The 72,089-nt window shown below is 35.5% G+C and overlaps 4 protein-coding genes and 1 long non-coding RNA gene across 10 annotated transcripts; 4 read left to right on the top strand and 1 right to left on the bottom strand.

Annotated features, from left to right (window-relative positions):
- Nucleotides 1-1,749: 1,749 nt before the first annotated feature.
- LOC127252823 (uncharacterized) lies at nt 1,750-2,736 on the bottom strand. Its single transcript, XM_051277151.1, has 4 exons — nt 2,717-2,736; nt 2,512-2,645; nt 2,093-2,195; nt 1,750-1,981 (listed from the first exon to the last, which is right to left on the bottom strand). Exons 1-4 carry the CDS (start codon nt 2,734-2,736, stop codon nt 1,750-1,752), a joined length of 489 nt encoding a protein of 162 aa, XP_051133108.1.
- A 12,063-nt stretch (nt 2,737-14,799) lies between these two features.
- On the top strand, nt 14,800-20,375 carry LOC127252904 (uncharacterized). 3 transcript variants are annotated; one of them, XM_051277290.1, is made up of 5 exons: nt 14,800-14,964; nt 15,064-15,123; nt 15,216-15,936; nt 17,987-19,428; nt 19,943-20,375. In XM_051277290.1, exons 3-5 carry the CDS (start codon nt 15,303-15,305, stop codon nt 20,012-20,014), a joined length of 2,148 nt encoding a protein of 715 aa, XP_051133247.1. In that variant the 5' UTR covers nt 14,800-14,964; nt 15,064-15,123; nt 15,216-15,302; the 3' UTR covers nt 20,015-20,375. The 3 variants fall into 3 exon arrangements, with proteins under 3 accessions (XP_051133247.1, XP_051133248.1, XP_051133246.1); XM_051277291.1 differs by having other exon boundaries at nt 15,064-15,936; XM_051277289.1 differs by having other exon boundaries at nt 14,818-15,123.
- Nucleotides 20,376-35,210: 14,835 nt separating this feature from the next.
- On the top strand, nt 35,211-41,468 carry LOC127252898 (uncharacterized). Of its 2 annotated transcripts, none has more exons than XM_051277273.1 (3): nt 35,211-35,543; nt 37,181-37,349; nt 38,599-41,468. In XM_051277273.1, the coding sequence occupies exons 1-3, from the start codon at nt 35,430-35,432 to the stop codon at nt 41,331-41,333; spliced, it is 3,018 nt and encodes a 1,005-aa protein (XP_051133230.1). In that variant the 5' UTR covers nt 35,211-35,429; the 3' UTR covers nt 41,334-41,468. The 2 variants fall into 2 exon arrangements, with proteins under 2 accessions (XP_051133230.1, XP_051133229.1); XM_051277272.1 differs by having other exon boundaries at nt 38,587-41,468.
- A 10,703-nt stretch (nt 41,469-52,171) lies between these two features.
- LOC127252800 (uncharacterized) lies at nt 52,172-55,977 on the top strand. Of its 2 annotated transcripts, XR_007839148.1 has the most exons (3): nt 52,172-52,306; nt 55,149-55,372; nt 55,681-55,977. It is a non-coding gene; the product is annotated as an uncharacterized LOC127252800 (long non-coding RNA). The 2 variants fall into 2 exon arrangements; XR_007839147.1 differs by having other exon boundaries at nt 55,149-55,977.
- A 697-nt stretch (nt 55,978-56,674) lies between these two features.
- LOC127252799 (CBL-interacting protein kinase 32-like) lies at nt 56,675-58,440 on the top strand. Of its 2 annotated transcripts, none has more exons than XM_051277117.1 (4): nt 56,675-57,537; nt 57,622-57,674; nt 57,978-58,016; nt 58,087-58,440. In XM_051277117.1, exons 1-4 carry the CDS (start codon nt 57,445-57,447, stop codon nt 58,205-58,207), a joined length of 306 nt encoding a protein of 101 aa, XP_051133074.1. In that variant the 5' UTR covers nt 56,675-57,444; the 3' UTR covers nt 58,208-58,440. The 2 variants fall into 2 exon arrangements, with proteins under 2 accessions (XP_051133074.1, XP_051133075.1); XM_051277118.1 differs by having other exon boundaries at nt 57,622-57,702.
- Nucleotides 58,441-72,089: the final 13,649 nt, after the last annotated feature.

The following is a 72,089-nucleotide window of genomic DNA, read 5'->3' as shown; positions in this document are numbered from 1 at the left end:
AAGCATTGTATGTAAAGTCACAATAGACGGTGGCCTACACCAGGTAACCTACACCAGGTTTCCCCAGGTCGCTTCTTCCTAGGTCGCCTCTCCCGCCCTCGGTGTATAATCAACGGTCTAACACAGTAAAACCATCTTATTTTATTTCAATACATGATATGCATGCTTAATGAAAATGCAATTCAACATATTTCATAATATACAAATATTATTGAACTCACTGGTTCAAACCACATCAATTTTGGAGCTCACAGACTCCTTCAAGATCAAATATAGAGTTCACAGGCTCAATCATATCATATACAGAACTCACAGGCTCAAACCAATTTATATACGGAGCTCACAGGCTCAAACCACATAATCACAGAATATTAATCACATATTACAATTTTATGATATTCACATATTATCAATCAAACATAAATAACTCACAAAATAATATATTTATGCATTGTAGTTGCAAATGAATATCTACTTACCTGAAATTCGCCAAAAACGTCAATAACTCTAACTCTTAAAGCCCTTTTCACGATTCCAGTATCGTATCTAATAATAATTAATTACAAATATTACCCAAATTTACTAAATAATTATTCCTACTCAAAACTTCCTCTACTTAGTAAAAATAGTAATAATTCGTGAACACAATGAAATACCTGAACTAGACTTTTAACGAATTCGGCATAAATTTTTTCTTTCTTCTTCGCGTTGCCTCTGCCTCTCTTTTGCAATTGTGAAAAATGATTTGTTAAAGGTGGTGGGGTGAGGATTATTACCCCCCCCCCACTGCCTTAAAATATATATTATTATATATTATTATTATTACTATTTTATTTATTTATTTAATTATTCTATTTATTTTACATTTTATTTAATTACTACAATAAATTTTCAAGTGATCTATATGTAACTTACACCACTACTATCCAACTAATTTACCCAATCTATTTGTATCCTACTAGACTCTCATATAAATTATGATAATATTTTCTTATTAATAAACAGGTAAGACATATACCAAATTATAAACAATTAACATTCAATAGTAAAATAAATAACCTAACATCACTAGTGACATATAAATAATATAAAGTGCACTCAAAGCATGAAACTAATTATAAATTAACACATAAATTATATAAATAGAACATAAAATTAAACAATTAATACTCAAGTAAACTAATATATGCAACTCATGAAGTATATTTAAACTACCATAAATAAACATATAAGTAATTTACCAGCACCTAAAATATGAAATATATATTGGCCAATGAGTAGTGAGAAACTCGGGTATCACATCCTCCCTTCCTTATAAAAATTTCATCCTCGAAATTTAACTTACATGAAGAGTTCTGGGTACTTAGATCTCATTTCATCCTCTCTTTCCCAAGTAGCTTCTTCTACTGACTGATTTCTTCATAGTACTTTGACTAATGAAATCTCTTTATTTCTAAGTTGTTTCACTTCTCTCATGAGAATTTCTATTGGAACTTCTTCATAACTCAGATCTTATTTTAGCTCTGTAGGTTCACTTTTAAAAACATGTGATAGATTTACTATGTACTTCCTTAATGCTGATACATGAAACACATTGTGTATTTGAGACATGGATGTAGGCAAATCATGCCTGTAGGCCACTTCACCAATCCTTTAAGTTATGGAGAATGGACCCACGTATCTTGGACTAAGCTTTCCTTTCTTTCCGAACCGCATTACCCCTTTCATTGGAGAAACTTTTAGAAATACCTAATCACCCACTTCAAACTCTAGCTTTATTCTTCTTTTATCAGCATAACTCTTTTGTCGGCTTTGAGCAGCTTTCATTCCTTCCCGAATTTGTACTACAGTTTCACTCATTTCTCGAATCAAATCTGGACCCAAAAGTTTTCGTTCCCCAACTTCATCCCAATGTACTGGAGATCGACACTTTCTACCATACAGTGCTTTATATGGTGCCATTGCGATAGTAGACTGATAACTGTTATTGTAAGAAAACTCAATCAAAGCCAAGAATTTGCTCCACTGACCTTGGAAAATCTAACACACATGCTCTGACATATCTTCCAGAATTTGTATCGTTCTCTCTAACTGTCCATCTGTTTGTGGATGGTACGCAGTGCTGAAAGATAACTGAGTCCCAAATGCTTTATGCAAACTCCTCCAGAAATTAGATAAAAATCTAGAGTCTCTGTCTGAAATGATATGAGGGGTACACCGTGAAGTCTAACAATTTCTTGTATATATATCTGACATAACGGTCCATAGAATATGTAGTGCAGGTCGGTAGAAAATGAGCTGATTTAGTCAATCTATCAACAATTACCCAGACTGCATCATAACCCTTGACTGTCTTGGGAAACCCTCTAACAAAATCCATTGTAATATTCTCCCATTTCCACTCTAGAATAAATAAGGGCTGTAAAGTTCCTACTGGTCTCTGATGTTCTGTTTTGACCTGCTGATAAGTCAAACATTGTTCTACATATCGAGCAATGTCCCTTTTCATACCTGGCCACCAATAATGCAATTTCAAGTCCCTATACATTTTAGTGGCTCTTGGATGTACGGAATAAGGTGTCAAATGTGCTTCAGCCATTATATCTTCACGAATTTTATCAGTATCTGGGACATATAACCGGTTCCTGTATAGGAGTACGTCATTCTCTATTAACTGGAAATCAGAGGGTTCACCTAAAGTGATATCTTTCTTCACCTTAGCAGAGTACTCGCCATGTTGTTATCCTGTGTGAATTCGATCTAGCAATGTCGGTCTAAGTGTTACAGCTGCAAGTTTTGGTGTTACAAGTCCAGGTTCAATAAGTTTGATGTTCATCCTCTGTAGGTCAAGGAGTTCAGGTTTCTGAATTAAAGTCATAGCTGTCACTCTTTCTACTAATTTTCGACTCAATGTGTCTGCCACAACATTAGCTTTACCAGGATGATAGTTGATCACACAATCATAATCTTTCACAAGTTCTAACCATCTTCGTTGTCTCATATTCAATTCTTTCCGAGTGAAGAAATATTTTAGACTCTTGTAATCGGCATAGATCTCGCAACGTTCACCGTACAAGTAATATCTCCAGATTTTGAGCGCAAACACCACGGCTGCTAACTCCAGATCATGTGTAGGGTAGTTCTTTTCGTACTCTTTCAACTGTCGAGAGGCATAAGCGATGACTTTATCGTTCTGCATCAATACACACCCGAGACCATTCTTCGAAGCATCATTGTAAACTTTGAAACCTCCAGTCCCGGTTGGGATTGCTAAGATAGGAGCTGATGTCAATCGTCTATTCAATTCTTAAAAGCTTTGTTCACATGATTCTGTCCATTTATATATCACATTCTTCCTGGTCAATTGTGTCAAAGGAGAAGCAATTTTAGAGAAGCCTTCCACAAATCTACGGTAATATCCTGCCAGTCCGAGAAAACTACGCACTTCTGATGGATTTGTAGGTTGTGGCCAGTTATTAATGGCTTCATCTTTGCTTAGGTCAACTAACATTCCTGCTCCCGATATCACATGTCCCAAGAATACAACTCGATCTACCCAAAATTCACATTTCTTGAACTTTGCATGCAACTATTTCTCTTTCAGAACTTCTAGCACATTCCTCAGATGCATCGCATGCTCTTCTTCAGTCTTGGAATAAATCAAAATATCGTCAATAAATACAATGACAAACTTGTCCAAAAAGTCTTTGAACACCCGATTCATCAAATCCATGAACGCTGCCGGGGCATTTGTCAGTCCAAATGGCATTATTAGAAATTCATAGTACCCGTATCTCGTACTGAATGTTGTTTTGGGAATGTCTTCAGCCTTTATCTTCAATTGATGATACCCAGATCGCAAATCAATCTTCAAAAAGATAGTCGCACCTTATAGCTGATCGAACAAATCATCGATTCGGGGTAAAGGATATTTATTCCTGATTGTGATTTTGTTCAATTCTCGGTAATCGATACACATCGTCAATGTTCCGTCTTTCTTTCAAACAAACAAGACTGGTGCTCCCCAAGGTGAGAAACTAGAACAAATGAAACCTTTATCTAGTAGTTCTTGCTGTTGTACTTTAAGTTCTTTCAATTCATTCGGCGCCATTCGATATGGTGATTTAAAAATAGATGACACTCCAGGTTGTAGCTCAATCACAAATTCAATTTCACGATCTGGTGGTAGCCTGGAAGATCATCTGGAAATACCTCAGGATATTCTCGCACTACTGGCACATCACCAACAGTAGGACACTGTTTCCCCTCGACACCCATCACACTTATCAAATAGCCTTCACAACCATTTTCAGTAATCTTTGTGCCTTAACAGCTGAGATTATAGGAAATTTGAAACGCTTCTTCATCCCGATAAAAAGAAAATGGTTCTTCACCCTCACACTGAAATACAATATTCTTTTTCTGACAGTCGATTGTAGCACCATATTTCGATAACCAATCCATACCCAATATCACATCATAATCATTCATGTCCAGCACGATCAAATCAGCATATAATTCTCTACCTTTTATAGGAATAAAACATCATCGCAGAATCTGATTCGTTTGTTTTGTATCACCGGAAGGAATCGTCACATCTAATTTAGCCTCAATTAAGTTAGGTGTTCTACCCAGTTTTCTCACATACTCATTGGATGCAAACGAATGTGTAGCCCCAGAATCAAATAACACATAAGTCAAAGTACCGAAGATAGAAAGCTTACCGGTGACAACTGGATTTTCTTCTGCATCTTGCTTTGTCATCGTAAAAACTCACGCTGGTACTCTCCCTTGGTCCTTTTGTGCTCTCGGACACATAAAGTCATATGTCCCCTTTGTCCACAAGAAAAACAAGTTTTCGGTTCGTTACGACAAATCCCAAAATATGGTTTACCACAATTTCGACACAGAGGCCGTGGTGGTGGCGGCGGTAGTGGTACTCCTCTTTGCTCCACCCTGGGACGTTTATCTGGTCCTCCTTGTTCAGGTCTCTGTCCTTTTCGGGGTTCGAATGGTCGTGATGATTGAGGTTTCCATACCCTTTTTCTATTATTTCCACCCCACTGTGGTGCTTGCCGCTGCTGAAAATGACGTCTCATGTCTTGTGCATGTTTTATTCGTATCTCAGCTTGTTCAGCAGTTTGTGCTCTCTCTGCAACTTGTGCATAAGTCATTCCTTGAGTTCCCACCATACTCACATCTCTATAAAGCTCAGGCCTCAAGCCTTCAAGGAATCTCTCCACTTTTAATGCTCCAGTACTGACCATGTGTTCCGCAAACCTAGAAACTGCTCAAATTTACAGAGGTAGTCTGTAACAGTCATGGTTCCCTGTTTCAACTGTATGAATTCATTCATCTTCATGATTCTGACTGGAGCAGTGAAGTATTTATTTCTGAAAATCTCCTTGAACCTCTCCAGGTCATTACAGCAACATCTTCGATACTTTTGACTGTGTCCCACCAGTGTCCCGCACTACCATGTAACATGAAGGAAGCACACAAAACCTTCTATGTATCTATAATTCTGCTATATTGGAACATATTGTTTAAAAGTTCTCAACCACTCTTCAGCAGCCAAAGGATCGGTAGCATCTTCAAAGATTGGTGGATTCAATTGACGGAATCGCTCGCACCCCAACTCAACAGGCTCTTTCGCGGTTGTGGTTGATTCACATCAGTACGTTGGTTGTCCGCATTTCTTTGTTCAATAAGCTGTTAAATCTGTTGTGCCTGGCGTTCAACTAAGTCTGTCAGCCGAGCCATAACAACATCCCGATCAATACCAGCAACGGTGTTGTCTGCTCAGGCGTTCTTTCCATACCACTACTTTCACCCTGTTCTCTCACCATATCTATTCAACAATACCACTCGTCCGGTGCCACATGGCCAATATAATTCATAGTACATATAATGTAGGAACAAGGAATAACTTGACTCTAGCCTACTATACATGTACCCGATTCGTTTCACATTCGTATTATTCACAGTATACCATATATAAGATAATTAAAACTGCTTCTATCCAAACTTTAAACACATACCTAAACTCAGAAGTACCATGATTACCACACATGTATTGTACCTCAAAACACATGCACAATCACACATGTTCACGAGCACACACTGCTGCAGTCAGCGGCTCAATGGCGGCGATCAAACAATAGCATTTTAGTAACAGTAGCATTATGTAGAAGTACGGTAGTAGGAATCATTTTACTACATATCATCTTCATTAATTTTGAAACACAGAAGAGCACATAACATGGAAACCAATCGCCATTCATTATAAAATTATTTAATAACCAACAATTCATTATCAAGGGAAGTCTAAAGTCAATATAATTCATGATACACAAATATAAACAAAACTTAAATAAACACTTACTGGGTGTAGCCGAGCTCTCTCTCAAGTTCTGAGTTTGTGTACATAGACAGTCTACATGAAGCTAACCGTGCTCCGATACCACTCTGACACGACCACACTTACACTATGCTACTAACACCAATTCACATATAAGAAAATAATAAACATGCTATAATCACTCTTAATTACATATATATATAACAACCTGTTAACCTGCTATATATATCTATTTTTTTCTCAGTAAAACATAACATAACTCAACAGTAACCTGTTAAAATTCACCAAAAGGACCTCAAACCATATCAAAAATTACGAAATCAACATACTATTTATAACAACACCATCAAACTTCTAAAACATACGTAATATAGAACAACGGAAGCAAAACAAGCCACGGTCCTGCCCGAAGGTCGTCATCTATGTACACGGTAACTCAAAATGCCTATAAAAGCGCCACGGCTATTCCAGTCTGACCATCACATCATATATCATCAGGATTACCTACAATGCATAAACTGAGTGAGATTTATAAATCTCCGTAAGTAGAAATTATGTATGATGTGAAGTTTATCTCAAAATTCTCAATATGCATAATGTGCTCTCGTTTGAAATCACCAATTTATTTATGAAATACTCTCCAGGGCCCTTAGACATACTGCTATACACCAGAAAGAGCTCAATATCCACATATTCAAATCAAACAGTGGCCTACACTAGGTAGCCTACACCGGGTTTCCTCGCAAGGTTTCCCCGGGTCGCTTCTTCTCATATCGCCTCTTCCGAATGCATTGTTTAAGCATTGTATGTAAAGTCACAATAGACGGTGGCCTACACTAGGTAGCCTACACCAGGTTTCCCCTGGTCGCCTCTCCCGCCCTCGGTGTATAATCAGCGGTCTAACATAGTAAAACCATCTTATTTTATTTCAATGCATGATATGCATGCTTAATGAAAATGCAATTCAACATATTTCACAATATACAAATATTATTGAACTCACTGGTTCAAACCACATCAATTTTGGAGCTCACAGACTCCTTCAACATCAAATATAGAGTTCACATGCTCAACCATATCATATACAGAGCTCACAGGCTCAAACCAATTTATATACGGAGCTCGCAGGTTCAAACCAATTTATATACGGAGCTCGCAGGCTCAAACCACATAATCACAGAATATTAATCACATATTACGGTTTTCTAATATTCACATATTACCTGAACTAGGGTTTTAACGAATTCGGCGTATTTTTTTTTCTTTTTTCGTTTTCTTCTTCGCGTTGCCTCTACCTCTCTTCTGCAATTGTGAAAAATGATTTGTTTGAGGTGGTGGGGTGAGGATTATTACCCCCCCCACCACCTTAAAATATATTATTATTACTTATTTTTTTTATTTATTTAATTATTCTATTTATTTTACATTTTATTTAATTACTACAATAAATTTTCAAGTGATATATATTTAACTTACACCACTAATATCCAATTAATTTACCCAACAATTTGTATCATACTAGACTCTCATATAAATTATGATAATATTTTCTTATTAATAAACAGGTAAGACATATACCAAATTATAAACAATTAACATTCAATAGTAAAATAAATAACATAACATCACTAGTGACATATAAATAATATAAAGTGCACTCAAAGTATGAATTATACTCAACTAATTATAAATTAACACATAAATAATATAAATAGAACATAAAATTAAACAATTAATACTCAGGTAAACTAATGTATGCAACTGATGAAGTATATTTAAACTACCACAAATTAACATATAAGTAATTTACCAACACCTAAAATATGAAATATATATTGGCCAATGAGTAGTGAGAAACTCGGGTATCATAAGCGGATGCCTCCTAAGCAGCTCTAGGGGTTGGTAGAATGAACAGAGGTGTCGAGGCCATCGTCGGCTATGCCCCCCAAGGTTTAGAGGCTCATGGTCCAACCGGGATGTTCCCTTGAGCGTTTACGCCTGTGGTCGATGTACGGACGCCCATTCCATCGAATGGAGGGTTTGTACCCCATTGGGACATGGGTGGTGTACATCCACTGCTTCCCGGATGTCCCTGTTGTGAAGGCAGCCCTGAGATGGCTTGCCCAAAGTACCGCTCAAATCCTTTAGCCACTGTCTCATCCGGGAGACTTTTACCTCCATTTTTGTTTGCTAGTATGGTCACGTTACCATACTGAAGTGATGTTAGAAGTGGTTTGGTTGTGTCCCCAAGTGTTTAACTTGTCGGATGGTCATTTTCACGATTTCGGGGCTGGTCGGTGCCTTTCTCTTGCGTGTTTTCTAGTCCCCCATATGTGAGAATTCATCGTAGATGGTGGGCTCTAAGACATTTATAATGTACCGAGAAAGCTCCAGCATTGACCCGTCAAGTACCACTTGGATCTCCTTTTGGATTTGGTCTTGTAAAACATTAACGGGATTGTCACCATTCTTTCACACCTTTCGGAGCTGTAGAGGACTCGTCGTGCATGATCTCCCCGGAAACATGTGGCACCAAAGTTTTACCTGTGATTCCTTTGTCTTTCGACACGGCGGTATTGTCCGGAGATGGTAGTTTGCGATTCCTTAATTCCATAAAATGTGAAACTCGTCAGAGTCCCATTGGGCGTACCAATTTATTATCACTGAAAATTGACATCGACGGCTTGATCAATTTGGGTCTGTCGGTATCGATATCTAATCAGATTCCCCGGCTAACTCAAGAAAAGATCCGGTCTAATCCCGCAATCGGATATTGAACTATAATATATCCAAACAAAAATACGATGCGAATCAAATTGAAAAGTATCGCAAAATGGAAAACAAAGTAGACGAAAGTCAAAGTAAATGGAAAGTAGGAAGTTGAATTCAAAAATAGGATTGAAAATTGTCTGGATTTGAACGTCTAAAAAAATAGAACATGAATTTAAGCTAATAAGCATAAAAAAATGAAAGCAAAAAGAAGGAAAATAAATTGAAATATTATATCCCATGAATCAGGACGATTTCCACTTCATCAACTCCTTCATTATTTTTCCAAATTTTGTCCATAATTCTATCCATTTCATTTTCAACTTCCCACTTCTTTAGGAATCTTTTGACTCACTCCTCCATATCTCAATCATCCAAATTAAGCTTCACCTTATGCGTACACAAACTTGGGCTGGATTGAGACTGTTTGAGCCGGTCCATTGACTCCTCCAAGCTGTACTGGTAATCACCTCCGGAAGTCTAAAAATATTTGGGAGTAACACATATGTACATAAATATAATTTGATAAATTACAATCCAATGGTATTGTGGAATGTAAAAACTAAGCACTTAAGAATATGATAAATTCTTTATTGATTAATTTGAGGTAACCTCATAATATGTTGAAGGGAAGTCAGTCTAACATAAAATTATATTTTTAATAAGATTCTTCTTAAAATTAAGAACATAATTCTAAGTTGTGAATGAGTTGTAAATTTTACTACGAATATCTCAAAGTGTGAGAATGTTTAACGAAGATACAAATGACTCCACCTAAGCAAGTAACAATTGGTCTTACAATAGTCAATTGTATTTTCATAGACTATACACTTAATACTATCACGTATCATTTTCCAATTCACGAGTTATAAATATGCAACATATGTGACGGTAGTACAATAGAACTGAAATTTTTTTTTTTTTTCAAAAATGTTTTTCTTTATAATGACAAGGTAGAGATTTTGAAAATCATAGTGATAGAAATAAATTAAAGACCGTCGTTCTAACCCCAAGAAAGTAGAACCAATATTTAGTTAAAGGGTTAAAATGGGCAATTCTTTTGATCTTAATGTTATCACAAATATAGTATTAAAGAGCCAAAACTATAAAGGAAGTCCTTTCAGGATCAAATTATGGATTATGCATATGAATATCAATAGTGAGATTATATATAGATTCTGACCTAGAGTTACAAGCCTCTAAAATCTAAGTGAATTTTTAAAATAAAATATAAGCCCGATGGGCCTATTGCTTGGTTGTCAAAGGTTTTTTATGATGTCCTTTTTGATGTTTAGCTTATTATTATTATTTTAAAAAAAGTACTTTTGAGAATTGAGATGAAATTCAGAGGCAAAAAGAGATTTGATGGAGAACTAAAAAATCTTAATGTTGTAGTTTAATTACATTCATCAAATAATTTTTTAAAAGTTAATCAGTGAGTTTTGAGCCGAACTCAGGGCATTCATTATGGAGGGACAACATAGACAAAAAGTACATGCAAGTTTATAAAATCAAGAGTTGAGATGAGAATTGCATTGATAGTAAAATTATATTAGAAAAATTAATGTGAGAAGTAGAGTAAAAACAGAGTCGAGAATAGTAGTTGAAGTATATAATGGATCTACCTGGCGATAAGAGTGGATGATAGCAAGTAAGTGTTTGTGATGATTTTTTATGGATGAGAATTAATGATTAATGATAAGGATAATTATAGAGGGTCGCAGTAAAGGAAGAGAATGTCTTTCAAAGAAGTGAAAGTGTTTGTGATATATATATATATATATTTGTGCGAGATAATATGCATGCAAGTGATCATATAAGACTGTTGATCGCTAAAGTACTTCGCGGTCACCATGACTTTTCCTGACCTATAGGCAATCATCGAAAGATAAACTAATCTTTAGTTCTTAAGCCAATGTTTCATTTTTTCTAATCATTTTATGTGTTCAGAGAGCCATTCCCCTTGACACCCAAGACTAATTAACTAAGAGACAATTCACTATATCTATTTTTTCTAGATATTCTAAGTCAAATTGCATTCGAGGAGTCGGTTTCATAATAGGTTCTAGATCGACTTAGTGTTGTGGAAATCTCTTCAAAACCTCATAACTAAATTTGGTTATATGACTTATATTCTTATTTTAGTCAGAGTTCAAAAAGATATTTTGTGAATCAGATATCTTATATTAGCGTATCTTAGCGAGGTAGAGAATTAATATATTTTATTTATTATAATAAGAATTGAAGTTCGTTGTTTACACTAAAGTAGTAAAATTAATAAGTGCGGAAAGTAAATGAAATGAGTGGTGAAAGTACTACTCGTTTCATAAATGTCTCCAACCACCTGCATTACACGCCTTGGAGCTCTTACAACTTGAGTTTCTCTGAAACCATTGTGTTTTTTAGAATTTGGGCATTGGTAGAAATGATATAAAACGACCCTCTATCTGGCAGAGCTTCTAGATGATTCTCAGCCGTTCAATCTAGCATATGCAAATATGGATGGTCGATATTCCTTTTATAAGGGTCAAATATAAAACCTTTGAAGGGAAAGACAAGTGAGTGTTATTTCATTCTGCAACTGACCTAACAATCTCTGTCTGGTTGTCTTCAAGCGCGATTACTCCCATTGCGATCTGACAACAAGACCTCAGAATCACCGATCTATCAGACTTTTCAGCACAATATATTTTTCTAAAATTTCTTCCAAAACGAGACTGAAAATACTCAAAAATACCCAAGTATATTAAATTATACAAAAATTAAGTAAAAACATATTTACCTAGATAATTTGATACAAGTAAGCACAAATTTAGTCAAAATCCCCACATATGCTTATGAAAATTGCTATGAGAATATACCCAAAATCAGTATTATAAGTTTTCTAGTTATCAAGGCTACAGAAAGACTGTAATGATTTTTTTCTTAAACTTTTTTTTTAGTCTAAAATCACCTTCATTAGATAGTTCATCTTCATTGCTACTCTATAAATCTTGAGATACACCAAATAAATGATAAACCTGATATCTTGAATAGTGATTTAGAGAAAAATATTTACATAAAAAACTTGAAAGGTTTGTAGTATTGAGAGAAGATAAGGTGTGATCCTAAATAGTGGTACTTAAAGCATGACAAAAACATATTGTTAAATTATTGTAGATACAATAAGTGTAGCAAATGCATTTACTACAAAATTAATACTAACAAGTTTATGTTAGTTTTCCAATATGTAGTTGACATGTTGATTATGAGCATTGATCAAAAATTCAATTTTGAAATCGAACGCATGTTGAAGTCATATTGTGATATGAAAAACATGGTTTAGCCCATGCGATCCTTGGAGTCAAAATTATCAAGAGTCTAAAATGTTATTCCCTTCGTCCCAAACACCGCGCAACGTTTTCTTTTTGGTATGTCCCAAACACCCTACAACATTTCTAAATTATGAAATAATTAATTATATTTAATCTATATCCCCACACTTTATCTCATCACATCACCCTTATAAAAAAATAAAATATACACCTCCCTCTCCATGACATCACCTAATTACTCAATTATCCTACTTAATACTTTTCACCTAAAATCTCGTGCCCAACTTAAATGTAGCACCTTGCTTGGGACGGAGGGAGTATAATTTAACATACTCTCAGTGTTGAAAAAGTGCAGAAAAAATTCAATGCCTATAATGGTCATCTGGTCAAAATCCCATTTGAAAGTAGCGTGAAATAGAGAAAGAACAAGGGAGGCCTTGTTGCTCAAGGCGAATATTATGCAAGAATCATTGAAACTTTAATACTTCTAATGAATAATACTAATCTTGACCTAATGTGAAATTGAAAAAGAATGAGGGATGCTTTGTTGCTCGAGGCGAGTATATGCAAGAATCATTGACCTTGCATGCTAGGAGTAATACCCCATATTTTGAAATAAATAAATAATATTATTATAAATAAATATTTTGATAATATTAATGAAAAAAAATTAGTATTATGGAATAAATTTTCTTCATATTTGGTATATTGATTATAATTATAAAAAAAATTGTATAAAAAAAATAGCAATACGGATAAGTATTCGAATTTTTTTTTATTAATATTACTATTTTTTGTAATATTATTATTATATTATTGTTGATGTATTTTTTCAACAATAAAAAAGTAAAATCCGAAAATAGGAAATATCTTCGAATTTGATATATTTAGCGCCTGAGATTAGGATCTAAACACTGTACGGTACATAAATAAACTGGGAAAATAAAACTACAAACTGAAAAATAAAGTGGTGATCCCCAAAAGCAATTCTCTTGAATTTGATGTCGATTGAAGATGATTGAAGATTAAAAATCCGCATCCTTAAATATTCCTTCAAGAAAACGTTTTAGAACCGTCGCCTGGTTGGTTACAGCAACCGCCCACTAATTCCTCCTTTATTGACACGTGTCTTTAATCGTCTCGCCAAACGCTTCCAACAGTTCCAGAACTCAACTTGCCCGACCGACCATTCCAAAGACTAACTGGTCGCTAGACCAAACGACTCCTTGGTCGCCCCATCAAACGACCACTCTCTGGTCTTTCCAGACGATTCAATGATCGCCCCAACCAAGCAACTGAACTACTATTCACTCAATGGAGGGAAAACCCTCTATTCGTCCCGACGACAACACCACATCATTTGACGGCCCTTCCAACAGTACAACCGGCTACGTTCCCGTAGGTAACAGCGACCTATCCGCAATGAAGAATGAGACGGACGATACGAGGTCGGACAAGAGACCAGATGGTGGTCGCTTGGTGGGGCGGCCAAGGATTTGTTTGGTTTAGCGATCAGTTAGTCTCTGGATTGGTCGGTTGGGTTATGCGGTTGGCGAGACGGTTACCGTAACCGACCAAACGACGTTTCAAAATGTTTCGTTGTGGGCGGTTGACGGCGGTTGCTGGCGACAGTTCCGAAACATCTCTTCTGAGGAATATTTAAGAATTGGGGTCAGCAACTGGCAAAGTATCTTCAATCATCTTCAAACGACAACAAAGTCAGTGATTTGGGAATCATCATTTAATTTTCAGTCCGTAGCATTTATTTTCCAGTTTATTTATGTACTGTATAATATTTAGAGTTTCCTAATCTCAGCACTAATTATATCAAATTCGAAGATAATTTTCTATTTTCGGATTTTACTTTTTATTGTTGAAAAAATACATCAACAGTAAATTACTCACATATTATTACTATAGTATCTTTTAATTTTTATATAAATTAGAAATATATAACTATGTATACAATTAATTTATATCTAAATACAAAAACAAAGTAAATCAAAATAATATTACTTTTTGTCCGACTCCTGTGTCTCATTTATTTTTTGGGTGTTTGATATTTGAATATTAATTATCATAATACAAATTAAAAAAATACAAATATAAAAATATTTTTAATATAAATATAATGATACAAAAAATAAATACAATCCTTAAGACAAACCAAGACAATATTTTATATTTTCATTTAAAAATAAAATTTTATTATTTTTTAATCTATTATAAAATTGAATATAACTTTTATTGATTGGAACAAAGAAAATACTACTATTATTTAGAGCATGAAAAAGGATATATAACACTGACTAAATTAAATTAAAGAGCGTGGGCCAAGGCAGCATTCATTAGAAATGTTGGATCAAATCGGTAAACAGTTGAGATTGCTGACGACTAAGCTGGCAGGGAGAACAGCTGAGCTGGGAGGGAGGGATAAGAAACCCCACCGCTCACCGGGGAGGAGAAGACTACTATTCCACTATTCTACTTTTCATCCATTTCCAATAATACTCCCCCGTGGTAATGATTTTCTAAGTTTCAACTCCCAATTGGGTTTCGAGTTGATCATTTCAGGCGCAACGATTTTTCATAAACTTTCGTATATTAATTTGGTATCAGATCTGAAGTGAGTCCAGTCCAGGTGTATTCTTCCCCTCTCACCCAGCAGTTTTCTTGCCGGTAATGTTTTTAGCTTTATAGTTATCCTTTAAGACTTGTCTTTCTAGATTATATCCTCCTGGGATTCGTGAAATTTCCACTTTTTGACTCAGGAGAAAGTTCCCTTTTGATGGACGGGTTTTAATTTCTTGCGAAACCTTCTGAAAGTGCGATTCTCTGATTGATAATTCCAATGAGAAATGGCGTGCGAAGCCGTACAAACGTGGAGCCTGATCGGCATAGCCGCTGCATTTCTTGATCTTGCAATAGCATACTCGTTGCTGTGTGCATCAGCGCTAGCTTTCTTCGCATCCAAGTTTCTGAGCTTCTTTGGAATGTCCTTTCCATGCCTTTGTGATGGAGTCTTTGCCAACATCTGGAGCAGGAGTTTCTGCTTGAATAGTCTCTTATTTAAATTCCCAAGTGAAATAGTATCGCATGTCTTTATATCAGTTAAGGAGAATTTCCCCTTTCAAGATTCCATTACAAGAAAGTGCAATCATAGTACTCTTGGTGAATTGTGTGTGACTGAGGTTCTTGAAGTGGATGGTGAGGCATCTTGTAGTTCTCTATCCGATGCAAGGAAGCCAGTTCAAGGGATTAGGATTAGGGAGTTAAGCGCTAGGACTGAGAAATATGATCTAAAGGGGAAGGGGGTTGTTGGTCATAGACCAAGAAGTCGCTTGCGGCAGCGACGAAAATGGGGTGGTGGTATTGGAACCTGCTATCCTCCGGTATATGAAGTGGCAGGAGCCGGGGAGCCATATTCTCATTCTACGGAAAATGGATTGGTTGGAGGGATCTCATTGATGGGTGATAATGATAACTTTGAAGGTGAGTTTTTAATGATCTTTGAAGTCTTGGTTTTTTTCTTGTCTGGCTGTGTATAACTAAGCTGATTGGTTTCCGGGCTTGTGCTGCCGTTTAAGTTGTCGAAGCTAATGACATTGATAAATGCATATATGTCACATGGTGCGGGAATGAAATTAAACGCCTTCATCATTTCTTTTGAGATTGTTATAAAACAACTGAACTTTATTTTCTGAAGGACTTTATATGCTGTATGTATTTGGGCTTCAAATTTAGTTAGATTATTTATCTTTTATTTGCATTTGAAAGTTTTATTTGAACTAAACTGTTGAAAGAAGAAAACTAAATCGTCTGTTCCTACTGCTCTCTTTTTCCTCATGTGTTTGACAGCAATTAATCTGAAAACTAATCTAAGAAATCCTTCATAGCGCCTTGTCGTAGCATTCCTCTAATCATGGTTCTATTTGATCTTGATAATCCAAATGAATGAAGAGAGAATTAGAAATCTAGAAAATGTAGGCTGGTTTTCATTTATTAGATTCTCCTGTAATTAATTATTTTTCCAAGCACATATCAGTGCATACTAGTGTAGGTGAACAAATATATAATCAATGAAATTACAATATGTATGAACTGAAATTGTTTTCAATTTTGGATGTATAATTTAAGGTGTGTTTTTTGTGCAGTTAAATAAAAGGCTGTACATGGTTGTAAAAAATATTTGCATTCATATTGGGATTTGATGTATCTTTGTAAAAGATTACGTTGATCATGAATAATTTTTAAGATGCAACTGTAAATTTTTAAGATACACTAATTTTGAGTTGCTAGATATTTGAGGAAATTATTGTTGGCCAGTTGTTGCATATTAGGTGTGAAGGTGTTCTTTAATGGATGACTTTTGGGGCTGTAAAATATTAGCCTCATTCTAGATAATTATTAGGTTATGTACTTAATCAAGATGTTTTTGTATAGTAACATTCGATTATGCTAAAAATATATATCTTGGATTACTGATGTTTTGGTACATATAATCAACTTGGCATCTGGTACAGGGTAGAATGTGTAAATGCATTTACGATATTCCATTTTTATGAAGGATAGCGAAGACGCCACCAAACCCAGTGGCGTCTTAGGCATTATTTCTCTATCAATAACCGTTGCATTACTTGTTATGCATAATATCTTCTGTAATGAAAAATACTGGGCATCACATGCTTGCCACAAGATGAGATGTGAGACCATACAGTTCTTGTGGTAGGGCTGTGTGTTCTTGTAAGAAATATCTTCAGAAGTTGAAATTTATGCATGCTTGAACTTATTTCTATAATAATTGATAATTTGGAAAACATTTGAAAGGATTGATTTGACTGCTCATATGAACAACATGCACTTTTCTCTTCAGGGGATTACTACTAACAATTTTAAGTTAAATGCACTTCTCTAAAGTAGTTTTAGGATTGGTGACCATGAGTGAGATCAAAGTATGTCCATGTTAATTTGTAGCCCAATCTATGACTGCAACGATGGCGAAGTTGGAATGTTAAAGATTGTACGGAATCTTGCCCGCGACTACGGCCAGTGGTTGGGTTAAGCTGTCAGCTGCCTAACAGACCAAAACTTTGTGGGGCTAGTTAGCGATTGAGATGCAATAAGGACGTTGCATTCTTGAAGTAAACGTTGCATTCTTGAAGTAAAATAAAATTGTTGAATGAGGATTAAAAAGACTAATTGTCTCACAAGGTGCATCTTTCTTTTTGAAAAGTTCACCACTAACAACTCCAAATATAAATGTATCTCTGAAATAGTTTAAAGCGGGGTGAACCTAGGCAAGTTGTCCTTGAGTAGGACAAAGCACGTAGAAAAAAGCCATGGTTATATTTGGAGCTAGTCTGCAATCACACAATATATCCGGTTTCACTGCAGTGAAGCCAGCATGTTACAGTTAGTTGGAACATTGTTCAACTATAAATTCAGTTTTATTTTGCCGAATGTTTTTTGATGTAATGGTTATATTGTTTGGGATTATCATGCAGCTATGTGCTGATGCCATTTAGGTTTGTATTTAATATAGGTGATGATAAAGCTTCTTCAACACTGGGATTAACGAAAGCAATAGCCGATATCTTCACTAACCCAAAAACACCATCTAGTGATCAACTACAAAATGATCAACAAGAAGTTCAAACGTTGAGTGGAGGGGAGAAAAATGTAATAAGATTGTTAGAAGGACGACTTGAAGAAGAACGCATTGCCCGTGCCGCGCTTTATGTTGAGCTTGAAAAGGAGAGAAACGCTGCTGCTACCGCTGCAGATGAGGCCATGGCTATGATTCTGCGTCTGCAAGAGGAGAAGGCAGCCATTGAAATGGAAGCTCGGCAATATCAGAGGATATTAGAAGAGAAATCTGTGTATGATGCTGAAGAAATGACTATTCTTAAAGAAATCCTCATTCGAAGGGAGAAGGAGAACCACTTTCTGGAAAAGGAAGTCGAGGCATATAAGCACATGGTTTCCGCAGGAGGTGAACAAAATACACGAGATTTTGAGGCATGTGATGATCAGGCTCTGATTCCTCGTCAATTCATTGGATTCACTGAGAAGAGTATAGCGGTGGAAAAAAGGTTGTCAGATAGCAATGTTTCTATTGAGAAACCAACTACTAAGCTATCCTCTGTCAATGAAAGTTCCCTTTTCAAGAAACAAAGAGACTCAGATGAGCAATCATTTTGGATGTCTGTTTGTAATGGTTCAGGGAACATGGATCTTCAGGAGAAGCAGATTATATCCGTAGGTAACAACTTGCCCTTGTCGGTGAAAGCAGCCTCTTTTGGAGGGAAGGAACTTGATCAAAATCAGGATTTTGACGCAGGGCATAAACTGGCTGAGAAGGTAATTGTAAGCTGCCATAGAACTGAGGCAGATAATGGGCTTGGTTGTACGAGTTCAATGCAGGAGGCAGAAGAAGGCACTGGGTTCAATAATTCGAGTGATTCAACCTTAGACAAAGACTTTTGGGTCCATGATGTTCACATTGATGGAGTCAACCTTAATGCAGATGCAAGTAATCTGCTTTTAGTCGAAGATTTCTCAGGAGTTAACGAGAGAAATTCTGCCACAGTTGAAGAGGCTGGGGCGACGGGGATTGAATCGATTGACGTAGTTGATTTTCCAAGTTCCAGTGGTGTGAGAAAAACCAATTCAGAAATAACTTGTGCAGTTCCATTGGTTGGTCCAAAGGACCCATCTTTACCCCTTGAAATGCGTCAAGGTTATGCAGCTCCGGTGGAACGAGAAATGGTGAAGATAAAGAGTGAAGTTGGATGGCTTCATGAAAGACTGAAGCTTGTTCAGGAAGGTAGAGATAAACTTAGCCTCTCGGGGGAGAATAAAGAAAGGGAAAGCTTAGAGTTGATGCTTTTGGAGGATATTGCACACCAGGTTGAGGAGATCCGGCACATAACTGAGACTGGGAAAGCTGCAAGACAAGTTTCTTTGCCCCTCCTGAGCGCTAAGGTACCACGATAGTTAAGCTTTTGCCAAGTTGCAGTAATACCTAAGTAAATAGTATCTTCTCTGTGATGTATAACTAGTTTGTGTTGATTCCTTAATAATAAAATCAGTTGATGAACGATTTGTATAACCGAAAAAATAGAAGGCTGCCTTTGTTTTAGTGATGCCATTTGTGAATGGATATATCACACAAGGTGAGATGCTTATCGGCAATGTCTAATTTCAAAAGCAATTTCTTTGACATGGCAATGCCATGAGGACTGAGGAAATGGCTTAGAAAGTGTTTTTTTTCTTTTTTTTGGTTGGGGTCAGGCATTAGAGAATCTTCTTAATTCCCAAATTATTTCACCAATTTTGTTGTAGATGTAAATGTGATATATTTCATTGAGCCTCAATGGGGGATTTACAATACAATGCTGTGATACTTTGCTTTCCTCTGCCATCTGAATACGATATTGTTCAGATGCTTAATTAACAGTAGAAGGCTTGATAATTCTAACAGTAATTTTTCCATTAGGCTGCCTCGAAGAAAAGGAGGAGCAGAAGTGTGTCGTCAGGATTCCAGATAAGTTCCGAAGATACACCATAATTGCTTGAGGGACAAATATTGCTCTATGGTTGAAGTAAAAGTGATATGGCATTTATAATCTTTTTCATTTCCAGGGTAATACCCAATCTAAAATTATAGAGTATGGTTGGATCAGACTGTGCATCGGAAGTTAGAAAATAACTGCATTACAGCCTGAATGAAGCAGCACCAGCAGGTAAGTAAAGGGCGTTTCAGTGTAATGTTTATTGTTTGTTTGCTGTAGTGTAGTGTAGTGTAGAGAACAGACTCAGAGCTGCAGCCTCAACTTTGTATATATGTTTGTCTGTCGGTCTACGAAGTTAAATTAGAATAAATATCCCCATAAATAAATGTTGTTTTTCTTTGATCATCGATCCCGCAATTCAATTGCCATATATATAAATCTTTTGTTGTTCTGTTTGGTAAGAATCCATTTGTATTGACTAGCATTATATTTCCATTGGAGTTAGCATTAGCCTTAGCATTAGAATGATTGCAGAGTCTTTCCAGTTTTTTACTGTTTCATGGTACAATTGATGACTGCAGACAAGGAGCCAACAAGCTGGGTTTGAACTCAGGTTCGTTAAGGTTTGAGCTTTGCTTGTGTTCGATAAATGAGAGTTATGAGTTAGAAAAATATTATTTAAGATTAGATAGTCAATTATACAAACCCTTCAGCTCATGATACGAGCTAAAAATGTTTGGTTTGGATTTAATATAGGTTGTGTTTTGTTCGCGAATTTCCTCTGATTTATATGGTAGAATACTGCGAATTTTGGGGTTTAAAAATCCTACTTCAAACTCTCCTCTCCTAATTCCTTTCACCCTACACATGCACAAATGTCTTGTCAGACAGAGTTGTCTTGAGGAATTAGATATAAAATAATTGAAATAGTTTCTTCAATTTAAAAATGTTAATTTCTTTTTTATTATTTTTCTATAAAATAAATCTGTTTCTACAGTATTAATAAAATATTTATTTTTAAATTATAAAATACAATTTAATATTAACCCATCAAATCAATATTTATATTTAACTTTTAAACTAATTTAATAATATTAAATATTCTATTATCTCAAAATATCACATTAAAATTTCAATTTAATCAATAAAATAATAATAATTTTCAATATAATCATTACAAAATTGAAAACTCCAAACAAAAATACTTGCAAAATCCTAAAAAATCCAAATTCAAAATCCAAACTTCCAAACAAATACACCCTAATATTAGTCAATAATTTTTTTGAGTTTGTATAATAGATTAACAGTACTTTGAAGTGATTTTTATGAATAATATACTCTTCAATTCCATTTGGGTTCGACACGAGAGTTAACAAATACAAATAATAATATTGTATTGAAATAGGATATACAATAGATAGTAAAATATTAAAATATCTTTAAGAGTACGTTGGTATAAAAAGTAACGATATTTATGTAATAATACTGAAAAAATAGGGTAGTTTTACAGTAATAATAGTCATTAATGGAAATGAGATCAACAGACGAAAATGAAAAAAATAGAACTATTGTTTTGAGATAAAGAGAATATATGTTTCTTTTGAAAAATGGACTTCGATGGCCGATTGAGTTGGGCAGTCAGAAAGTCTCAACAATGGGTTTCTTGGCCTACTCAAAAGAGCATCCAAGTTCGATCTCGCATCGATAATTGGAGATGTACGAAAGAAATAAAATTACAGGAATTTAAGGTAAGAATAATGCTGAAAATTAAGCATTTGAATTGTTGGATAACTTTTAATTGTCTAAAATTATGGAGAGAAATTCCATTAAATTTCTTCAACAATCTTATAATCTTCTCCAACAAGTTAACTACTCCTTACCTAATTTCTTGAGCCTCAATTCCGATGGGTTTGATGGATATCACTTTTGAACTCGCTGTTGAGGCCGTAATCCTTAACTCGTGGGTTGCAATATGTTAGGTCTTTTTTTGACGTGTTGGACTGGCGTTGATATCGCTGGACTTCTACTTTAATGCATGTGGGTTTCATTGGACCTCGCTCAACACGGTTGACCTTCCTTGACACGGTCGTTCGGTATTGCTGGACTTTGTCATATAACACATCATCGATAGAAACGTTGCGAGGTAAGGGTAACAATATATTTTTTAGAACCGTGCACAAAAGTTATTATTGGAAACCAAAAACTAAAAATAAAATAAAACCTTGAGGTCATCGTGTTAAATATTTTCTTTTGTTCGTGTTCACTCAGTCTGTTAAACAATTTTTCGTTTTTCATTTAAAATTTAAATTTAATAAATAAATAAAATTATTAATTTGATTTTAAAATAATATAAAAATTAGAATTAAGTAAAATATTATGAAATTAATACGATTGATGAAAGGACGATGTCCTACAGTAATCAATGAAAAAGAGATGACCAATTTAGTGGTCTGCAATATGCATGTTCGGTTGAGAGAGTCACTCACTGCTCACGGTGTGGAAGATTTGACAAGTCTCGCATCCAAGGCAGGGAGGTTAGGATCCCTTTTTAGAGAAAATGATCACGACTTCCGTCAAGGGGGAAGTGCTGAAGAAATGATAGTGCAAGATCGACCAACGTGCAGGCCACCACCAGTCCGCGATAAATGGAGGTCGGGTCTAACGTAGCCTTGGACGATGGAGGTCGGATCCAAGGCTGACGTAGCCTCGGATGTTGGCCTGCGAACTCTTAAACATCACAAGTGACGTTTAGGAGTCTTGCGGAGGAGGCATATTGTTGAGCACAAAAAATAATAATAATAATTAATAATGGCAGTAGGATTCTGGATGGGTCTGAATATAAGCCAAACGGCCCAGAGGTCGGTTGAAAGAGGAAGTCGGGCGAAGAAGGAGATCAGATGGTACGCAGTTGGATAAACAGGTCAGTTGGTTTGCAGTCTGACCAAAGGAAGTTGGTCGGTTGGTCTGCAGCCCGACCAAATTAAGTTGGTTGGTTGGCCCATGGACGGGCCAAGGTAAGACGGTATGGTAGCAGAGTCAAAAGGAAGTCGGTTGGACCAGCCGTCCATCTAAGGAGATAAGGCGACTAGAGGATGTTGTTTCGCCGTCGGTTGATCCACGGTTGGTTGGTTCTCAGTCGGCTGATCTGCGGTCGGCTGGTTCTCAGTCGGTTAAATACGTCGGATGGTCCAAAGTCGGTTGAGCAGGTCGGGCGGTCCGCAGTCAGTTGAGTCGGACGACACAGAGGTTGGTTGATATGGAGGTCGGTTGATACGGCGTTCGGACCAAGTGAGGTCGGGCGAAAAAGAATGAGATGGACGATATGTGGTCGGACAAGAGACCGAATGATGGTCGCTTGATGAGGCGGCCAAGGAATCGTTTGATCTAGCGACCAGTTAGTCTCTGGATTGGTCATGTGGCACATAGGTCAGGCGAAATGAAGTCGGGCAAGAAGGGACATGGCAGTGGATATGCAGGTCGGACGAAAGGCATTTTTGGGACGGTTCAAGTCGTGAGAGGCAGTTCTGGGGCAGTTGGAGGAAGTTGCAACCGGCGAATGAGGTCGGACCTGGTCGGGTCAAGCTTAAAGGTCGAGCGTAATAAGGTCGGACACGGAGGTAAGACGGTATAAGGTCGGGACTGAAGGTCGGGTGCGGTAAGGTCGGACAATGAGGTCGGACCTGGTCGATCCAAGCTTAAAGGTCGGGCGCAACAGGCCGAATTCGAAAGTCGGGTATGGTAAGGTCTGAAGATGATGTAGGATAAGGTCGGACATAACGAGGTCGGGCAGTGAAGTAGCTAATGTGCAGGTCGGGTGAGAGAGCAGTTTCTGATAATGGAGGGAAGTTTTAACTGGTGAACGGTTTTTGAAGATTTGACTTGGTGAGTCGGTTGACACACGTGTCAACAGAAGAGAACTTTTGGGACGGTTGACAACAGTTATTGTAACCGACCAGCGGTTCGAACCGTTTCTTTCAAAGGTTTTAAATAGGTCTGTTCTTGACCTAAGAAACCATCTTCAATCGACATCAAATTCAAGAGAATTGCTTTTGGGGATCACCACTTTATTTTCCAGTTCTGTATTTTTATTTTTCCTATTTTATTTATGTATTTTACCGTATTTAAAGATTCCTAATCTCAGGCACTAACTATATCTAATTCGAAGATAATTTTCTATTTTCGAATTTTACTTTTTATTGTTGAAAAAATAATTCAACAGGTATATATATTAGGAAGGAGTTATACTTATAAAGATGTAATGAATAAAGAAGTGACGGTGATCACACTCGAGACATTTCAGTGAGGATTCGGTGGGTATGTTAGTACTTGACCGTAAGGATTAAAAATGGATAACCGGATTCACAACTTAAAATATTATTTGCTAGCAAAGTCATTGTTACTTGGCATCAATGTGATCTTTTGTACATCACCTATGTTTCTTGAATTTTTATTTAACTAGTTCATTGTTTATTATCTGTGTTTTGTCTCTCTTTAGTATAAGCTGAATTTTTCTTTCAAGATTGATAAGGTTACCATCACTATCATTGCTGCTTTGGTACGGACCACCGAGACACCATCTGTCTCATTTAATTATATCACGTTCTTTTTAGCATGGTTATTAAAAAAATATATATTAAAAAATTAATTATTTTGAGTTTCTTAAATATGATAGTTGTAATATGATGATATATTTTATTTATTTAATATTTTATGAATAAATTAAAATAGATATAAATAAATTTATTGCAAATATTTTTAATAAATTATTGGTGTAAGTATTTGAAACAATATTAAAAATTGAAAAAATTAAATTTATATTTAAATTATGTGTAATAAATTATTATTTTAATTTTTTAAAATATAAATTAAAGATTTTTGTATGTGGTTAGATTTTTCCCAAAATTTTAACTATTCATAAATTTTTCCTCTTGACAATAAGTTAAACTTCTATTTTTTATTTTTATATTATAAAAATATTTATATATCCAGAACATCAATATCCAATACTTATTCAAATTAAAAAATTACTAATCAAAATTTCAATTTAAAATTCAAATCCAAATTTTCAATCAAACACGCGGTTAGTATTATATATTGTTTAAAATGTTAAAGTTATTTTGATTTTTATTTTTAAAAAATAAGTTCGGTCCGGCTCCACTTGAGTTGCATTTTCAGATCATACTCATTTTTATTTATTCTAATTAAAATTTTATTAAAAATAGGGGTGGTTTAGTATGACATACCAAAAATTTCGAGTCATATCATATACCATTCCGAAACTTTCGGTATCTTAAGAAACATACTAATATCGTAACGAAAAATCAGCATAGTAAAAATTCGGTAACAAATTATACATTGTACCGTACTGATAATTTGGTATAGCGAAAGTATCGGTATATATATTTCATACTGAAATATCAAAACTAAAAATAATTTTATAGTTAAGGAAAAAATAAAAAAATAATAATTTTTGTATCAATATACCTGGTTATGCATATACATTGATATATAGAATAACATAAAATCAACACAATATATTAGATATTATCATTGTATACCGAAATAATTTTGGCATTTCAATATATATATATATATCAATAATGTCAAACTATATATTGATACAATATCAAAAAAGTTTGGTACAATATCTTACCGTACTGAAATTTTTAGCATACTAAAAGTTTGGAATTTGTAGTATTTTTTTTAGTATAATAGGTGCAATATTTCGACAATCGATATTTCTTTCTATCTCTAATTAAAAATAAATTGTTGAAATAATTATGGATGAAAATTTTGGATACGTTCACCTAGCAAAAACTTTCAATTTGTTTCACAATTAATATTATAAAAGTACAATATAATACACATTTATATAATATATAATAGAGATTTTCCACACTCATAAAAATTAACAATTCAATACAAAAAATTATTTTTAAATTTACCAACATATTTTCACATACCTAACATAAAAATACTTCAAATTAAAAATACAAACAAATACACCATTGATCGAAGAATTTTGGGAGACTTAAAAATATCTTTAAGATACAAAAAATGATAAATGTATCAAATGAAAATAGTGTCGTAGTAACTCAAGAAACTTCGTTAAAAATAAAAAATCTCTTTAACCGGTAAGTATCCAGGTTGAACTCAGGGAATATTCGAATATCTTATATTTAATTAGAAAAAGTGCAATGAGTTAATGCAATCGAAAGAACTGAAAAGATAAATTGTAGAAATTAAATCTAACTAAAAAACGATAAAATATGCGTATCTCGAAAAGGATGGAGCGATGCGTTTGTGTGTGAAATTTGCATTCCTTAATGGCTAGATTTTCATGGATGAAATGAGCGGGATAACAATGGTGTGATAGTGAAATATATATGTATAATTTCGGGGCATTTTGGAGGAAGGAGTGTGATCGCATTTGCTCATTTAAGCTCGATTCTTGACTCGATTAGTACTTGGCCTTAGGGAATTTACAACGAGGTTTTAGCAACACCCCGCGAAAAATATTATCTGAAAGAAAAGCCGTGTCATTGGACATTTCTGTGACCCGATAGGCAAGCACCTATGCTCAATTAATTATTCTTCCAACCGTCTCGCTAGTGGCTCTACCTATCTGATACTTCTCTTTAATAGGGCATAAATTCAGAACAGCAACTAAGTAGGTCGACAAGGTTCCCGAGTACTTAGTCGCTACAAACCGCCTAATCTCTGTTAATGAATATGACGTGATCATAGGCATGGATAGTTAACTCTTCTGTTGCCTTTCCACAACCTTGTCGAAATCTAGATTGAAAATTCAAATCGAACATGAAATTTTTGGGTGAAGATGAGGTGGAGAAGTATGATAGGAATATTATTAGCTAAAATAATATGCTGAAATTAAAAGAAAATGAGGAGAAAATCAGTTTGCTCACGACACTAAACTGAAAATATCGTATTATTAAAATAGATAAAAATATGAAGGAGAAGAAATGAAAAAAATAAAGTGTATGGAATGATAGGTAGTAAGTATGGTTATATGTATATATAATAGAAGAGAAAGAAAATTGAAACAAAGCAGCAACAGCCGAGGCAAAAAAGAGGCCCCTGCCAAGCGATTTTTTTTTAATTCCGCGTAGCCGTAGCTTCGCTCACCTCCATGCATGGCCTTCCGCTCACTATTTTCCGTATAGGCCTGCTTGTGTTCCGCGTAGCCTCCGCTCAAAGTTTTCGCACAGCCGTCGCTTGTTTTCGGTGTAGCTGTCGCTTGCTTTCCGCGCCAGCCGTCGCTCAAATTCCGCGTGGCCGTCGCTTGTTTTCCGCGCCGACGTTGATCGTTGACTCTTGCACCGGTGGCTATTTTTTACTCCCGAAGTCATTTTCGTTTTTTAGGCTAATTTTGGGTTCAGAAACCCCTTTTCAAGCATTATTTCACCTGCATAAATAATAAATATTAATTGTTACTCTATTAAATTTGTTAGTTTTTACCTTTTATAAAAAAAATGGTATAATTGAATGGAACAACAACAAAAAAAAGTTGGTGTAGTATTATGGGACAGAGGAAGTATGCATAATATGGAAGACAATAATGGGGGGGGGGAGAAAGAAGAAAGAAAATGAATATATATATATATATGTATATATATGGCAATTACAACTATCACCGACTAACTGATAATTAGTTTCATTCTTCAAAGATTATAGAATACATTACATTAATTACAAATAAATAAATAAATCATTAAGATTTGGTTGTGTTGTTGCCAGTAGAAAGGGCAATAAATGGTTGAATTGCGGTGTGTACATGCGGAATTACGTAAGGACAAGAGGGGCGTCACTACCCCTAACATACTTTTCAATATATTTGATTATCTATTTTTCAAAAGAAAAAAACTACATATTGTTATACACACGTTGCATACACGAAGGCACAATATAGTCATTTATATACTTTTAGTTTCCTTCCTATTGAGATTTTCTTGTGTATAAATATATGCTTGAATTAAATGAAATAAACATACTTCATCCATTTTATGCATTAATCAATCTTTCTCTACTATTTACTGTCTTATTTTTCTAATAGATGTATTGTGCACATTATATAACAATATATATAATATCAACCATCATCATCATAGACACACATACACGTTCATGCATACATACATATATATATATATATATTAATAAATACACATACAACATACATTTATATGCATATATTACACAGTACACTACTCATATAACATATATATTATAGCATATATTACACAGTACACTACTCATATAACATATATTATAGTATATTATATAAAATAATGATTATCAGTATAAATAATTAATATTTCTATTGGCTAATCCTATATCACAATACGTTATCAGCACGATTGTGTATTTTAATTTCTGCAAGTTAATATTTTATATTTATATGTTTATTATGACTAACCTTGCCAAACTTGAATTTGGTCTCTTCTCGTTTCTGGCCAAAACTATATGGTCTGAGTTCGCGATGTTAATATGCATTTAGCATCAATGGGCTTGAAAAATAACATTGTTTGGGATAAATATTTCACGAGCAAAGATCATGGAAAAACCATAATATTTTTGTGTCATCACATCAATGAGACACTGAAAATCCAATATATGACGTTATAATCCCCACTTGAATTATGGGAGAGATTGAAAGAAAAATACAATCACATGAGACTGACTTTCTTAAGATTGGCAAGAAGCAAATGACAAAGTCTTCGACTTCAGGACTATAAAACTATCCAAGAGTACAATTCTGCTATATTTATAATAACATCGTAGCAACGCCACTGTGGAGAAAATATATCTAAAACTGATGTGATGAAGAAAACTTTCTTCATTTTTCATGCTTCTAACATGATTTTGCAGCAGCAATCGCGAAAGAGGCTTCCAAAAATATTCTAAGTTGATCACCTGACTTTTTCTGGCCAAACAAAATAATAAATTACTGTTGAAAAATTACGAATCTCGGCCGACAAATGTAAATCCATTTTCAAAGGCAAATGCAATTCAACCGATAAATCTGGTGCATGGTCGTGGTCATTTAGAAATCAAAGAGTTGATAATGATCAAAATCAGAATCTCGGACGGGGTCGGACTAATTCATACAGTCACAATAATTATCAGAACAGACCCCGTTATTTTCTGAATCGGTGTTACAATGACAGAAGGTTGTATAGACCTCAACAGAGATTTAACACTAGAAGAAACAAAGACAATGATGGGGAATGCACCCGGTGTGGAATCAAAGGCCATTGGGCCGATGATTGTCGCATAGCCAATCACTTGGCTGAATTGTATTGGGCCTCAAAAGAAAGGCAGAGAAGAGTTGTCGCCGAATGAAAATATCACGCACCTAGATGCCGATGACCTGCTTGATATAGTTGATGATGCTAAATAATGAAATATTGTTGTATTTTTTTTATTATTATTTTGATATTTTCTACCCTCCTTTTCGTAATACCCCCTATAATGTAAGTATATTTTGATTATGTTACTAATACATATTTTTTTATTATTTTTACCTTTTTGCAAAGATATTGATGTCAAATATTTTGGAGCCAATGACAATATTTGTCTTATCTCAGTGCTACGACTCAACATTTTGAAAAATAAAAGTTATTTCTTTCATCTGAATATGGGAAAAACCACTATTGTTACTATAAGTGGTGCATCGAAAATGATTGAAGGTTAAGGAAAAACTACTGTATTTATCCATAAAGAAAAAAAATAGTAATTGAAAATGATTTGTTCTCGAGCAAAGCTCGAAGGAATTTACTAAGCTTCAATGATATTCGGAAAAATGAGTATCACATTGAAACATTTAATGAGACAAAAAATAAGTATCTCCTGATAACTCGGATTGTGAATGGAAAAAAATTTGTGAAATAAAAATTTCCATCATTTTCTTTCGGCTTGTACTACTAAAAAGTCAGTGTCGTTGAAACATATTATCTAGAAGACCAAATGACTACTAGCGAATGTAAAACTTGGTACGATCAAATTAAGCATCTTGTCAATGTAATGCATAGTCGAATTTTTGAAAATTCAAATGGCTACTCATTGGAAAAAAAAATATATATTTTGAGTATAAATGAATTTTCTGTGGTGCCTATTCCCAAGGGAAGTTAATAATCAGACAATTTCCAACAAAGTTTGAAATTGAATCCCCAGCTTTTTTGGAAAAAATTCAGGGTGATATTTGTGACCTATAGATCCACAGTGTAGACCCTTCAAGTACTTTATGGTACTAATTGACCAACGCGATGGTCACACTATGTTTGTTATCTACTCGCGGTGGTCACACTATGTTTGTATCTACTCGCAATCTAACTCTCGCTAGACTATTTGCACAAATAAATAAATTGCGAGTACAATTTCCAAATCACCCTATAAAGAAAATAAGTCTAGATAATGCTGGAGAGTATTCATCATATACATTTGATGATTATTGTATGTCAATTGCGATTACTGTAGAATATTTTGTTCCCCACGTACATACGCAAAATGGTCTGACAGAGTCCCTTATCAAAATATTGCAATTAATTGTTAGACCATTGTTAATGAGGTCAAAGCTTTCCGTATCAGTTTAGGGAAATACTATATTGCATGCACTAGCCCTCATAAAAATAACGCCGACAAGTTATCGTTGTTATTCTCCTACACAATAGGTATTTGGAAATTACCAAATATATCTCACCTAGGAATTTTTCGGTGTACCATTTATGTGTCAATCGCACACCCCAACGCACGAAAGAAGGTTGGGTATATATGTCGGGTATAAATCACCCTCGATTGCGAAATATCTTGAACCAACAATAGATGATTTATTTACTTTAACATTTGCGGACTGTCATTTTGATTAATCTCATTTTCCAACATTAGAGGAAGACAATAATCAACTGAAGAAATAAATAAATTGTGGAAAATACCACTTGACTTTCGTGATCCTCGTTTGAAACATAGTGAACTTGAAGTTCCAAGAATTGTGTATTTTCAGAAAATTGAAAATCAATTGTTTGATGTTTTTAATGATGCTACTAGAGTTACGAAACCATATATTGCAGTAGAAAATGCACCAGCTAAAATAAATATCTTATAAAGAAAAGTGTCAAATGCTAGTGAACATATTGCACGTCTAAAACGTGGCAGACCATTGGGTCCCAAGAATAAATCCACGAAAAAAAATAATTGTTAGTACTGGTAAAGAGATTAATAATGATTAGATACCTGAAAAGGCCAGTACAACCCCTGAAAATGTTGATACTAAAGATTCTGATGAAAGTGAGAATAAAGTCATTGAACCTTCTGTTAACTATACCACAGGTGGTAAATATTGCAACCAAAAGAAAAAAAATATTGATAATTCTTTTGCATATTCTGTAGCACTCGATATAATAAAAGATGATGAGGATTATAAACCAAAATCAGTTGAAAAATGTCGGAAAAATAGATGGTTGGGCAAAATAAAAAGACACAATTCAGTCTGAATTGGACTCATTGAATAAACGGCAAGTATTCGACCCCATAGTCCAAACACCTGAAAATATGAAACATATTAGCTAAAAATGAGTGTTTATGAAAAATAATAATAATAATAATAAAATCACAAGATATAAAGTAAGGCTTGTAGCCCAGGCGTAGTTATATCTCTTTTTTTTAAATTTCATTGCAAAAAACTTTTTTTTTTTTTTTTGTTATGAATGTCATATTTGTCGCCAAAGACCTTTACTAACGCGGTATAGGCAACAAAATGAGTTTCGTCGTAATTTTTTTTTTTGTTATGAATTCAATATATTTTGCTACAAAATCTTTTTGTAGCTAAATTACAATTTTTTTGTAGTGAGTTCTAAATATTCTACATTTTATAAACTTTTAAGTAACTTGTTCATAAGACTAGGGGAGGGGATCCTCGGCCCCAAACACTCCCTGCCATATTGTGCATCATTACACACCCATGTATAGATCATAGGCGGCTCTTATCAGAAGCAAGATGAGCAACTGTTCAGAGCCCTTAACAAAGTTTGTCAAAGGAAGATCATCTATGACAACATCCTTATGGCCACAAAAATGGTGCATGATCTTAACTAGTGGCACAAGCTTTATAATGTCATTTTCAAATTGGATATGAGCAAAGCCTATGCCATTTTTTTCATGCCATTCTACCACGGGACAAAAAATCAACAAGAGTAAAATTTTTGAGATCATTTTTATACGTTGCCCTTATGCCTCCAGAGCATATCTAGTCCAACTTACCGGATTCGGTATTGCTGAACTGACAATCATTTATTTAGGAGCTCCCCTCTTTGTAGGTAATAAGAGGATAATTCTTTTTGAAGGTTTGATTGGTAAGATCCTAAGAAAAATACTGAGTTGGGACCAAACATTTCACTCTCACGGTGGTAGGCTGGAACTTATCAAAATTGTCCTCGCATCTATGCAAATTTTCTTAATCCAGATATTGAATCCTATAAAGACCATAATGCATATTTTTGAACAGCTTCTTGCAAGATTCTTTTGGTGATCCTCTAACACCAGACACCGGCGACATGGGTTTCTTTGAGGAATATTTGTAGGCCTAAAGAAGAAGGAGGCCTTGGTTTAAGAAAATTTGAAGATGTCACTCAAGCCTTCTCTTTTAAAGTGTGGTGTGGAGACTGAGATAACATCAATCCTTATGGGCTCATATGATAGAATAAAAATATTAACGTGGGTATTTCCTATGATATTCTCAAGTTAAAAATCCACGATAGTGTGTGTTTGAAGAGAATATGTAAAATTTGACAAGCTGGGGAAGGAAGATGCTCCTTCTAGCATGACCACTGGTGTGGGGAACAACCCTTGGCTACCTTAGTCAATGGCAAAAAACCCCACATAGCTGTTCGAATTTTCTGGCAAAACAACCAATGGAATATCCCTCTCCTAATATCAATCGTTCCCAACTACTTGCTTGGCACTATTGTTACGGTCCCTATTAACTCCTCAGGTCCGGACATTCTTAGTTAGAAGCATGGTTCGCCATATCGGCCGAGTCTGGTCCGACTCGGCCGATCCAGAACCGGAACAGCCTGGGCCGTTCCGATTCCATTACCATATCCGATTTTTTCAATTTTTTTCTTTTTTGTTTTTTTTTTCTTTGTTTTTCTTTTTAGAAAGAACAAAATAAAGTGGGAAAATTTTTAAACGGTGGAATGAGAAGAATAAAAAGGCTGATCTACCGAAAAAGTGGGAGGAAGAAGAAGAAATAGGGTGTGTTAGGGAAACAGAAACCGGTTTTGGGAGGGATACGATTAGAGAAGATGAAGTGGGAGGGAGAGATTTTATATTAAATTAAATTTTAAAGTAGTAGTATTACAAAAATTAAGAATAATTCAAATTATAACTGAATTTAATTATTTAAATTTAAATTTTATAAAATTAATTATATTTAATTATTTTAATTACTTATTATCAATTATAATTAAAAAATATAAAATTTTATATTAAAAATTTTGACCGATATTTGACCGATACATCGAGACAATACGCCACGACGTATCTGGAATGGTGAAGGCCGATCCGCAACGGCGAACCATGGTCGGAAGGATTCTGCAACGGGATCCTTTTCTATTCAATCTATTTGAAATAGCATTCGTAGATCCTATCCTAGGAGTTTGTTATTCGGTCAAATTTGGTCTCATTGTTTAACTTCCAAATGTCAATGTTGTCGAGAAGTTGAGTCGGAGGAGAACCGTTTCACAGCACGGGCACAATCTTTAAAGGTTTGGAGGTACTTCTATCTATCGTCTTCTTAGAATCATACCTACTAATACATTCATCAGCTTTTTTTTTATTGGAAGATTTCGACTACACGCTACGAACACACATGGTTCATACTAGAGCTATCATGCCTATACTGATCATTTGGTTCACCTGGATCGAATGAAATTACACAAAATATCATGATACTAACTTCTCATGTAACAGCATTACCGCGAAAGTGTTACACCATGTAAAGATCCTTCAAAGTGCCAAGAAATGGAAAAGGGAACGCTGGCGTGGAGATCTTCTTACTGTTGTTTAACTTAAAATCCCACAAGTTGTTGCCCATTCTAGGCCTCTGGTCTAGGCTAGGCCTCCCCAGACGGTCATTTGGCTGAAAACCAGTTCTGGATGGTTCAAGCTTAATACCACCGATGGCGCCTCGCGAGGGAATCCAGGAGTGGCATGTGGCTTCATCAGAGATCATAATGGCTGTCCCCTCTCACCTTCCAAGAGCCCCTCATCCATACTATCAATACATATGTGGAAATCCATGCGATTTTCCAAGGACTGGAGTTGGTGCTGGCTAAAGATCTTAAACTGATCTGGATTGAAACGGATTCAGCAGCCTGCATCAGCCTTATCCAAATGAGTGAGCAACAAGGTGGCAAGTGGAATTTCCAATATGTCATTTCCAAAATCAAACCCTGAATGACAAGTCTCTCACATCTTTCGAGAAGGTAATCGGAAGACTGGCTTGCGAGTAATGCCTGTGAAACTGGTTCCCTCTGTGTTATCGAATCCCAACAGATTTCGGGTTAGCTTTTCAGGATTGAATTGCCAACCATTCGATTCCATAAAAATGGCTTTGACCCAACATGTTTAATGTTACCCAGTTGTTTCCTCCTCGAATGCATGTTTTTGTTATTGGTTTATTGTTATTTGGCTCTTTTATAATAGGATGCCAATGGAATGGATCCGTGCCATGCATTTCAGAATTAGGGTTCCGTGACATCAGGTATTTGGCTTGGCTTCTCCTCGTGCTCTTCTATTTTGATGTTCATGGCCTTTGAGAAAAGTTGGGTGTGGAATACTGGTGATGGCGCTAAGCTTCATCTTCATGTTATCGTCATGCTTGGTGGAGCCTATTGTCTTTTAAATTTAGTATGTAAATATTGTTCTATTTCGATCGGATTCTTTGGGTCTGTAAATGTTGCTAGTTGAGCGAATAGGCCCTTTTTTATTTTTGATCGTTAGCCCTCCATTGGACAGTGTTTTGGGCTTTCTTTTATTATTGGTTGACCCAATTTCAATCTGGGCTCATAAAATTCAGATTGCTTGACCTTTTGGGCTGGCTTCATTGATGTTGGCTTTGGGCCTTTTGGCCTTGTACGGTGGATATAATTCATCCTTTATTTTCATTATCAACATAATTTAATATTAAAAAAAAAAAAAAACTAATTGCAAAAAATGAAAATATACACAATTTGCCCGATTCAATTCACAACCGATCAGATCAGTGTCCGTCCGGCCTCTGATTAAGAGAAGTCAATATTCACATGTTCGGGGCACTTTTTCATTTCTTCTTCTTGAGTTTTCTTCTGGACAATCTGCAGGGTACCTTCTGCTCTCAATATAAACAAAGAATTCTCGTTCAAACTCACCCAGCCAGGGGAAGACTTTTGGAAGGGAATTCAAGAAAAAGCAGAGATGTTGGAGAAAATAGGGTTGCCTCCAAAGCCATCACTGAGAGGTAACAGTTGGGTAGTCGATGCCTCTCATTGCCAAGGATGTGCCTCCCAGTTTACTTTCATTAATCGCAAGGTCTGTCGATCTTGCTCACCCTCTTTTAAGTTTAGGTTGTGATCTCTGTTTATCTTGCCTGTAGACTGTTTGTAAGTTTTCACATAGGTCAGAGTCTACGCATTTTTATTGTTCTTACATTTTTATTTTTATTTTGTTTCTTTGAAACCCGAGGATTATGATTTTTTATGTCTTCAATTGGATGTCCCCGCGTCCTTAATAATTTTTAGGATCCATGGTTTGAGAGTTTTGATCTTGTCAGTTGAAAGTGGTAGTCTGCCAATGCCAATTATTGGTTCTTGGGTTAAATATGTGCATGTTGTTGTTTGTATCATCGATGCCTTTGTAAAAGTTGTATGGAATATTTTGGGTTCAAATATATGTATATATATGTGTATATATATATATATCTGCAGTCTTCATTGTTATGTTGTTGGCAATTGCTGGTGGGTTTTGTACTCATATGTCTGGGAAGTTTCCTGGTTTGAAGATTCATGGTTCTAGCTTTTGGGCTTCAAATGTTCGAGACTTTAGGTACAATAGTCAGTGGCTTTGAGGATTATTGTGCAAATACATGCCTTCAATTAGGCAAAAACTTCCTAGTTTATTACATTCATATGAGACTACTTCTTTAACTGTTTTACAACTTAGCTATGTTGGTGTGTGATCCGTGAATGCTGTGTAATGTCTGCTATTCAAAGCAGGGATATAAATGGTTTTAATGCTCAAAAGAACACTTATCTTGCCGTGGAATGAAAGAAAGTTTACAATTCCTTGGTCTTTAACTAATGCTAACCCTTCCTATGTATGCTAATACACCTTAACTGTGCATAAATTTTTGGCGGTATAACATATATGTATTCTTCAGTATAGAGATATTTGAGACATTCATGAAAACTCGAGAGCGTTCTAAAGATATGCAGATCTATGTACATTTCCCTACAATATTGTACAGAATACATACAAGCTCTAATTGGAATGATTGAACCTTCACACATGAAGGGTTAAGTCGTTGGTGACTTGTGGGCATGAATATGGTCTTTTGATGGCTGCATCGTGGAGTGGAGAATGGGTGAGAGTAATCAAATATGTTAATCTAGATTACATTAGGATGCATACAACACATGCAGCTCAGAAAACAAAAGTTCAAACAAAAGATCATCAGAAGACAAGCTTGGGAAAAGATCTCTGTTTCTCATTATATGTACTACATATTCACTAGTATTTTTCTCATGTGTTACAAAAGTGATAAAGTTAACTAGAAATCTATAACGTTAGGAGCCCAACATGGAAGCATTATGCCTTCCATCAGTTTATTCTCAAAACAGCTGTTTTCTGACTCTCACAGCCATTGTCAGCTCTTATGTGTGATTAAAAACATCAAGAAGCCTTTAACGTGTGTGCCAGTGTGTGAGTGCGTCTTATATACAATTCTTATTCAAAATTTTGTGGTACTTTCTGGCGTTGGTGTGGTGTTCCCTCAGCTAACTTATTTAGTGTTGGTAAAATTCATGTTACATATTTATTATTTGGTTCTATTATTTTATTAGTTTTTAATTATTGGCCTTAGCTTTAAATTTGTTTGCTTTTTGGAAGAACATAATGGTCATTTTTGAAGCTGAACTCATACTGCCAAGTTTCATGCGATGAATTTCCAGCACCACTGCCGCAGGTGTGGAGGGATATTTTGTGGCGTCTGCACCCAGCAAAGAATGGTCTTACGTGGACAAGGGGACTCACCCGTGCGCATTTGTGATCCCTGCAAAAAGTTAGAAGAGGCATCACGTTTTGAGCTGCGGCATGGTTCTAAAAATAGAGCTGTGAAAGGTACATAATCAGAGATCTTCCTTTTGCTCGAGGTTGGACTTTTGGTTCTTGGGACATTTGAGATATTGAATTACTTGTATGGGTTTGTGTTGCCCTGCCATTATGTTCTTTGGAGCGACTTAGTTGGTTTGAGTGTGCTGATGGATTATATATTCAAAATTTAAAATTGAATTCTGAGAATGATATCTTCACTCTTTGTTTAAACCATGAGTCTAGGCCAAAATGTTGGATAACATGTAGCTTTAATCAGTCCCAGAAAAGGATTAAGTCCCTTATGGCTGGATTTTGATATTTCTCTTAGGTGGTATGTAGATATGATATCGGAGCAAGTGGCTCATTTTTCAGCAGTTTATGTAGTACTTTTGGAAGAAAATTGACATGCAAAAAGATAATGGAAAGAATCAAGGAGTTTGAGAATTTGAGCGCATTGTCATTAGTTAAAGAAAGAAAAGATTTGAGCCTATTTATTGCTTATGTAATAATGTCATCTCCACTAATTTTTTATGTCTTCTCTTTTACACATCCAAAAGAGATACTGAAAAAAAAAAAAAGAACCTTAGATTTATGGTAAAATTGCTTGTCTTACTTTTCTGTAACAGACACAGTACTCGTGGCAGCAGTTTATTTTCAACCATTGCAAAGCAATGTGTAATTGAAGAAGGGATTTATACATTGAACACCATTATATTTAGAGGTTGGTTTGCTGGGCTTGCAGCCTATATCATTCACTGAGGAATAAACATAAACAATAATCAAGACTGCAATGTTAGCAATGTCACGGAGTATCTGAGTTGATGTATTATTTGTGTTTGAAACAGAATATGTTTAATAATTAATTATAATGACCAATCTTCTTTAGGACGAAGAAACAAGCAGAAGAACTTAATCGCTTTCCTTCTATGTGTGTGTGTATATAAACATTTTCTTTAAAATTATGAAATTATGTATACTTATTTCAGCATGTCGTAATTGTATGATGCGTGTGTAATATGTAGTCAGGCAGAGTGCAATTTTGCAATCCTTTGTCAGCTTATTAATCAAATAAAGATGTAGTGTTGCATAGGTTCTTATTCAACCTAATATTATGGTTTGGAAAACATCAACTCCATCCTTAGCATGTCATATTGTAATGTATTTGGATATTGCTAGGTGCCACAAGTATCAGAGCATAAAGCAACACAAGATTTATGATTCTGATTTTGTTTGGAGAAAACATTTCCCATCTTACTGCATCCAGAGCTTTTTGTAGGTGGTTCCAAGCTTGCTTCAACGGGAGAGGATGACATTGAAGCCAAACATTCGTCTAAACAAGTATCAGGCAGTGCATCAAGTTCTAATATTCGCCAAGCAGTTGGTCAGCTTGAAGGGGGTGATACTGTCAGAAACTTCTCCCTTGACCAGTCAATTAATTTGTCAGACAACAGAGAATCTGCTGCTCCTGAGGAGTTGCGTGAACAAGCCTTGCTTGAAAAGCAAAAATACAAAACGTTAAAAGCTGAAGGGAAATCTGAAGAAGCCCTTAAAGCTTTCAAAAGGGGAAAAGATCTTGAGAGGCGGGCTAGTGCTTTGGAGATATCTCTAAGGAAAAACCGCAAAAAAGCTTTGTCTACCAGTAACTTGGATGATGCTCAGCAGGCTGACAATCAGTTCAGAGCATCTTCCAAGAAAAACAAGCTCTCCACCGAAAAGAGTAAAGAAAAGGATGATCTTTCAGCTGAACTAAAAGAATTGGGATGGTCAGATGTAGATCTTCATGATGCTGAGAAAAAGCCAGCAATCCTGACTGTAGAGGGTGAGCTTTCTTCGCTTCTTAGAGAGGTCTCCCAAAAGCCTGCTATAGAAAAGCAATCTACCAACAGTGATAGATCCCAGGTACTTGCTCATAAGAAAAAAGCTCTTGAACTGAAGCGAGCGGGGAACCTTAATGATGCCAAGGAAGAACTAAAACGAGCTAAAATTCTCGAGAGAAAAATAGAGGAGGAAGAACTTTTGGGTGGCGCTGATGATTCTGATGATGAACTATCTTCACTGATGCGGAGTTTGGAGTCTGATGAACACAATGATTTGTCATCTAAATATAATTCTGATATTAGTTTTGATTTCACTCAAGCTTTTGGTGCTGCTGATGATCTTGGTGCTGATGGAAATTTTGAAGTAACGAATGAGGACATGGAAGATCCAGAAATAGCATCTGCTCTCAAATCATTAGGCTGGGATGAAGATGAGCCTGATTCTGAGGATATTCATGGCCCTATCTCATCTTCCAGCCGAGAATCATTATTAAATGAGATTCAACGTTTGAAAAGGGAGGCTGTAAATCAGAAAAGGGCAGGCAATACTTCTGAAGCAATGACGCTGCTAAGGAAGGCGAAAGGTCTAGAAATGGAAGTTTCTAGTTCTGATACACAAAATTCTGATTTTGGAGTTAAGGATTCTACTACAGTCCAGCAAACAGTATTTGCTCAACCAACGGCTTCAAAGAGTAAGTTGACAATCCAGTCTGAACTTATTGCGATGAAAAAGAAGGCTCTAACTCTCAGAAGGGAGGGTCGTTTGGATGAGTCTCAAGAAGAATTGAGAAAAGCTAAGGTTCTTGAACAGCAACTTGAAGAAATGAATGAAGCTCCTGTGCTTGCACAGCCAAGTTCTCACATTGGGCACACTGCCACCTCTGCTGTGCCTGCAATTGATGGGGATGAACAAGAGGAAGTAACCGATCGGGATTTGAACGATCCAACTTATCTCTCTCTGTTGAAGAACTTAGGGTGGGAGGACGAGGACAACGCAAAAAACTCAGCTTCTGTGTTTAAAGAAACGAAGTCTAAGGAAAATACTAATTCCTTTGTTTCACAGTCTACTTCAAAGATAGGAGCTAGAACATCTAAAAGTAGGTCCGAAATTCAGAGGGAACTATTAATGTTGAAGAGAAAGGCACTCACACTGAGACGCCAAGGAGAGGTTGAGGCTGCTGATGAAGTGCTTAAAGATGCTAGAGTGTTGGAGATGCAGTTGCAAGAGTATGATGAACCAACAGAAAGGCCCGTTCCTTCTGAAAGTAGTGCAATAAAAAATGCATCCATAGATGATGCTCCACAGCATTCTAAGTCTTCTGTTCAGAAGAATATAGATGAGGTTGGAATTGAAGATCCACATAATCAAGAGACTGGAAGATTTGAATCTGAAGTGCCATTACTTGGGAAAGAAATTTCAAATGCTCATGACCTGAGCTCTTCTCCAACTGCTGATTTTCATCGAGAACACCCGGTTGACAAGAAATTGGATGATCAGGAGTTGAACTCTTCTCAAGCAATGGATTCTAGTTCTCCTCAACAGCAAATCCTGGCTCACAAGAGGAAAGCTCTCTCCTTGAAAAGAGAAGGAAAACTGGGAGAAGCCAAGGAAGAACTTCGGCTGGCGAAGCTCTTGGAGAAGCGAGTGAAAGAGGAGACGCAGACTCAGAGTAGCACTAACTCTGGTTCTGATGCATCTTCCTCAGACAAAAAGGAGGTGAGTCCTAGTTCCAAACCATTATCTAGTCGTGAGAGGTTTAAACTGCAGCAGGAGTCCCTTGCTCACAAGCGCCAGGCATTGAAGCTTAGAAGAGAAGGTAAGACAGCAGAAGCTGATGCCGAGTTCGAACTGGCAAAAGCAATAGAAGCCCAGCTGCAAGAAGTGGATCAGGATTCTTCTGGGCCTTCTGATGATGTTAGAGTTGAGGATTTCCTCGATCCTCAACTTATGTCTGCTTTGCAATCCATTGGAATAGAAGATTTACGTACCTCTGCTCAAAGCACAAAAAGCCCAGAGCCAGCCAAAGCAAATGCTGATGCTGAAGTAGACATTGAGAAAAAGCAGTTATCAGATCGAATCAAAGCTGAGAAGCAAAAGGCAGTGAACTTGAAACATTCTGGAAAGCAAGCTGAGGCCTTGAATGCTCTGCGAAAGGCCAAGCTTTATGAAAAGAAGCTTCAGTCCTTGAACTGAAACTGATCAACATTCCTTTTAAGGCTACAAATAGTCAGGTATGGCGAAGTATGTTTGATATTTAGTCCAAGGCTTTGAGATTATGTTTACAGGATATCATTGAGCTGAGCTTCCAACCTTTAAATGATGTGTGATTATTTATCACCCGTAGTAGTATTAATTAACTAAAACTCCTCTATTCAAATAAAATTTCTGGATTTGGTTTCTTTTATCCTCTAAAACTATAACGATGGATCTATTTATTTGAATGATTCTTATTGTTGTGATCGATTGCGACATGATTGGTTTTTTGTTGGCTCAAGACAATGATTGGGGGAGCAGTAAGACTTTAAATGATCCTGTTGGAAAGGTATGTCGTCTATCATTATATTTATGCACTATATTTATGCACGCGTGCATGATGTTAAGTGTAGTACTACTACCTTATGCCTTGTTGACATTTACTAAATTTCTTAGTGGAAATGATTGAAGCCGGCCCTCAACATATATGTCATTCATTGTTGTATATCATGTTTGATGTATGTAGCAGCGAAGAAACTGGTGGGTGGTTGTAATATCCAAGTTTTAGAAGAAAGCATCAGCCAAGAGGAAGATGAATGTAGTAGTAGTATGAGTAGGAATCCTGATCCCATCCCATCCCAACATTAGTAGTAGGAGAAATTTTCGGATCGGATCGGAGTAGTAAACGAAACCCAAAGCTCAGTGAAAACTAGTGTACTGTTCTTTAAACCTTCACCAAGATTACTCCACCTGGCAATTGAGGAGGAGGGTTCGAATCTAAATATTATGTCTCAGAGCGGATTATGAATTTTAAGTCTAACTAAATTTGGTGTAGATTATGAGTTTTACTAAAACCTTATTTATCTCGAACTTGGATCCGCATTCTTTATAATTACTTAATGGAAAATAAATTATTTTTGTTTCAATATAATTAAAATTAATCATATTTGGTATCAATATAAAAATTACTCCCTTCGTCCACCTAGAAAGTATACATGTTTCTATTTTGGGAGTCCAATTACAAAGTAAACATTTCATTAAATACGTTACTTTTTTTTACAAATACCCTTGCTTTACATCACATCATTAGTTTTACACCAAAAAGCAAGGGTAAAAATGTCATTACACTACTTTTAACTATCTACTATAATTAAAATACTATTAATTCTTAAACACCGCGCCAAAAGTAATTGTATACTTTTTTTGTGGACGAAGGGAGTATTAATTTTGGTCTCAATCTAATTAACTTCAGTCGTACGGTTAAAAAAAACTAACGGAAATACTGAATGTGAATATAAGAGAACTTAACAGAACTAATGTGACATACTAAATAAATCAGAAATTGCACTGCCATGTTAAAACGCGGCCGTGTACAAAATTAATCAGCTCTCATCATTATTATTGTTCGGCTGCTCAGTACAAAATTATTAATTTATTTGCTTGGGATAAGTTTTTTTTAAAAAAATAAAATAATATCAATTTAATTAGTATTTTGTTTTTAAAAAGTAATACGTTAATTTTTTTTAATAATAAAGATATTATTTAATCTTTATGCATTTTTATAAAATTATATTTCGTCCGTATATTTATGGAATATTGATCGGACATCAATTTTAAAAAATAAAAAATTATAGTAAAAAAGTAGAAAAATATTATTTTTACTAAAATAACAAGAATATAACAAGAATATTTTTTTTTTTTTATGAAAATAATAAAATAGGTATAAATTCAAATAATAGAAGAATATTAATATTTTTATAAAATATTATAGTATTTAATATATTTTTTAAATTAAAGCAAAATTTTAAAAAATAACAATAATAAGTCCACTTCTGCCTACATCTGTATTATTTTTATTTATTTATTAGAATAATAATTATTTTAAAATTTATTTATTTATTCATTTTTCATGGGTATGTGTCAGACTGAAAAAAAAAAAAAGAAAAAAAAGGCTGCTAATCAAAATTTCTGTACAATTAAATTATTATCATATTGTACAAGGTGGTATTGGTTATTTGAGTTATTTGATTTTATTGTTTTAATGAACACAACAGATTAAAACAACAGTATTCTTTGGTCCTAATGTTATGTTCACATTAGCGGGTTCATGTTAGGTTTTTAAACGATAGAACGAATATTAATTGAAATTAATTATATTATGATAAAATTGATTAATTTTAATTATATTACAATCAAATTTTAATTTTTCTCTTACTTGAATTAATATATATATTTTTATATATAAAATTATATATTTTTAAATTTGAGGATTGAAACAGTAATTTTTAATCTTAATCCATAAAATCAGTAAATTATTATTATTATTTTTTTTCACACATCCGATTATGCATATTTATTATTTTTATATTTTCTACACAATTTTATATATTTTACGTAAAAAATTTCTATTTTTCAAAAATCTCACGAAACAAACACACTGCCATTGTTTTTTGTTTCCTCCACCACTCCGCCAGTGCATCGTTAACACATTTTGTGCTTCTTAATTTTTTTAAGAATTAGATTATTAAAAAAATAATACTCCTTATAGTTTATTAAGAAAAGAAAAGAAAAATCAATAATAATTAGAAAAAAAGAAAGAAGCGTGTTACACAAGTAAGTAAATGTATTAAATTATGCAATTAAAAAAAAAAATAATCTCTTTTTTATTTTTAATAAAAAAATCAATAATTATTACAAAAAGAGAAAGAAGCGTATTACACAAGAAAGTAAATTAGACTATGCAATAAAAGAATTTATTTTTTCAAAACAATAGATTTTTTTTTCAGTTTTAAAATAATAATCTAATTTTATAAATAAACACTATAAAATTACTTTTAATTTATTATTATTATTATTACATGAATACTATTAATTTTTATACAAATACATTTAAAAAATATTTTAGTATTTTATTATCTATTTTATACGTACTTTCAATATTATATTATTCGTGTTAAACCAAATAAGATTATTATCTAGAAACAAAGGGTGAGAATGATTTTTTTTTGTTTTACCATTTATTTTATTATTATGACTACCTTATATATTTTACAATAATAAAATTTTATTTTAAAATTTAAATTCAAAACTTCAAATTTTATGAATAGTACAAATTTTCCAAGGATTTTTATGACTTAGATTTTTTATTTTTATTTTTATTATTTTATGCTCCCCTCCATCCTTAACAATCTATCTATTTTTCTATTTTGATTTGGTATCCATTTTTTTTTAAGTAATTGTACTGTCTACCTTACATTACAAATATCATTCCAATTTACAATATATCACACAAATGACGTTACCTTCATATCATACAATACTAATAAAAGTAATCTAGTCCTTTTATCTTTGTTTCTACTATATATTTCAATATAATAGTAATATTTTTAAAATTATGTGAAAAAAACAAATAGATATGAGATAGAGAGAGTTAAATTTTTTAATTATTTCAATGTTTGCCCAATTTTCTGATGTGCATATGTCTTATTTAAATTTTACTTCTTAATAGTAAATATTATCATAATTCATAAAATATACTCCCGTTGTTTGACAACAATAGTTATATTTGCTTTTATATAGATATTAAAAATATTTTATTTTAATAATAGTTGTTGGTATTTTGGGTTAAATGATGAATTTATCATTATGATTTTATTTGTAAAGAATGATATTGAGAAAATTATAATAAATATTTCATATATACGACAAATTATCACTATTGTCTTTTAATTGTCACATTGATAAAATATATCTCACAATTTTTTTCGCGATTTTTGTCATATGACCGTGCGTCCAAGTGTACAACCGATACAATCTCACGTGCACATAGTATGATTGTGCTACGGAGGAAAAAAATTGTAAAAAAAAAGTGACAAACTGTGAGACATATTTTGTCAGAGTGAATATTAAAGACAAGAGTGATAACTGTTTGTTTATGATCCTAAAACGTCTAAATGATAAAAAATATATATATATATAAATTCATTTTATACTCGAAATTTGAGAATTCACACGGTTCATTTGAAATAACCAAACAAACCAACCATCGGTATTATTTTGTCCATTTAATGTCATTTAGGGACCTAAAAGCCCTAAACATTAAAAAATATAAACCCATTAGACTCAAAATTACATGAAATGTACACAGTTAATCTGAAATGATCAAACGGACCAACAAATGATATTCTTTTGTCCATCCGAAGTCATTTATGGTCACAAAAACCCTAAAATTAAAAAAAAAAAAAAATATACACCAATTCTCAAATCTAGAATTTACAAAACTCGCTTGGTTAATCTAAAACGGTCAAACAAATCAACCAGTAACATTGTTTTATCAATCCGAAGTTATTTAGGGCCCTAAAAATTGTAAACACTAAAAAAGAAAATGTAAAACTATTTTTAAACTTGGAATTGGAGGAAATCCACACGTTTCATCCAAAACAACCAAACAAACCAATAAGTGATATTGTTTTGTCCATCTAAAGTCATTTATGACCCTAAAAATCCTAAATGCAAATAAATGTAAACTCATTTTTAGAATCAATTGAACAGAACTTGCACGATTCATCTGAAACGATCAAACAAACCGGTCAAAAATATTTTCTTGTCAATATAAAGTCATTTTGCCCCCCCAAAAATCCTAAACGCTAAAAAATATAAATCAATTTTTAGATAAGGAATTAAACGAAATTCACTCGGTTCATCCAAATGAGCATAGGAACTAACTAGCAAATTTTTTTGTTAATTCAAAGTTGTTTAGTGCCCCAAAAGCCAAAACGTTAAAAATAAATAAACTAATTTTTAGATTCGGAATTGGACAATTATCAATCTTGCTTTTAATTATCACACTAGCAAAATATATCAAACATGTGTTACTTTTCGAAATTTTTGTCCTCTAGCCGCGCGTTAAGTTAATGACAGTGTAGGTGCGAGTGGAATAGTGCTACGGAGAACAAAAATTGCGAAAAAGTGAAACATGTCGGATATATTTTGCTAGTGTGACAATTAAAGAATAAGAGTGATAATTGATTGTAGGTACGAAATATTTATTGCAATTTCCCCGAATGATATTTATGTAAATAAATATAATTGAAAAGATATTTGTAATAATAGTGGAATATGTAGTTTAAATAAGGAAATATAACTTTTATAAATGGATATTTAAAAATAAAAAATGTAAATATATTTTATATTTAAACAAAAATTATATATATATACATAATATTTTTCTATAATAAATATAACATAGTTATTGCTTAGCTTACTTATTTATACGAAAATATATTACTCTTTCCGTCACATATTTATCTATTCGTTTGTTTTTTTACGAAGTTTTAGAAATATTAATATTATATTGAGATATAATATAAATAAAAATAAAAAGACTAAACTACCTTTATTAGTATTATATGATATAAAAGTAATGATATTTGTGTAATATATTATAAATTGGAATTATATTTTTAATGTTAGGTATATAGTATTATTACTAAAAACAAAAATTGATACTTTGTTATGGGACAAACTAAAATAAAAAAAAAAAAGATTGTTAAGGGACTTATGGATTATATATAATAGTATCAACCTATTGATATATATTCTATATATATATTGTATATATTTATATATATATATATATATCCTACCTAATATATCTCTTGTATAAATATAATATTGTACCCTAATTGTGATTTAACGAAAAAAAAAGTTTATTCCATTAATCGTAACATGGTATCAGAGTCATGCTTTTTTCCGATCAAATCGAAACAATCCACGCATTCCAGATAATATACTTCCGACCACTTCCGACCGTTACCGCCACCGCCATCATCTTCGCCGTCACGAGACCGGCCGGACACCGGAACAGTTCGGCGAACGGCGGTGCGTGAGCCTCACACGTGCCTGGCGCGTGGAGGCGCGTGCGGCGGCCGTTGGCGGCGATCTTTGCACCGTCATGTTCGGAATTTGATTTCCTCCGCGATGGTATCTTCACTTCTTCCGTTTGAGCAGTTTTTTGTATCCGGTTGACTTTTCGTGTTTCGGGTTCGATTCGGTTTACTTGTGTTTCTATCGTTTCGGCTCTCGGCTTGAGGTTTGAGATATTGTCTTCTCTTGAATTTCTATGGAAAAGATGGATGTACATATTCCGATCAATGTTGTTCTGTCCGGAGATAATTACAGTATGTGGGCACAATCGATGAAAAGTTTTTTGATAGGTCGGAAATTGTGGCGAATTGTTACGGGAGATATAGTTGCTCCCATTGCTCCGGTTTCTATAGGAGAAGTTACGCCTACCGCCACAGTTGTTGAATCTTATATTGAAAAATTGGAGGATTGGGATAGTAAGAACCATCAAATTCTCACTTGGTTGCGCAATACTTCCACTCCAGCGATCCATGTTCAGCTTGCCCAATTTGACACTGCCAAGACAGCGTGGGATTTCTTGGCAGTCCGTTTCCGTGCTACTGGTTTGGCACACTATTATCAGTTATGGAGCGCTCTCCATGATCTAAAACAGGAACCGGGACAATCTATCAACGACTTCCTTGCCCAAGTGCAACCCCTTTGGCATCGGTTGGATCAAGCAGAGATCAGTCCTGATCATCTTCGCCTCATTCAGGTCTTGATGGCTTTGCGTCCAGAGTATGAGGCAGTTCGTGCCTCTTTGTTACATCGACATCCGCTTCCTACCTTGGATGCAGCTATTCAGGAGATTCTGTTTGAGGAAACTCGTCTCCACCTAGCTAAGGCTCCTCAGCTTGATTCTGCTCTTGCGGTCACTGCCCGAACTCTTACTCAGAGTCGTTCTCATCGCTGCAAAAGATGTCAGTCTTCTGATCATGACTTCGGTCATTGCCCAAAGGTGGAGTGTCACTACTGTCATGTTTTAGGCCATACCATACATTATTGCCCCACTAGGCCGTCTCGCTCTGGCAGTAGTAACTACAAGCCTCGGCATTCTCTTGGACCTTAGTCTGGTACCTCATTTGTCACAGCCTCTGCCAAGCCTGCGCCTGCGCCTGCGCCTCCTACGATTCAGGACCTGGAAGCTCTTCTTAAACAGGTTCTATCTTCCAATACCGCCATGTCTACCACATTAGGTAACTCTCCTTGGTATTTTGATTCTGCTTGCAGTAATCATATGACCTCTGATATACGCCTTATGACCTCCACAACCACCGCACCATCCTTACCTTCTATCCTTACTGCAAATGGTACCCATATGCGCATCACCCATACCGGACATACATCCACCTCATCCTTATCCCTTCCCGACACATACTGTATCCCTCAATTAACCTTAAATCTGATTTCCGTTGGTCAACTAGTTGATCAAGGTCTCACAGTGATTTTTTCTTCTACTGGTGTGCAGGTTCAGGACGCGCAAACCGGGCGGACTCTTGGGAAGGGCCGGAAGACGGGCCGCTTATTTGAACTTACGTCACTCTAGGTCCCTCGTCCTTCTATCTCGGCTGCCACCACCTCTACACCATTCTGCCTTCAGTGGCATCATCGTCTCAGTCATGCGTCCTTCAATAAAGTCAGGTCTTTGATTAGTCAGGGTAGTTTGGGTGCTGTCAAGTTTGAGTCTTTTCATTGTGTGGATTGTTCGTTGGGAAAACAACCTACCTTGTCATTTCCTCCTAGTACTTCTATTGCGGATACACCGTTTTCCTTAGTTCACTCGGATATTTGGGGACCTTCGCCCGCTGTGTCTATGAATGGTTCTCGTTATTTTGTGATTTTTATTGATGACTATTCTCGCTTTACATGGATTTACTTTCTGCGGCATCGTTCTGAACTTCCATCTATTTATATGACCTTTGCTAAAATGATACATACCCAATTTTCCTCTACCATAAAAACTCTCCGCACAGATAATGCTCTTGAGTATACTGATTCATCATTTCTTTGTTTCTTATCTGATCAAGGTACTGTTGTCCAACGCTCCTGCCCATACACCTCTCCACAAAATGGTCGCGCCGAACGTAAACACCGACATATCCTCGATACAGTCTGCACCCTTCTCTTATCTGCCTCTTGTCCGGATCGCTTTTGGGGGGAAGCCGCACTTACTGCTGTCCACATTATAAATCGTGTCCCTTCCTCTGTCCTGGGTAATGTCAGTCCCTTTGAAAGACTATTTAATCGTACCCCTGATTATAGTCTTCTCCGCTCTTTTGGTTGTGTCAGTTTTGTCCTCCTCCCTCCTCATGAGCGCACTAAGTTAGAACCTCGCGCGCGTCTGTGTTGCTTCCTGGGATACGGGTTAGAGCATAAGGGTTATCGTTGTTGGGATCCCATTTCCAATAGGCTACGTATTTCTCGTCATGGTACATTTTGGGAGGATACCAAATTCTCTTCCTTGTCCCACTTTCGAGTCCCCTTTGATCGTTCGTCTCTGTTCTTTGCCTTGTCCTCTCCACCTCTATTCCCCTCCGATGACACGGCTCCGTCTCCCGTCCCTGACGCTGTCCCGGTTTGCGCCTCCTGAACCGACGCTGATCCCCGAGCCTACTCCTACTCTCGACTCCGATACATCACCATCAACAGAGCCCGACACGACTTCGATCTCAGCCCCTGATCCTGGCCCTCGTCGTTCCACTCGGGTTAATCACCTTCCTACTCACTTACTTGATTATCACTGTTTCTCTGCCACCTTGTCCCATCATGAGCCCAGGTCCTTTCGTGAGGCGTATGCGGATCCGTTATGGCGGCAGGCTATGTCTGAGGAGTTGCAGGCTTTGGAGAAAACTCATACGTGGGATATGGTTGATCTTCCCTCTGGCAAGAAACCTATTGGCTGCAAGTGAGTATTCAGAATCAAAACTCACTATGATGGATCCATCGAGCGCTACAAGGCGCGTTTGGTAGCCAAAGGCTACACCCAGCAGTATGGTATCGACTATGAGGAAACATTTGCCCCGGTTGCTCGTCTTACCTCTGTCCGTTGTCTTATCGCCATCGCTGCCGCTTGTCGGTGGCCCATGCATCAGCTTGATGTCAAGAATGCGTTCTTGCATGGTGATTTATCCGAGGACATCTACATGTCTCATCCTCCTGGTTTTCCTACCTCTTCCAAGGTATGCAAACTTCGCCGTGCCCTATATGATTTGAAACAGGCACCTCGAGCTTGGTTTTCGAAATTTAGCTCTGCTCTACTCCAGCTTGGCTTTACTTCTAGCGATCATGATTCGGCTTTCTTCCTTCGACGTGGGTCAGCTGGAATTACTGTTTTATTGCTTTATGTGGATGACATAATCATTACGGGAGATGATGCATCAGGTATCTCTGAGTTGCAGGCTCATCTACACCGCCACTTTGAGATGAAGAGTTTAGGGCCTCTTCGGTACTTCCTAGGACTTGAGATCTCCGACACCTCCGACGGATATTATCTCTCTCAAGCCAAGTATGCCTCCGACCTCCTATCTAGTGCCGGTCTCACTGACTCCAAAACTGCTCCTACACCTCTTGATTCTGATTTTCGTCTTACTCCGATGGACGGCGTTCCCCTTGATGATCCGACTTTGTATCGTCAGTTGGTGGGAAGTCTCATCTACCTGACTGTCACTCGACCGGATATTGCTTATGCTGTCCATATCGTCATTTAGTTTATGTCTGCTCCTCGGACAACCCATCATTCTGCTGTCCTACGGATTCTCCTGTACATCAAAGGTACTTTTCTTCATGGGCTTCATTATTCCGCTCGTTCTTCCTTAGTTTTGACCGGGTATTCTGACGTTGATTGGGCGGGAGATCCCTTTGATCGCCGCTCGACCACTGGGTTTTGCTTCTTCCTTGGCGACTCGTTTATTTCGTGGCACAGCAAAAACAGACAGTTGTCTCCCGGTCCAGCGCAGAGTCCGAATATAGAGCCCTTGCCGATACCACTGCCGAGCTTCTATGGCTTCGCTGGTTGCTGGTTGATCTTGGAGTGCCTCAGCCCTCTGCCACTATTATCCATTGCGACAGTCAGAGCGCCATGAAGATTTCGACGAATGATGTCTTCCACGAGCGTCCGAAGCACATTGAGATCGACTGTCACCTTGTACGTCATCACGTTGCTCATGTAAGTATCTCCTTGTCTCCCATTTCCTCTTCTGATCAGACGGCCGACGGATTCACCAAACCTCACCTTTCCGGCCGCTTTCAGTCATTTTTGAGCAAACTCAAGTTGGGTTCCACCGTTCCACCTTGAGTTTGAGGGGGGATGTTGATATATATTCTATATATATATTGTATATATTTATATATATATCCTACCTAATATATCTCTTATAAAAATATAATATTGTACCATAATTGTGATTTAACGAAAAAAATAGTTTATTCCATGAATCGTAACACAACCAATCGCATTCCTATATAGTGTATATATATAGGCTAGAAAGTGTGGTGCCATGTGGCACTTTCAGAATTTTTTTATTTTTTAAAATTTGTTTTAGTGTGGGTATATCTAATACTAATAAATGAAATGTAGAACGGATGGATACATAAATTTAAAGGTAGCAAAAATAGGCACAATTCGAAAATTTGATCCGAATCCGACATAAAAAAATTATGTTTGAACATAAAAAATAAGTCCAAAAAGTTTTCGGGCCATGCCCAGCCTGACATAATGAAAAATCTGGTCATGCTTTGCCCGGCCCATTTTTTATTAAATATATTTTTTAAAAAATACTTTTATAAATATATTAACAAATAAATTTATGTAAAAAAAAAGAGTAGTGGAAATGAACTCGGCCGGCCCGTCACAAAAATGCGGGCTAGCCCGAAATTGCCACCCATACATAAACTTCATAATTTACTCCGTCCTATCTCATCAATTATGGATGTCCCTCTCTCTAGAAAGCCTTTTCGGCCAAACATCCGACCGAAGCAGCGCAGTAAATCATTCCTCCATACTCCAATGCCGCATCCAGTTCCGTTTTTCCTACGAAGGTTGTTTCCTGTATTTTTGCGTCTCGGTGAAGGTAGGTGTTTCTATTTCGCTTTTTATTCTCGGTCGTTGACGCTCTACTTGTCATATCCTCTGTCAACCTCTTAAGGATTCAATCCCACTATTTATTTTGGGGTATTGTTATTTATTTGTTAGATTTGCTTTGATTTTAGTTTTGGGTCGTCAATGTTTGTGTTATTTGTCTGAATTTTTATTCTATAGTCGATTGGCACAATTTCATAATTTCATGGACATATAATATGACATTTAAATACTCGAAATGAATTGTCTGTTGATATTATATGCCATTTAAAGTAGATGGTTGGTACCTTTTGTGTTTTTCGATAATCTATATGTTTGTAATTTTGTGCATAGGAAGGAAAATGCAATTCATTTTGCTCAAAGGGTAAGCCATGTCTGTTAGACCTTCTCCAACTTTCTATTTCATTTTTGCAGTAGTTATTGTAAAAATGCAGTTTAACTTCATTTTTCACTCTAAAACGTATATTTCTTATATATTATTCTTTTATATTATTTTATATAATTTTTCATATTTATAAATTACATCCCAACTTTAATTTATTTATACATTATAATATATAATTTATATTTTAATTTAAAAATTACATATATGAAAATTAACATTTATAATTAATAACTATTACAAATAAAATAATTTTAAATAAATACTTAAATGTTATCAAGACAAATATGATATAATGATTTAAACAAAGATAATATAATATTATTCTTTCATAACAATTTATTAAAAAAAAACATGCATTACATTCATAGTTCAAAAAAATACGACATATTCATTTAATGGAATTTCTATATTGCCCATATATGCTCTAACTAAGTGTGAAATGAGCATCTTTGTCTTTAATTTGCCTATGTCGGGCAAACAATTGGTGAAGTTGGATAGTTTTATCGGTTGTCATTTCTACTGATGGGGGTGTTGTTTCTAAAGCTTCTCTGATAGGTGCACTGAGATTTTGTTTACCTTCTATTATCATATTATACATAATAATGCAAGCAGTGATAATATCATGCAGAACATTTTTTTGCCAAAATCGAACAGCTCCAATAATTATATACCAACGTGATTGTAGAACTCATAAAGCATGCTCAACATCTTTTCTACAAGACTATTGTTTCTGTGCAAAAAGTCTTTCTTCAGACCTCGTGGATCATGAATAGTTTGCACAAGAGTAGCTTACTGAGGATAAATACCATCAACTAGATAATACCCCATATTGTATTTTTTCCTTGAAGGGTATAATGTTTAGGAGATGCAATATGTAGAGCAAGATTTGAAAACAAGTGCGAGAATTCTAAAACATTAAAGTCATTATTAGCACTTGGCATACCAAAATATGCATGTCAAATTCAAAGATCATAATCAGCCACAATTTCGAGAATAATAGTTGGTGATTCACTAGGACCTGCATATTGACCTGCAAAACTCGTTGGACAATTTTGTCATTTCCAATCTATACAATCTAAACTACCCAATATACCTGGCAAACCATGAGATTTTCCAATATGAAGCAACATTGCAATATCACTAGCATTAGGATGTCGAAGATATTCAGTTGAAAAAATTTTAACAACGGCACGACAAAATCTCTTAACACTTTCAATTGTCGTTGATTCACGAATTTTAATGTACTCATCAGTTGAATCTGCAGGTACACCATATGCTTAACACCCAAAAAATAGTAGTTACCTTTTGTAAGGTTGACAAACCAAGTCTACCAAAACCATCTCTTCGTTGTTGAAATTACGGATCATGATATTTAACCGCATCAACAATACGAAAAAATAGACTTCAAGACATTCGAAATCATCAACGAAACATTTGTTCATTATAACGGATTATTTGAAAATTAATCATTATATAAATTACGATATGAAATTTCACGATCACAATTAATTACTCAATGATGTGGGATAGAGCTTCAATTGGTTGATTGAGAGAGATTGAGTAACTTTTCCAAATAAGCATTATTTTTTATTAGTATGGAAATTGTTGCTTCGTCCTCTTGAATGGACTCCATGAAAATTTTACTAACTTCTTCATCATCTGACGATGAAGAGTTATTCATACTGAAAAAATAATATTGTTTTGATAAGTGAATATATTTTTGATTAATAAACCTTCGTTGAATGCCCAATAATTTATAGAATGAAAATTTTTAGATAAAATATAAATATATGATAATTATTTGAATAATATAAATATTCATCCAACGGATGAAATAAAGATGAAATCCAAACGAGTGAACAGGATTGCTCTGACATGGATAACTAGATTTTTATAATTTATAATAATATATAATTATTATTTGGATAATATAGATATCCATCCAAATGATGAAATGAAGATGAAATCCAAACGAACGATCATGATTACTCTGACATGGATAAGTAGATTTTTATAATTTATAATATATATATTATTATTTGGATAATATAAATATCCATCCAACGGATGAAATAAAGACGAAATCCAAACGAACGGTTCGGATTACTTTGATATGAATAAGTAGATCTAATAATATATATTTATATATGTATAGTAAAATATAATATAAATAATTGAGATTGGTCAAAAAAGTATTTTGATCCCATGGCTAGGGTGTTGTGAAATCTAAATGAACGTTTGGAATTAAGTTTTTCAATGGATAAGATTTGATATTTATCTAAAATTTGTCTATAAATATATCTTTCCATCATTTGAATTATTGTACCAAAACAACTCACTTCTCATTCTAATAGAACAAAATTTTATTAATTTTTTTTCCTCAAAATGTCCATCCGAGGTGGTGGTTATTGTCATGATGAAGATGTGTTGCTATGCTAATATTATGTAGATATCTCGCAAGATCAAATTATCGGAAGGCAACAATCCAAGGATTAATTTTAGAATCGAATCACTGATGCATACAATCAAACTAAAAATCTTGATTGAGAGATACATAGTGCAAGATCTATACAAAATCGGACCCAAGCCATGGAGAAAGCTGTTTGAAAATTACTTGCTTGTATCAATAAAGTGGAAACCTTAAAACCAAGTGGAGTTTCAGAGATGGATATTGTAAGTCTTTTCTTGAATTTATTGTTAATATAGATATAGTTCGAAAGTTCTATTTGTAACCTTAAAGTGTTGTTTGCATTTAAATCAAACAAATGAGATACTAATGAAGAAAAATGCAAGTTTCAACAAAGGTTTTAAATTTGATCATGTTTGGAACTTGTTAAAAGATTTTGAAACAATTAATGATCACAATGAAGCTAGAAACTCGTATAAAATACCTCGAAAAAATAATTTCGCTCATGTATCATCATAATTGGATGACACTGCTTTTGAATCTCCTAAAAATGTATAATTTTCTGTTAATTTAGACGATGATGAGAGCGTCCTATAGGGGTGAAAAAAGTAAAGCAACAGAAGAAAAATAAAGATAAAGAAGATGCTCATGTTAGTAATGTTAAAGACCAAAATTCAATAGTTCTGGAAATGCTACAAAAATCAACTTTGCACGGACAAAAAATTTTGCAATTGGAACAAGAAAAATTAGCATTTAAGAGAATGACACGTGAGGAAAAAATTATGAATATGGACTTGAATGTTATTTTTTATTTTGTTTAGCGTGCTTATTACCAGCTCAAGAAAGATAAAATTTTACATAAAAAAAACAATGGAATTTCACGGATCAAATCCATAGTCTTCTTCGAATATTTTTTCTCAATATTTCAGGTATATTGTTGGAGATGGAAATGCTGATATTTCTCAATATTAAAGTAGTGTATTTTAATATATCATGTAGTTTTTATTTTATCAATGTAATTTATTTTATGTAATTTGAATTCTATCGATATAATATTTTATGTAATTTACATCCTATGCAACGTACTTTTGTATTTTAATTTTATTTGCTAAATAATTTTATAATATATATTATCTTCAAGTTTAAATAAATTTAAATTTAAATACAAATGTATATTTTTTATTAATTATACATAGATATTATATAATTTTTTGTGGAAGGTATTTAAAATAATTATTTTTAAAATAAAAAAATTATACATAACTATTTACAAAGTAAAATTACATGTTACCTTAAAAAAAAAAAAAATTACATATCACTTTCAAAAAAATAAAATTATATATCATTTTTCAAAAAATAAAATTATATATCCCTTTAAAAAAATAAAATTATATATCACATTTAAAAAATAAAATTATATATTAATTTTCAAAAAAGTAAAATTATATATAAATTTTTAAAATATAAAATTATATATATTTTTCAAAAAAATAAAAATTACATAATACATTCCAAAAAATAACAAAAATACACAAAACACCACAAAATACCGCAAAATCTCCACTCTAAAACTGAAGTAACATTGTATGCATGCAGTGGATTGAAGCCCCTCCCTCAATTTGTGCACAACCACTGCATGCAGTGGGTTTTGGAAAAGGACTTATAAACTTAATTTGTTGGTGTATTTTATTTTATTTTTTTTTATCTAATTTAATTGGCATTTTCACATTTATTTTAATGTTTTTTGTTCAAAGTTATTGGCCAAATATATAAATTGTTTGGTTTCCAAGCCCACATTGAAAAAATAGGATAATTTAGCTTTACGCTCTGTCTAATTCTTTTTGTGCAACTTTTATGTCCTGAGTTCGGGAATTGCAAATGAATTTCATTGTTTGGGAGGTGTATTTCGATCTATTATGAAAAAATCATTTGATAGCTGAAATTGGCGTTTCAATTTTATAAAAAAGTTGTCTCAGTTTTTATTTTATTATTAAGTTTCAGTTTTTTTAGTGAACTATAAACTTGCTACTGTATGAGTTGATTGGAAAATAATAAAAGACATGTTCTGAATCACTTAGTGGGGCGTTGTGTGGTGGTTGGCCTATGCCTCTTGACTGGAAAATACATTTCAATTTTGGCCAAATCGGCCATTTATAGATAGTTTATTAGTTTCTAAGGTTATATGAAGGAAAATACGCATTTATTTCATAAAAGCGATTCACTACAATAAAAATTTAAATATTGTTGATTTGATTAAATTTTTAAAAAACAAACATGCTTTTGAGACGTATAAGCTTTTCTATTGAGAAAATTTTCAAAGAAAGTGAACCATGGAAGGATGCAAGAAGATGAAGCAAGAAAGTCGTTCAAGCAGCTTATTAATGTTGTCGATTATTGCCATAGCAGGGGAGTCTTCGATAGAGATACAAAGGTAGTTCATATAGTTCCTAACTTATTTCACCAATACTTAATTTCATAGGGTGGATCTTTCTAATGGTTGCCTTTGTCGATGCAGCCGGAAAACTTGTTGGATGTGCGTGCTAGAAACTTCAAATTTTCTGATTTCGGGTTAAGTGTTCTATCCGAAGAAGTCGGGGTACATATATTTACATTTGTGAATCTAAATTAGTTGAGTTTTGTTACTCACATTTATTGTGTCCCAAGAAGTTTTTTGGGTTGATTTTTGCATGTTTTTCCTATGTATACACACACACACAATTTGTTATTTAGCATTTATAATATTTGTTTCATATTGTGGGATTGGTGAATTAGTTATAGTGCAGTCTCATCTAAGATTTAATATGTACGTTTATTTGTATTAGCTACTCTGACTGGAACCAAAGTAACTATTTTATGTAATTAATTTTGCAGGAGGATGGTATGGAGAACCCCAAATTATGTACCCCTGAGGTATTCAACTATTATCTGCATCTCCAACCACAGTTTTCCTTATAAAATGGTCTTATTAAAATCTGCACAGGTCCTCGACGATCAAGGTTATGAGAGAGCAACTGCAGACTAATTATGGTTCATGCAGGGTAGGGTCTTACTTTTTGTATTGCTCGCAAGTTTCTTGCCTTTTGCTGATACTAAATTACTAATATTATGAACCTATATAGAAAAGTGACCGTCCCGACAATTATGTGTATGGCTTTTGGATGTTTTTTTTTTTGTTTATCTTTGGTATTTCATCTTTTCTTGTGTAAAACAACCAGATATCTGCTGCAGAATTCACTTGTCCTCTTTAGCTTTCTTTTGACGCCATTAAGCTCATCTCTAGGTTGCTTGATCCAAATCCTCTAAGGGTGTGTTTGTTTGGGGGTTTGGATTTTGAGATGGGATTGAATAGTAAAAATTTTGAATTTAAGTAGTTGTATGATGTGATATAAATAGGTGTGATGTGATGTTTTGAATGTAAAATTGATTTTTAGTATAATATAAAAATGAAAAATATGTGTTTAATTTGATGATTTTGGGGGAAAAAATGAGATGAATAGTGGAAATTAAATCAAGCACCGGAAATCAATGCAAAATATGATTATATAATGTTACCGGTGCATTTTAGAACCTGAATTATTTCCAAGTTGCAAATTGGATGAAAGCTAACCATTGAGCAGCTGAACTTCTTAAATAAAAAAATTATTTAATTTTATATTTATATAATGGTTGATGATATTGTATCTAAAAATATTTTATTTAATTATTTATATTATTTTACAGATAAAAAATATACTATACAATATCTCTATAGTTAAATGGCCTTAATTTTGAACTTATCACATACCTATTAAGGTCAAGCATGGAACTTATCACAAGATCGAATATTTTCTAGGGGAGAGCGGGTCTTGTAGCCTGGAGAACCTATCTCAAATCCGCTCCATTCTTGTCGATACTTTTAACTTAAAATTTTTCGTTGGGTTAAATTTGACAGCCGAAGGAAAATTAGTTCGATTTTTCATAAAAAATAATTATTGGGATTCAAAACTTAGTACTCCATACAAATATTCTTGCCCACGCATTTTTCTAAGCCTAGTGAAAAAAAAAAAGCATAAAAAAGATAAAGCATACGGTTGGAATTAGGATTCTAAAAAACTCGTTAAGAACATGGTATATTTTTTATAAACACAAAATCGTACAAATTACATTTAATTTAATATATGCGGGTCCTATTCTCTATTTGGATCCTTTGATTCTCTCTCCGGGTCGATCCATTTTTCCAATTTGGATTTGGGCGGCTTCTTTGATCCGAAGGGATTTTGGTCTTTGGTTTGACTTCGCCGGCTTTTGAAAGACTTTGGTATCTATGTTGGCGATTTTGATCGTCGACTTTGGATTGATGCCTCATTTGGATGATCCGACGGAATTTGATCCTTAAGGGAGGGATTTGGTGCTCCATAACGCTTTTGGCGGCGTGTCCCTTTGACTTTTGGATCGAAGAGGGCCTGATTTGCGCCTTTTATGAAGAACGCGACGAACATCTTGAAGCTTTGGGAGCGACTTTGGAGGCTCTTCCTTGGCTTTGATGGATTCCTCGATGGCTTTGAGAGCTTTGATCCTTCTTCCGACTCGGACATACGACGAAGAACGTTAACTCCATCGATTCGTCAACCAATATTGAATCATCTGTCCAAATTGGTGACTTTTCGACGAAGAACGCTTCGAAGGACACGAAGAACAATGAAGAACATTGCAGAGAGTCTAGAGAGACTTACCCTTGCGCGAGTCTTCAAATGAACTTCGGTGTCTAAATGAATTGGCCAAGGCTCCTATTTATAGGGGAGGGTGGCCTTGGCTTCCTTTTCGGATAGTGCCACGTGGATGGAAAGATTTTATAATCTTTCATTTTTCATCTGATGCCGTTTTCCATTTTTTGACGGATTTGATTATGCACCTTCCTTTTTCGCCAAAATCTTTATATCATTGCATTTTTTGGAAGATATTAATTTATATACTTCCTTTATTGACAAGATCTTTATATCATTGCCTTGTTTGGAAGATATTAATTTATACACTTCCTTTATTGACAAGATTAATTTATTTTGCTGCCAAATTTATTATGGCTCTATTTATGCAAGTAATATTTGTACGATATCTTCCATTTTAAGCAGATTTTGCATTAATGGTTGATATTTATTGTACAAAAATTAACATATGTGCATAATTAAATACCATATATTTATTTTATTGGAATTTTATTTTCTTCCAAAATACATGATATTTAATTGATTTTAGACATATATTTTTAGTGTCTACAAAATGCCCCATCGAGACTTGTTTAAGCCGACGCAAAATGTTTAAGGCGTGAATGAGTCTCGAAACATAGAAAAAGAATTTCTTTTTTTCTCTTTTTTTTTAATGGCCTTTTTTTTTTTTGTATTTTTTTTTTTGGCAAAGTTGGCATTTTTTTTTTTTTGCATTTTTTTTGTAAATGGCGTTTTTGCCATTTTTTTAATGCAAAACTGTATTTTTTTATTATTATTTTTTTTAATGACGTTTTTGCCATTTTCTTTTTATGCAAAATTGGCATTTTTTTTTTGCATTTTTTGTAAATGATGTTTTTGCCATTTTTTTATGCAATTTTTTTTTTTTTTTTAATGGCGTTTTTGCCATTTTCTTTTTATACAAAATTAGCATTTTTTTTTGCAAAATTCTCTTTTTTTTTCCCTTTTTTTTTTTTTTTTAAAATAAATGGCATCTTTGCCATTTTTTTTAAATGGCGTTTTTGCCAAAATTTTTTCTTTTTTTTTTTTTATATATATATACACATATCATATATATATATATATTCTTTCCTTTATTCTTTGTTTTTATTTTTTATCTTTCTTCCCTTTTTTTTTTATTTCCTTATTTTCTTCCTTCCCTTATGCATGTCTTTCCATGTCTCAATTTTTAGACACTATATAAACCCCTCACCATGAGAAAACTTTATCATTCTCAACTTCTCACAATTTTGATTTCTCTCATTCTAGGGTAGGCTTATTTCTCTTGTGTTGTTGTTTTGTTTTTGTTTTTTTTTTTTTCATCTTTTGATCTTTGCTTATATTTTTTTTTTGTCATGATCCGTTTTTTTTTATCCCCTTTTTCAGTTGGAGCAAAGAATCCCGAGTATGGATGAAAAGATGGCGAGCCGAGCTTCCATTGTTGAGGTGATTGGAGAAAGCAGAGGTGTTTGCAATGAGCAAGTAAAGATGCTCCAACCAAGCCCATAGTTGTTTATTCCGTTGTGCCCGCGGTTTCAGAATTCTGTGGCGCGAATTTTGTGAAAGGGATCCAACGCGAATATATAGGAAAAGTATGGTCGGATCTTCGGGGTAAGCTTTTGAGGACACCAACTCGTTTGCTTTCCTCGATTAAGGACGAGGTTGATGTAGTGCTCCAATCAATGAAAAGCTTTCAGTATTCTGACATTTCTCATATTGAGGACCGAGTCAAGGCCCTTTTTGATGACGCTGCATATTTTGATGAGGCATGTTCTGACTCGATCAACGCTGTATCCTTGGCGGCTCGTAACCAACAGATTTCCGAGATCAAAGATCGATTGTCGCACCTTGAGACGAGGCATGTTGAGGAGTGCGAAGCTATCAAGGAGTTAGAGGGGTGTGTGGAGAATATTGACGTGAAGCTTCGCTCTTTACAAGAGCAAAAGAGAGAGAATATTTCCCTTATTAAGCGACGTCAAGGAGTTAATGAGAATATCACCATTCAAATTGCTAAAGTCAAGGATGAACTCGCCGCTGTAGAGAATGTCCCCGCGCAAGACGAAGAATACTTAAAAAACTTAGAAGAGTTGTTGGATATTAGCAAAGAAGAGTTGTATAATCTTAATGTTTAAGATCAATCTGTACTCTTCATTTTGATTGCCAATCAATAAATTTAAATTCTCTCTTCTTCTTTTTTATATATTTTTTTTTGAGCATTTTTTTTTTTTACCCAAATCCTTTATCACTTATTTATTTATTTATTTATTTATTTGACTGAACTTGAAGGTATATCTCAAGCTGCCTACGTACCCGGTAAAGGGATCAAGTCATAACGTAGTTCAAAGCAACTTGAATTTGCTTTTATTGTTATTTTGCAGTTTATCCTCATGCTAAGGAGTCTTGATTTGATTTAAAGGTCTCACGCATAATATCTTTTGAGGAACCTCCCGTTGATTGGCCCTATCCGGAGTCCGTCTTGAGATGTCAACTTGTATGCACCATTTGTGTAAACCTGAGTGACGACGTAGGGTCCATCCCACTTGGATAAAAAATTATTTCCCGAACGAAAGTTGATCACAATGGGCCTTCTCACAGCAAGAACCAAGTCCCCGATTTGAAAGGATCGTGATTTGACTTTTTTATTGTAAGCTCGAGACAATCGTGCTTGATAACACTCCAGTCTTTGTTGAGCTTGTAGTCTTTTCTCGTCGAGAGCCTCTAGCTCTTCGAGTCTTAATCTGACATTTTCTTCAGTCGTCAATTCTTCCTGGAGAGCAATCCTTAGTGAAGGAATTTGTCTTTCCAATGGGAGGACAGCTTCGACCCCATATACAAGTGAGTATGGTGTCGCTTGTGTTGGAGTGCGGAATGTAGTACGATAGGCCCACAAAGCTTCACCAATGCGGTCATGCCAATCTCTTTTTGATTTGGAGACAACCTTTTTCAGCAAGTTACAAAGTGTTTTATTGAATGCCTCTGCGAGTCCATTTGCCGGTGCATAATACATTGAGGACTTCTTTTGTTGGAAGCCAAACTTTTCACAAAGCTTGTCGATGTGAGTATTGGGAAAAGATCTTCCATTATCAGTGATGATACACCGAGGAACCCCATAACGGTAAATGATGTTGACTCGTATGAAGTCAGCTACCGTCTCCTTTTTGACTTCTTTCAAAGGAACTGCTTCTGCCCATTTGGAGAAGTAGTCTGTTGCGGCCAAGATATAGAGATGTCCAGCGGACGACTTTGTGAGTGGTCCTACAACGTCCATGCCCCAGGAATCGAATGGCCACGAAGCAATAGTTGGATGCAATGGTTCCGGTGGTTGATTGATAAAGTTAGCATGAAATTGACACGGTTGGCAGCTCCGTGCGAACTCTATACAGTCTTTAACCATGGTTGGCCAATAATACCCCATCCTCTTTATTCAGAAGTGTAACTTTGGGCCAGCTTGATGAGCTCCACAGATTCCGGCATGAGTTTCCTCCATAGCTTGTTTGGCTTGATGATTGCCGAGGCATCGAAGGAACATGTTGTCGAACGACCGACGATAGAGTATGCCGTTGAAGTAGGCGTAGCGTGCAGCTCTTCTTCGAATATCTGCTCGTCTGCGCGGGTCACTCGGGAGCTTGTCATATTTTAAGAAATCTAATATTGGTTGCCGCCAATCTTCTTCTTCTTCTTCAATTTCAAACACCTCCATGAGGTGATTTACTTCTTTTTCAACACATTCTTCTTCTTCATACTTGCAGGAATCCACCCAAACTTTGCGTATCGGAATATACACCTGTTGATCCGGGATGGATAGAGTCGATGCCAATTTAGCCAGAGTGTCAGCTTGCCCATTCTCTTTCCTTGGGACATATTCAATAGAGACATCCCCGAGCAACTCAATGAGTGCCTTAGCATACTTTAAGTAAGGCATTAGTTCTGGTTTCTTCACTTCAAACTCTCCAGTGATTTGATTTACAATCAGCTTGGAATCCCCGTATACTTGAAGTTGGCGTTGTTTGATATCTACCGCCATTTTTAGGCCGAGGATGAGTGCTTGATACTCAGCCACATTATTTGAACACTTTTCTTTTAGGGCAAAAGAGTATGGAAGGACTTCTCCTTGTGATGTGACAAATATTACTCCGGCTCCAGCTCCATTTTTGTGTGATTAGCCGTCAAAATACATTTTCCATGGTGGGGTGATTTCGAGAAAAAACGCGTCTTCATCAGGGAAGTCGTCAGACAACTCCCACTCAGCGGGGATGGGATGATCAGCAAGGAAGTCAGCCAATATTTGTCCTTTTACAGCTTTCTGTGGTACATATATGATTTCGAATTGTTGTGGCTGCAGGTACCACCTCGCGAGTCGATCAGAAAGGACAGGCTTTGACATGACATATTTCAAGGGATTTGCTTTGGACACCAACCGGATAGTGTGCGCTTGGAAGTAATGCTTCAACTTTTTTATGGCGAAGATGAGCGCCAAACATATCTTTTCCACCGGTGAATAATTTAGTTCATTTGGTGTCATCATTCTACTGAGGTAGTAGAGGGCATTTTCTTTCCTTTTATTGGCTTCCTGTGCTAACAAGGCTCCGACTGAACGCTTTTGTGCAGCGATGTAAAGCGTCAACGGATGTCCAGGAATTGGGGCTGTCAGCACTGGTGGCTTTGTCAAGTAGTCTTTGATACTTTGGAATGCCTTATTGCATGCTTCATCCCAATGGAAAGGCACTCCCTTCTTCATGATTCGGCTGAAAGGTTGACATCGTCCAACGAGGTTAGAGATAAATCTTCTTATATATGCTAATTTTCCTTGTAAGCTTTTTAGCTCGTGGATGTTACGAGGCTCAGGAATTTTTGTGATGGCATCTATCTTTGCCTGTTCAATCTCAATTCCACGACTATGGACAATGAATCCGAGGAATTTTCCGGAGGTGACTCCAAAAGCGCACTTGAGAGGATTCATTTTTAATTGGTAGTGCCTCAACCTTTCAAAAACCTTTCTTAAGTCTTGCAGGTGATCTTCTTTTCTCTTGGATTTGACAACCAAGTCGTCAACATAGCACTCTACATTTTTGTGTAGCATGTCATCAAAGATCTTTTGCATTGCTCTTTGGTAGGTTGCCCCAGCATTTTTCAATCCGAAAGGCAGAACTTTGTAATAGTAGATACCTTTCGGTGTACGAAAGGCGGTTAACTCTTCGTCTTCAGGTGCCATACGAATTTGGTTATATCCAGATGATCCATCCATAAAAGAAAGCGCTTCATGTCCTGTCGTTGCATCAATCATCAATTCAGTTATGGGTAAAGGAAAATCATCTTTTGGGCATGCTTCGTTTAAGTCTCGGAAATCCACACAAACTCGGATTTGTCCATTCTTTTTCTTTACAGGCACGATGTTGGAAATCGATTGGGGGTATTTGACTTCCCGGATGAACCCCACTTCAATGAGTTTGTTGACTTCATTTTCAATTTGAGGGATGAGTTCAGGACGGAATCTTCGTTGCGCTTGCTTCACAGAGCGAGCTCCTTTCTTCACACCTAGATGGTGGACCGCAACTTTCGGGTCTAAGCCGGGCATTTCTTTATATGACCAAGCGAAGACATCTTGGAATTCGTTGAGAAGTCGGATGTAGGCATTCATATCATCCTCACCCAGCTCTTTGTTGACATAGACAGGTCTTGGGTGATCTTCATTTCCCAAGTTGACTTCTTCTAACTCGTCCACTGCAGCTTTGATCCCTTCTTCAAGCGCGGTGGGTGCATTTCCTGCATCTTCTTCAATCATTGTCTCTTCTCCCCCTTCAGTGATGTAGCAGGATGATGCAACACTTTCTTCATTATCTTCTTTGGGTTTGGTGAAGACAACGGTTTGCCATTTAGTCTTTAAAACTTTACCGCAATGTATCGTCATTTTTGTTTGACGCGTCATGCGGGATGGAAAGCGGCTCTTGATTTCTTCATCCATCTCCACATATTTTGTTGATGTGGAATTCGTCTTGTTTTTCTCTTTATTGATCTTTGGTCCTAACCTTGTGAAGACAGAAGGTTTTAACCTCTCGAAAACCGATACTCTTGCATTCTTCCCCTTTTGAGGTGAATTGGAAGACAAAGTCTCGCTTTCGGTGATATGATGATTTGCAGCCCTTTTGATAGCGATGCGTACGGGAGCTTGTGGCATGTACCCAAGACCAGCCCTCGAACCTTGGGTTGTCTGTGGTGGTAACTTTCCCAGCAGTGATTCCTCATTTGGATTATATCCAACTTTTGTGAGAAGTTTGTAGGCTTTTGGGCCAAAGCTTTTGTCCTTTTGCAATCGCATAGCCTCTATTTTTTCTTCTTTTCCATTCCTTGTTTGTGATGGGGAGATTGGGTTGAGTGGGGTCTTCAGAAGAGTCAAATCTTTCAGAGGCTCAATTAATGAGTCTACAGAACCTGAGGCAGGTGTTTTTTCTTTATCTCTTAAGTTTGCCCCCAAGTTTGGTTGTGGTGCTTTGACATCTTCATGTACCTTGGATTTTTTTGGCTCTGTAGAGAAATATTTGGCGTCCGCAAAGTGTGACTCGGCTTCTGCATATGGCTTTGTGTCTCCGAGAACTTTCTTTGTCACTTCATTTTGAGTGTATTTGAAGCATTGGTGCCACGTTGATGGAACTACACCATTCTCATGTATCCATGGTCTTCCCAAAAGAACGTTGAAAGATGTCTTTGCGTCTATCACGTAGAACAAAGGGTTAGTTTCCATTTCATCGATTAAGAGTCTCAATCTTATGGTGCCAAGTGCTCTTTGCCCCTCTTGATTGTATCCATGTATTGTCATACGACTCTCGAATAACTGATCTACTGGTATTCCCAATTTTTGCAATGTGTATAGAGGAAGGACATTGACTGCAGCTCCTCCATCTAAGAATATCCGGTTAATCCTTTGTTCATGGATATAACCCACGACCAGTAATGGACGATTATGGGGTTTGGATCCTAACACCAAATCTTCATCAGTGAAAGTTATCGTGGCACATTCTTCACTCGATTTGTCTCTGATCGCCTTGCCACCTTTCTCGATAGTGAGACAATATGATTCTTTGTCTTTAATGTCAACTTCGAGAGACCCGAACATGATTGAAGTGACATTAACAGAAACAGAATCGTCTTCAAGGGTGATCTTTCCTTCATGAGCCAACTCCATGACTTTGTCTTTAAAGATGAAACTGTTATGGATGGGATGTCCTACGACACGATGGTATTTGCAATATCTTGGGTCATCAACCTTTCCAGCTTCCTCCGGTCTTTTTGAATTCGGAAGTTCAATGAGGTTTTCTCTGAGTAGATCGTCAAAGATTCCCGAGACGTCAGAATCCAGGAAAGGATAAGTTTTGGATTGCAACTCTTTAAGGGTTGGCCTTGGCGGTCTTTCTGTCTGAGCTGATTGTCTTTTCCTTGCAACTTCCTTTTCTTTACTTTGGATCTTCATAGGTGCTTTGGTCATCGCTTTTATGGCCAAGGCTTCTTTTCCAAAAGACTTGATAGGGGCGTTGTTCCCCTTCTTTGCGGCATCATATCTTTCGTATCTTTTTGCTTTTGAAGATTCTTGAACTGGTGGTCCGTGCATCCCGCTTGAAGCCATACTTAACTCCATGTCATGAGCGCGGGTAGCAAGTTCTTCGAAAGTGTGGGGTCGGATCCCTTGCAGGATGTATTTCAACCCCCAGTGCATTCCTTGGACGCACATCTCTATACCGGAGGCCTCAGACAACCGGTCTTTGCAGTTCAAGCTCAAACTCCTCCAGCGGTTGATGTAGTCGATTGCTGGTTCATCTTTCCATTGACGAGTATTGGTGAGTTCTGTCATACTGACGGTCCTTTTTGTGCTGTAGAACCGGTTCAAGAACTCGTACTCCAACTGCTCCCAACTGTCGATGGAACTAGCCTCCAGGTCGATATACCAGTCGAAGGCGTTGCCTTTTAATGACCGTACGAACTGCTTTACCAAGAGATCGCCGTATGTCCCAGCGTTGTTGCATGTTTCCATGAAGTGTGCCACATGCTGTTTTGGGTTGCCTTTGCCATCAAATTGTTGGAACTTTGGTGGTTGATATCCCAACGGCATCTTGAGGGCGTCGATCCTTGAAGTGTAAGGCTTGGCATACATATTTGATGGCCTTGAACTTCCTTCAAACTCCCTTTTGAGAGCTCCTTTGATATACTCGTCAAGTTGGGATAGATGGATGAAAGAGTCAGATGATGCTTGAAACGGCATTAGTCCCACCATTTTTTCTTTACCGTGGCGTTGATCCATGGATGTTTCTGCTTCATTTTGGGCCTCCGAAGCATTCTGGTTGGTTGGTTCCGGCTTGTCCAATTTTGCAAGCAGTTTTGCGATGACATTGTCTTGTTGCTGCATGTGTTGAGACATCCCTTCAACAACTTTGGCCAGTGCAACAACTTGGTCTTCTATGTTTGAGGCGTTCGTGGTCATCACCGGGGCATAACTCGATGCAGTCGAACGAGTTGCAACTTCTTGAGGGGTGCCCGGTGCGGAGGTACTCTTGAAGCTTTCGTCCTCCTCATAGAGTGAGTTTTGCTCTGTGATTTTCGGATGTGCATCCTCGGAAAATGACAGTACTCTTTTAGCCATACTTCGTGTCATCACTCCAGCATTCATTGAAGCACTTGAGGTTCTTGATGTAGTAGCAGCGACTCCTTTGGCGGTGGCGGCTAGAGCAGCAGCTTTCGACACAGCATTGGAAGTCTTGATTTTGTAGGAAGCCATTAATCGTTTGAGAATTCGACGGAAAGAGAGATGAAAGGTAGAGTTGTCCCACTGGGTGTGCCAAAAATCTGTAGACAAAAAAATTGTGTTATATTTTTAATAAACACAAAATTTGTACAAATTATATTTGATTTGAATTTGAATCGGGTCCTATTCTCTATTTGGATCCTTTGATTCTCTCTCCGGGTCGATCCATTTTTCCAGTTTGGATTTGGGCGGCTTCTTTGATCCGAAGGGATTTTGGTCTTCGGTTTGACTTCGCCGGCTTTTGAAAGACTTTGGTATCTATGTTGGCGATTTTGATCGTCGACTTTGGATTGATGCCTCATTTGGATGATCCGACGGAATTTGATCCTTAAGGGAGGGACTTGGTGCTCCATAACGCTTTTGGCGGCGTGTCCCTTTGACTTTTGGATCGAAGAGGGCCTGGTTTGCGCCTTTTATGAAGAACGCGACGAACATCTTGAAGCTTTGGGAGCGACTTTGGAGGCTCTTCCTTGGCTTTGATGGATTCCTCGATGGCTTTAAGAGCTTTGATCCTTCCTCCGGCTCGGACATACGACGAAGAACGTTAACTCCATCGATTCGTCAACCAATATTGAATCATCTGTCCAAATCGGTGACTTTTCGAAGAAGAACGCTTCGAAGGACACGAAGAACAATGAAGAACATTGCAAAGAGTCTAGAGAGACTTACCCTTGCGCGAGTCTTCAAATGAACTTCGGTGTCTAAATGAATTGGCCAAGGCTCCTATTTATAGGGGAGGGTGGCCTTGGCTTCCTTTTCGGATAGTGCCACGTGGATGGAAAGATTTTATAATCTTTCCTTTTTCATCGGATGCCGTTTTCCATTTTTTGACGGATTTGATTATGCACCTTCCTTTTTCGCCAAAATCTTTATATCATTGCCTTTTTTGGAAGATATTAATTTATATACTTCCTTTATTGACAAGATCTTTATATCATTGCCTTGTTTGGAAGATATTAATTTATACACTTCCTTTATTGACAAGATTAATTTATTTTGCTGCCAAATTTATTATGGCTCTATTTATGCACGTAATATTTGTACGATATCTTCCATTTTAAGCAGATTTTGCATTAATGGTTGATATTTATTGTACAAAAATTAACATATGTGCATAATTAAATACCATATATTTATTTTATTGGAATTTTATTTTCTTCCAAAATACATGATATTTAATTGATTTTAGACATATATTTTTAGTGTCTACAATATATATGTACATTCTCATAACAAACACACCCAACACGCATACATATATATATATACTGCACACACGTACATATATTTATACACTTACCAATATTATATTATATTATTTATTATATAACACATTATCAGCACGAAAACTATTGCCTATTTTATTTTTGGTTAAATAGATGTCAATCAAAATGATGCAAATAGGTGTTTAATTGACAGTGCAACGACACATACTAATATTGAAACACGAAAAATATTTCTCCCATTTGAAAAGAGAAAGAATGAATATCAATACAATAAGTGGCAGTGTAAATTAATTGAAGGCTCTGGAGAAACCATTACAATTCTCCTCGCAGGGACGAAAATTGTGATACAATATGCACTTTTGGCCACTAAAGCTCGAAGAAATTTACTGAGCTTTCATGACATTCGGAAAAATTGTTATCACATTGAAACTATGAGTGATACCGATGGTGAATTTTTATTGATCACCAATATCATTGATAAAAAGAATTCATCATTGAGAGATTACCTTCACTCTCCACTGGCTTATATTATGCCAGATTAGGTTTTGTTGAAATACACCTCACGGTAGATCAAAAGACTACAAATTTTCAAATATGACATGATCGTCTTGGGCATCCTGGCAGTATAATGATAAGGCGAATAATTGAGAATTCGTATGACCATTCATTAAAAGGTCAAAAAAGTGTTAAACTCAAATGAGTTAATCTGTGTTGCCTGCACTCAGGAAAAATTGATAACCAGACCATCACCAGCTAAAGTAGGTATGAATCACCTACATTTTTGGAAAGAATACACGGGGATATATATGAACCAATAGACCCACCATGTGGGCCATTTAAATATTTTATGGTGCTTATTGATGCATCTACCAGATGGTCACATGTCTGTTTATTATCTACTCGTAACATGACATTTGAGAGATTGCTTGCCCAAATTATTAAATTACGGGCACAATTCCCCGATAATCCCATTAAGACTATACGTCTGGATAATGCTGGTGAATATAAATCGAATGCATTTGATGATTATTGCATGTCGATTGGAATTAATGTAGAGCACCTAGTTGTTCATATTCATACACAAAATTGTCTGGCAGAATCACTTACTAAAAGATTGCAATTAATTTATAGGATATTATTGATGAGGTCTATGTTGTCCGTTTAAGCTTGGGGGCATGAAATCTTACATCCAGAAACACTTATAAGAATGAGGCCGACAAGCTATCATAGCTACTCCCCGATGCAGTTAATATTTGGTCACAAACCAAATATATCTCATCTACGTATTTTTGGGTATGCTGTTTATGTTCCTATTCTACCCCCCAACGTACAAAAATGGGTCCTCAACGTAGATTGAGCATTTATGTTGGATATAAATTGCCGTCAATTATAAAATGTCTTGAACCTATGACGGGTGATTTATTCACTGCAAGATTTGCAGATTGTCATTTTGACGAATCACATTTCGGACATTAGGGGGAGACAAAAACGAACCGAAAAGGGATATTAATTGGAAAATCCCATTGAATTTTTGTGATCCTCGTACAAAGCAGTGTGAAGTAGAAGTTCAACTCATTATACATTTGCAAAATATTGTAAATCAGTTACCGGATGCATTCAATGACTCGAGCAAAGTCACTCGATCATATATCCAAGCTGCTAATGCTCCGGCTAAAATAATTGTCTCTAATGGACAAATTGCAAGTGCTAATGAATCAGCGACACGCTTAAAGCGTGGTAGAACACTCGGTTCCAAAGACAACCATCCTCGAAAGAAAAGAGGAATTAATGATGATAATCATAAAAATATCAGGAATGACATTGATAAACCTCAATCTAACGAGGAAGTCAACCTTAAAATAATTGCTCCAGAAGAGCACAATCTTGAAGAACATGATAAGACTATTGAAAACTCAATTAACTATGTTACTTCAAGAAAATGTTGGAACCGCAAAGAGGCAATTATTGATAATGCCTTCGCATACAGTTTAGCACTTGATATAATGGAAGAAAACGAGGATCCAGAGCCAAAATCGGTTCATGAATGTCGGCAAAGAAATGACTGACCAAATTGGGAACATGTGATTTAATCAGAGCTTGACTCATTAAACAAAAGAGAGGTTTTCAGACCAATAGTTCAAACACCAGATGGTATAAAACTAGTTGGATACAAATGGGTGTTTGTACGAAAAAGAAATGAGCATAATAAAATTGTGAGATATAAAGTCCGTCTTGTAGCTCAGGGAATCTCACAAAGACCTGAAGT

The sequence above is a fragment of the Andrographis paniculata genome, unplaced genomic scaffold, assembly GCF_009805555.1.
Source record: "Andrographis paniculata isolate CXL003 unplaced genomic scaffold, ASM980555v1 Contig49END, whole genome shotgun sequence".
NCBI classification, from domain to species: domain Eukaryota; kingdom Viridiplantae; phylum Streptophyta; class Magnoliopsida; order Lamiales; family Acanthaceae; genus Andrographis; species Andrographis paniculata.
Note: the sequence above shows the minus strand (reverse complement) of the source record. Positions and strands in the feature narration are given on the sequence as shown.

What these genes read in the sequence shown, in the direction of transcription:
- LOC127252904 (XM_051277290.1), top strand. Translation starts at nt 15,303, where the DNA reads ATGGCGTGCGAAGCCGTACAAACGTGGAGCCTGATCGGCATAGCCGCT. An exon ending in TGATAATGATAACTTTGAAG is followed by an intron (nt 15,937 to 17,986) that starts GTGAGTTTTTAA and finishes TATTTAATATAG; the next exon opens with GTGATGATAAAGCTTCTTCA. An exon ending in TGCCCCTCCTGAGCGCTAAG is followed by an intron (nt 19,429 to 19,942) that starts GTACCACGATAG and finishes TTTTTCCATTAG; the next exon opens with GCTGCCTCGAAGAAAAGGAG.
- LOC127252823 (XM_051277151.1), bottom strand. Translation starts at nt 2,736, where the DNA reads ATGGCGAGTACTCTGCTAAG. An exon ending in ATTGCATTATTGGTGGCCAG is followed by an intron (nt 2,196 to 2,511) that starts GTATGAAAAGGG and finishes ATATCATTTCAG; the next exon opens with ACAGAGACTCTAGATTTTTA. An exon ending in CATCCACAAACAGATGGACA is followed by an intron (nt 1,982 to 2,092) that starts GTTAGAGAGAAC and finishes TTACAATAACAG; the next exon opens with TTATCAGTCTACTATCGCAA.
- LOC127252898 (XM_051277272.1), top strand. Translation starts at nt 35,430, where the DNA reads ATGTTGGAGAAAATAGGGTTGCCTCCAAAGCCATCACTGAGAGGTAAC. An exon ending in TTACTTTCATTAATCGCAAG is followed by an intron (nt 35,544 to 37,180) that starts GTCTGTCGATCT and finishes ATGAATTTCCAG; the next exon opens with CACCACTGCCGCAGGTGTGG. An exon ending in TAAAAATAGAGCTGTGAAAG is followed by an intron (nt 37,350 to 38,586) that starts GTACATAATCAG and finishes TACTGCATCCAG; the next exon opens with AGCTTTTTGTAGGTGGTTCC.
- LOC127252799 (XM_051277117.1), top strand. Translation starts at nt 57,445, where the DNA reads ATGCAAGAAGATGAAGCAAGAAAGTCGTTCAAGCAGCTTATTAATGTT. An exon ending in TTCAAATTTTCTGATTTCGG is followed by an intron (nt 57,675 to 57,977) that starts GTTAAGTGTTCT and finishes TTAATTTTGCAG; the next exon opens with GAGGATGGTATGGAGAACCC. An exon ending in CCAAATTATGTACCCCTGAG is followed by an intron (nt 58,017 to 58,086) that starts GTATTCAACTAT and finishes AAATCTGCACAG; the next exon opens with GTCCTCGACGATCAAGGTTA.